At 47.5% G+C, this 72,089-nt stretch overlaps 1 protein-coding gene across 1 annotated transcript; it reads left to right on the forward strand.

The window, feature by feature from the left end:
* Positions 1 to 33,297: 33,297 nt before the first annotated feature.
* LOC144093484 (uncharacterized) lies at positions 33,298 to 53,033 on the forward strand. Its single transcript, XM_077626925.1, has 8 exons — positions 33,298 to 33,365; positions 38,997 to 39,200; positions 40,523 to 40,662; positions 45,161 to 45,340; positions 46,120 to 46,183; positions 46,929 to 47,032; positions 47,625 to 47,719; positions 52,840 to 53,033. The coding sequence occupies exons 1-8, from the start codon at positions 33,309 to 33,311 to the stop codon at positions 52,917 to 52,919; spliced, it is 924 nt and encodes a 307-aa protein (XP_077483051.1). The 5' UTR covers positions 33,298 to 33,308; the 3' UTR covers positions 52,920 to 53,033.
* Positions 53,034 to 72,089: the final 19,056 nt, after the last annotated feature.

Raw genomic sequence — 72,089 nt, forward strand, 5'->3', positions numbered from 1 at the left:
CTGTGGCTGATTTTTCACCATTTTTTCCAAGCTGATCGAGAACAATTGAATAATGTACCATGTCATAAAGCTATTTTTGTAAAAATAAACCAAACTAACTATAAAAAGGGCACGGTAGTCAATGCATGCAGTTGAATCAGTTCAGTTCAAATTTTTTTTCGAATTCATTTTTCACACATAGTGACTCTAATTTCACAGATTTATTGACTCCAATATTAACTCTACTTTTAGAAACTTTAGAATAACATAAAAAGGATAGCTCCCTCTAATAAGTAGGTAACGAAGTCTGAACATTTAATTAATGATTACTTAATAATTTGCCAAGACAAGCACACTTTTTCCTTATTTATCACTAGTTGTCTCTTGGTGTATATCGTATTTTGCTGATTCTAAGCACCCTCCCCATACTCCCCCTATTTTCGCATTTGTAAAAAAAAAATTGCGCGCGAATCTAAGCACCCTTTTTTTTGCAGGAAGAGGATGCAGCCAAGGCCGCCAGGCGCGCCTGCTCACTCTGTCGTCGAGCCAGAGCCGTCGGATTCCCGAGGTGGCGCGGCGTGTGCGGCGCGATCTCCGGCTGTGTGTGTCTGCGTTCCGACACTAAACGACAGATGGCGGCGCAGAAAACCAAAAACCAGCCGAAAGCAGCCCCGATAACTTTATCACAGCGTTGTCAAGTGGGCTTGGTATCAGCAGCGCTCGACAGGTTTCGCCGGCATCGTGGGCCACGCGGTTTTTTGGTGTCAGTTGTGACAGCCCGAACAGAAGTCGGAATGAGTTTGAAGAGGGCTGTTTACTGCTTGAAGTTCAAACGAACTGCAATTGCACTTGCTGAAGATAATGGCAACCACAGTGCCACTGCAGAATTCGGCGCAGACCGAACCTGCATCATTAGGTGGAGGAAGGAGCGCAGCCTGGTTATCAAAGGCACCGCGGCATGCAAGAAATTCATGGGACCACAAAAGGGCTGACATTCTCAAATTGAAGAAGTCTATGAGTTTGTCTGCAGGAAACGATGTAGGGGCTTTGCTGTCACTGCCGATGCAATCCAGATTAAAGCGATGGAGATCGCAACAAGAATTCAGATTCCCCACAAGGTGTTTCGTGCAAGCCGGGGCTGGCTGGAGCGTTTGGTGAGAAGAAATAGATTTTCGTTGACACGCCGAACGACAATATGCTAGAAGCTGCCTGCCGATTTCAAAGAAAAACATCGCTTTTCAGCGGAATGCGATGAAGCTCTTCAGGAAACACAGCGTCGAGCTTGGCCAGATCGGTAATGCTGATGAGACGCCGGTGTATTTTGACATGCCGAGGGCGTGTGCAGCTAATAATGTAGGAGCCCAAGAAGTGAAGGTGAAGACAACAGGGTACTACAAACTGCGTGTCACAGTGATGCTGTGCATAACAGCTGATGGCCAAAAGCTGCTGCCATATGTCATCCTCAAAAAGAAAAACATGCCAAAAATGAAGTTTTCCTAAAGATGTCATTGTAAGAGACCAGAAAATTATGATGCATGACAGCCGAGCTAATATCTGACTCAATTCGAGTCGTGTGGGAGCAGCTCCCGGGAAGCATTGCTTGGCGAACCCGCTGGCATGCGGTCGATTCTTGTGTTGGACGCGTTTCCCAGCCATCTTATGCTAGGGGTAAAAACGAAGCTTCAGAACAGCAACTGCGACTTGGTTGTGACTCCATCCGGCATAACGCCAGTGCTGCAACCCCTCGACGTTTCAGTCAACAAACCCTTTAAAGCTAATCTTCGAGGGGAGTACGAAGAGTTGCTGCGGAACTCCTACCAGAAGAAGACGCCGACGGGAAAGCTGGAGATAGCAGCCCTCTCAATCATCGAAAGGTCGATTTCGGACGCGTGGAAGCGGTTCCAAATTGACGTTGTGGCCAAGTCATTTGAGAAGTGTTCAATTAAATCTCTTCGACGTAATGGAAGACCACCTGCTGTGGGATATTGAGAGCGGTGGTTGAAGTTTTGCGGCGGACTTATGTTGCAATGAGAGTGACTAAATATCAGACATGAGCGGTGGGTGCACCGCCTGCAACTATTTTTTCTTTTTTTCGAATGCTTAATAAATAAAATTTATTTCTCGCATTCGTCGCATCGAGATACAGCTGTGGAACGAAGGGGGGAGGGGGTTAATTTTAGATTTTTCGAATCTAAGCACCCCACCTCTCTTTGGTCATCACGATCGTGAAAGAAAGGGGTGCTTAGAACCGCGGAAATGCCAATGAGGTCGACAAAATAAATGGCACGTTAGAGTGCACTGGCTACAGTGCTAGTATATTTATGTTTTTTTTTGCCTTTTAGGTACCCGAGCCTGGCATTGGCAAGATCTTCAAAGCAGCTGAACAGGTAAACAATAAAGGTGCTTACTCAAAAACCGCAACTGAAATGCTGTCAACCTCAACTTGGACAGGACATGACCCTGGTCCACAGCCTTGGTAGCACTGTACAGGTGCGAGCGGCAGGCATTGAGCGTTGTGTACTTGCCCGCAATCTTGTCCTGCAGCAGCTGGAGCATAAAACACACTGTTGATACACTGTTCAGGCCAATCCACCCTCTGTCACTACACAGGTGGGCAAAGCCAGAGATGGGTTTATGAGCAGAACATAGAACGGACAGAAAGACGGTATGAAATGAGGGGAGGAATTAATCAGACACTACCGTTACTTTTTTGTTACGAAAAAAGAAATAAAAACACTTTCTTCAGAACAAATGAAAATATAGGAAGTGCTTTTTTCTGCCTTCTAAATTTTCCTATTATTGAGTACAACATTACATACGCATTATAATCCTGCCACAAAACTCGCAACAAGCATTTTTTTTCTGCTTTACCGCTACCAAGCAGTAATCACAACATATGAGCCGCAGAAACAATGTAATGCCAGACCAGTCGTATTTGTAGCGAGTAAGAGTATTCTGTGACGAACAACTGCAGAGACAACGTGCCATTGCGCGAACAGTGAAATGCCACTACAGTGAACCCATTTACTGTTCTGATGTGATCATCATGAGCGCATCATCATCATCATCATCATCATCATCTGCATCATGAGCGCAGGCTTGAACACACGGCACTTGCCAACACCACCTACTGTTTTTTAACATGGCATGCACTTGTATATTTCTGCAGACCTCAACAGAGTATTTCTCTCTTGTATAATGCTCTGGCTGCTTACGTCCCGAGCATGAAAAAAAAGGCCTTTCAGGTTTCAAATCAGTACACAACTTCTTGTTCCACTAGGAGCTGCGCCACTTTTTTAGCAGTTCATTACTAAGAAATTTGCCTATTTTTAGTAAGAAAAAGCTCAGTGACGTTAAATATCTTAACAGGAGAAAGTAATAAGCATGTGACCGCATCTCTAAAAATGATGAAGTAGACTAGTATATGTTTCCGTTTACATTGATGCGAAACTAAGTGTACAATAAAACATTTCATTTACAGCACCTCGTGAAGATTATGTAAGGGATTATTTTTCTTAATACACAATTACATCAATGTTGTACATCAAAGTTTCGTACGGCAGGCCTAGTGCTTTTTTTCGGTACTGAAGCAAACTATAATTTTATTTTCGAAGGATCTGAAATATTTGAAGGGTTTGGTTGGAAAACTTTCTATTCGCACTGAAAAATACTAAGACTAAAATTTCTTGAAACTATTAAAAGAATAAAACTGGTATAAAAAACAATGTACATTAGGGCGCCTCATTAAGTTTCGGTTAGAAGAGACAATTGTGATGACCCCCATAATGCGCAGGTCCACACGGGACGGAGAGGCAAAGGGACACCGTATGGCTCAGTTTAAACAAACAGGTATATTCAATAATTACACATGATTAAGATTATACATCAGAGGCTGGGGCGTCCGAGCTTACGTGCCGACGACTTCATGGGGGCGATGGAGTGGCTCCGGAGTTGGGCTCGAGCGGTTGCTGGCAGAAGCTGCACGCCGTCGGGCTTCGGCGCTGAAGGCCCTCTTCGCGAACGATGTCGTCCTGAGCGTGTATGCAGTAGAATTTCAATAGTCGTCCGTTTCTTCGAGGATGGTTCACAAACCCTTCCTCTAGTGTCGTTCGGCTTGGAAGATGAACAGGAGGCGAGCTTGTAGATGATGACAGCAGAGCATAATTTTACAACATACATATACAGAGAGTTAAACTGGAAAAAGCAGAACTGAATTTACAAAAGAACAAACTTTGCACTACTTTACTCATCGACCGGGCAGGTTAGTGCCTAAGTAGCATCACATTACATGCTAAGCATGGAGCCCCAGCTCAGACTGGACTGCATCCGTTTACATGCGCTTTTAAGCACTTGATTAACAAAGGACTAAGGGCGGTCATTTTCAGTGGCCCGCCCAAAGCATCAATTCCCCAATCAAAAATAACATGCGAGATGGGGACAACCCCTTGGGTTGGGCTTAGCCTCGAACCCAGAGTCTTGTTAACAACACAAACTAAATAAACAAAAAACGCCACAACTCTCTCTCAAGTGAGAGTATCCACAGGCTCTCCCTTCGGAGCTAATCCTTGCCCCATGCATGCATACCGCCACCCACCATCGGTCCGCGTCGCCCGTCAGCAACAGAGGAGGGGGCGAAAGGGCCCACGATGCTGCCGGGCTACCGACGGCGGGACACAGCTAATAAGCATGAAGGGGTTCGTCTGTCGCTCCGGGAAACCAGATTAAGGGTCGCCCCTGTCTTCCCACATTCTTGGCGAGTCTTGCCTGTCCGCCAAGACAGGTGTCCGTCACGGCCCTCCTGGGAATGCGCTTTTGTTCACGAGGCACGGCGGGAAGCTATGGGTGCCTTCCCGGCGATAGCCCACGTCGTAAGGGGGGGGGGGGAGGGGGTCCGTGCGTCAAGCGACAATTTTCGTTCCCCGTATGTACTCGGGGGCTCTCGGTTTCCGCGTGTGCCGGCGTCCTGCTTTCTGCAAAGGTATGCAGCTGGAAAAGAGGGGCGGCCTTAAGCCCCAACTCGATGCACACACAAGGAATGTACCTCGTAGCACACAAGGAATGTCACACTCGCTCACCCTCCAGAAGAATGTTCTCCGAACATTTGAGTCCCTGCAGCTCCCCTTGTCTTTCTGAATCGCCTCGCACAGTGCGTCCGACAAAACACTTTTCGCTGCACTCAACACCACTGCACAACACCATATGCCTCCGCTGTCATAACTGGCGTCTCCAGGGGCAGCACTGATCTTCTTTTACAGATAAACATGAAACTCAGCACCCAAGCCTCTCCTTTCTAGTCCAAACTGGACAAAATAAATTTACCACAGTTATAAAGGAGCTCCCACTTCTAGCACGATCACGGCACAGACAAAAATATAGATAACGAAAGGAAGTAGGGCAGGTTCTGCATGCGCTCCGCATGCTCTCCTGTGAAGGTGTTACTTAATGACAGAAAGGTTTAACTACCAACTCCGATAACTTAACACATAAGCACATAGCAATGTTATGAGCTGTGGCATTACACAATTCTAACCAGTTCAAAACTCCGCTCTGTTTACGCCATTAGTCCGACTTAGCTTTCCGATTTCGCAGCGGATATCGGCCTTCATGAGTCATACTAAGTAAGTCTGTGCCCCTTTGTCTGCTTTGGGACTCGCGAGGGCTCGTGGCAGGAGCCTCTCCTGGCGTTATCTGCGCGGCAACCTCGCGCGCTTCTTCTTCTAGCAATGCATGAAGTAAATCCGGTGGCATTCTGGCCGTCACCTCTGGCGCCTGCCGAACAAATGCAGGAGAGGGCGTTTCTTGCGAACTATCTGCGCGCTCCGCTTCACTTCTGTCCCCATCAAAATCCGCGCTTTCCCTTTCCTCATTTCGTGAATACTGAACCGGTGCCGACTTGAGGCGATTTGCGTGTATCCTTATCAAGCGCCGGTTCACGTCTCGGACTCTGAAGTTTACCGGAGAAAGCTTCTCGACAACCTCGCACGGTCCTCTCCACTTCGTCTGGAACTTACGAGCTAGCCCAATCTGCCTTTGGCAGTTTTCAATGTACACGCTGTCCCCCACATTAAACGGCGCGTCTCTAGCACTGCGATCGTGCACCTCCTTCCTGCACTTCGCCGCTTTCTTTAAGGCCTCCTTTGCGATGTCCCTCGCCACTTGCAAGCGCGATTCTAGCTCCACCTTATAGTCGTCCAGTGAAGCGTATGGGACACGACGGGGGCCCTCTGGCACTTCACTAGGCTGGTCCGGGTCTCGGCTGTAGAGAAGAAAGAATGGCGATTCGCCCGTGCTCTCGTGTGCTGCGGAATTGTAGGCAAACATTGCATACGGGAGCCACAAGTCCCAGTCCCGCTGGTCGCGCGAAACAAAATGCGACAGGAACCCGGCCACGGTTTGGTTCAGTCGCTCCACCGCGCCGTTGCAAGCCGGATGGTACGGTGTTGTCTGCTTCTTAGCGATCTTAAGCAGCTCCCAAACTCTCCTCATTAGCTGCGACACGAAGTTCGTTCCCCGATCTGTCAAGAGTTGCCTCGGGGGTCCATGTCGGAGCACGATCTGTTCGACAAATGCTCTTGCAACCGTGTCTGCCTTCTGATCTGGGAGTGCTACCGCTTCCGCGTATTTTGAAAGGTGATCGACAAATACTAAAATGTACTTGTTTCCGGAAGTGGTCGTGGGCAATGGGCCCATTATGTCCATACCTGTCCGCTCGAAGGGAGCCGAAACCTCAGAGAACGGCTGAATTGGAGCTGGTCTTTGTCCCTTGGGTGTTTTTCTTTCGAGACAGGAATGACACTTCGCACAGTAGTCTCTAACATCCTGTCGCATGCCACTCCAAAAGTACAAACGCTCCACACGCCTGCGTGTCTTCGCTACGCCAAAATGACCGGCGCATGGCGCATCGTGAAACGCGCGAAGAACCCTTTCTGTCCACGACCGAGGTATGACGACTCTCTCCCAAGCGGTTTTCTCTAATCTCCCTTTCCTGGTTGGCCTCGTGCGCCGACACAGGGTGCCGTCTTTGTCAATGAAATAACCTAGCTGTTCGGGGTGAGACGGTGCGCCCTCTAAGCTTTCGATTATTCGCTTCAGGTCAGGATCTTTGCACTGCTCTGTGCGTAATTCGGCGGGGTCGAGTACGGGGACAAACTCATCTATAGCTGCCACGGCAGCTGTGCGGCTGAGTGCATCAGCATTCAGATGTGTCTTTCCTGACTTGTGCTCAACTTCAAAGCAGTATTCCTGCAGGTGTAGATTCCATCTAGCGAGTCGCGAGCTAGGGTCCCTGACACTCATCACCCATTTCAGAGGATGGCAGTCTGTGACTAGCTTGAATTTGCGGCCGTAAAGGTAGCATCTGAAGTGCTTTACTGCCCAGACAACGGCGAGGCACTCCCTTTCCGTAGCTCCGTACTTTTGCTCTGTGGGGCTCAGCTGTCGGCTAGCAAAAGCAACGGGATGTTCTTTGCCCTCGATAACCTGAGATAGCACGGCACCAACTGCGAACTTTGACGCATCTGTGGCCATAACGAAGGGCAAACTAAAATCCGGGTGGCGCAACAGCGGTGCACTCATTAGCTTCCTTTTCAGGGCCCCAAAATCATTCTCCGCGTTTTCGTCCGAGCGAAAGGCGACATTTTTGGCTGTTAAGGCGGTGAGCGGCTTAGCGAGCTTGGCGAACTCCTCTATGTGCCTTCGGTAGTAACCGATCAGGCCGAGAAACTGCCGGACCTGGCGGACGCTAGTCGGGGATGGAAAATCCGAGACACACCTTAGTTTCTCAGGGTCCGGTCGCACGCCGTCAGCTGAAACAAAGTGCCCGAGGTATTTCACCTCGTTTTTGAGGAATTGGCACTTAGAGGGCTTCAGCTTGAGACCCGCTGCTCTTAGTCGCACCAAAACCTGCTCAATATCGCGCAAATGGTTATCAAAACTGTCACTGTATATGATAATGTCATCCATATACACGAAGCACAGCCTCCCCAAAAGACCTGCCAGGATAACATCAGCGGTTCTCTGCCAGACAGCAGGGCTGTTGGCCAGACCCATCGGCATTCTTTTCCATTCATAGTGCCCTGAGGGCGTGTTGAATGCCGTTTTCTCGGCATCTGCCGGATCCATTGCTATCTGCCAGAATCCCGCCGCCATGTCCACTACCGTGAAGTACCTGGCAGAGCCCAGCTGAGAAAGCGTCTCCTGTATATTGGGGATGGAGTATGGATCGATGCGAGTTACGGCATTTAGTTTGCGGTAGTCCACTACCAATCGATACGAGCCATCTGGCTTTTCCACCAATAGTGCTGGTGCTCCCCAGGGTGACTTTGAGTGTTCGACAATGCCGCGATCAATCAGGTCCTGCACCTGCCGCTCCATCTCCTCACGTTGGGAGTAAGGAATCCTGTACGCACGCTGGTAAACGGGCGATGAAGTGCCGGTTTCTATCCTGTGCTTTATAACGCCACAGCAGCCCAAATCCAGGTTGGACGCGGCGAATACCTCCGAGTAGTCGTTCAGCAAACCAGCCAGAGCCTCCCTCTCCCTGGATTTTACGTGAGAAAGATCGAACGACACCTTTGGAGCAGCCGAAGGACTAGCATGCTCTACAGTTGCGAGTACCGTATCGGTGGGCTCACGTTGCTCTATCGCAGAGGTGAAGAAAGCCAATGTTTTGTTCTTGGGAAGGCTCAGTGGCTGCTGGCTACAGTTAACCACCCGTAGGGGCACTCTGTGGGCGTCATTAACTGTCACGAGGCACGCGGCTGCCTTCAGGCCATTGCTGAGAGAGTCGACCGGCTCAAGCACTCCCACGGCGCCGCTCTCTACATCTGAAGGCACAAACGCGTACAAAATGTGCTCCGACCAAGGAAGGACGACCGCCTCCTCGACCAGCCGGACGGCAACCCGCGAATATACCTTCTCTAATGATCCCACTGTTTGACGGGTGTCAATATCGGTAATGCGAATCTCAGCCCCTCTCCTGTTGAAAAACGGAACTTTTGAGCCGCCCGCATTAACCTCTTCCTTAGAGAATGAGACTACTACCTTCCCTTTTCTCAAAAAATCCTGCCCTAATATACCTGACACTCCGTTTGGCAGAGACACCGTGTCCGGGCATACGTAGCAGGGGTGCTCCAATGCAATTCCGCCGAGAGAGAAGTGTAACCGGTAGAGTCCACTTATGCCAAGAGGATCCCCCGTTATGCCTACAAATTTGGTTGCCATACCACGAGACGCTTCCAACACCTCGCGGTCCCCCTTCCTTCGAAGCGTGTTAAAACTGCTCTCCTTAAGCAATGTCACCTTTGACCCCGTATCTATCAACAATTCCATACAACAACCATTTAACTTGCAACGCACAACAGGGCATGCCTCGTCGGCCACACAAACTACCACCACCTCATCATCTACTGCTCCCTCCCCACGCTCCTCAGGCTGGGGAGGACTAACTAGTTTTTTGTCTCGGTATCTGGAGCCCCGCTGTAGGCTTGCTTAGGGCGTGTCTCGCCTGCTTCTCTTTGTGGCTCCCCACGGCGCACGTTTTGGCAGAACCTGGCGATGTGTCCGCGACCCTGGCAAGCGAAGCATACGATTTCTTCAAAATCTCGCATACCGCGCCCGTAGCTTTGTGGCGGTCTCCGGTTTCCAGCGAATGGGCGCTGTTGAGTGCGCGCTTCAACCTGGCATTCTACCTGCTGAGATAGCAGCTGTTCTAAGCGATCTAACCGCTCTGTCAAGAGAGCAACCTCAGGGTTGAGCACCGCTCTCTCTATGACGCGTACTCTCGCTGCGGCTGTCGTTAACGCCTCATTTTGTTCCTCATCCAATGCGGCCTCCACGGCTTGGTCGAAATTGCTCGGCTTGCGCGAGAGCACGAACCGGCGCACGGGGTCTTGCAGACCAGCCACGAACAAAGCGGTCATTTCCTCTTTAAGTAGATCCTCCGCGTATTTCTTCCTTAGCTGGTCTCCTTCCTCCTCCCTGCTTAACGTATCGCGTGCTAGGCGCTGAAGCCGTGACGCAAATGTTCGCACGTCCTCCCCTACCATCTGTCCGGCGTCACGGAACCTCTGTACCCGCACGTGACGTGGTTCAGTGTCGAAATGCTCAAACGCGAGCTTCTTAAATTCCGCAAATGATTTTGGGGATTTTACTTTTTCGTCTCGCCATGCAAAATCATGAGCAGCTCCTGCCATCTTACACCTCGCCATTCCCAGCATTTGAGCATCGGACCATCCCCCCATTTTCCCAATCTCTTCTAGCATGGAAAAGAAATCGCAGATTGGAACCCCTGTCTTATCTCCCGTAAACGTCGGAATGACGCTTCCTAATGCCAGCATGCTTGCTCCGAGCGACGGCTGTGGAGTGGGAGCTCCCTCAGATAAAGACATTTTTTTTTCAAGCCCTCCGGTGCCTCAAGCCTCTCAAATGGGGGTAAAAGTCCCACAATCAGTCCCGTGATTCCCTTTTGATTACAATTTTGAAGTCATGAATGTCGCAGCATTCAGAGGACATTTGCTTTTGACACCCCACTTCTGACACCAGTGTGATGACCCCCATAATGCGCCGGTCCACACGGGACGGAGAGGCAAAGGGACACCGTATGGCTCAGTTTAAACAAACAGGTATATTCAATAATTACACATGATTAAGATTATACATCAGAGGCTGGGGCGTCCGAGCTTACGTGCCGACGACTTCATGGGGGCGATGGAGTGGCTCCGGAGTTGGGCTCGAGCGGTTGCTGGCAGAAGCTGCACGCCGTCGGGCTTCGGCGCTGAAGGCCCTCTTCGCGAACGATGTCGTCCTGAGCGTGTATGCAGTAGAATTTCAATAGTCGTCCGTTTCTTCGAGGATGGTTCACAAACCCTTCCTCTAGTGTCGTTCGGCTTGGAAGATGAACAGGAGGCGAGCTTGTAGATGATGACAGCAGAGCATAATTTTACAACATACATATACAGAGAGTTAAACTGGAAAAAGCAGAACTGAATTTACAAAAGAACAAACTTTGCACTACTTTACTCATCGACCGGGCAGGTTAGTGCCTAAGTAGCATCACATTACATGCTAAGCATGGAGCCCCAGCTCAGACTGGACTGCATCCGTTTACATGCGCTTTTAAGCACTTGATTAACAAAGGACTAAGGGCGGTCATTTTCAGTGGCCCGCCCAAAGCATCAATTCTCCAATCAAAAATAACATGCGAGATGGGGACAACCCCTTGGGTTGGGCTTAGCCTCGAACCCAGAGTCTTGTTAACAACACAAACTAAATAAACAAAAAACGCCACAACTCTCTCTCAAGTGAGAGTATCCACAGGCTCTCCCTTCGGAGCTAATCCTTGCCCCATGCATGCATACCGCCACCCACCATCGGTCCGCGTCGCCCGTCAGCAACAGAGGAGGGGGCGAAAGGGCCCACGATGCTGCCGGGCTACCGACGGCGGGACACAGCTAATAAGCATGAAGGGGTTCGTCTGTCGCTCCGGGAAACCAGATTAAGGGTCGCCCCTGTCTTCCCACATTCTTGGCGAGTCTTGCCTGTCCGCCAAGACAGGTGTCCGTCACGGCCCTCCTGGGAATGCGCTTTTGTTCACGAGGCACGGTGGGAAGCTGTGGGTGCCTTCCCGGCGATAGCCCACGTCGTAAGGGGGGGGGAGGGGGTCCGTGCGTCAAGCGACAAATTTCGTTCCCCGTATGTACTCGGGGGCTCTCGGTTTCCGCGAGTGCCGGCGTCCTGCTTTCTGCAAAGGTATGCAGCTGGAAAAGAGGGGCGGCCTTAAGCCCCAACTCGATGCACACACAAGGAATGTACCTCGTAGCACACAAGGAATGTCACACAATGTTAGCAAAATTAGATTTTATCAGTGCTATATTAATGTGAGTAAACATTCATTTTTTATAGCACAATTACCGACTAGTGAGATCCATAATGTAGTGGCGGCTGCGCTTGACTGAAAATTCTATGGAAAGCCTAATTCACTTTCATATTTGTTCTGTTTTTTGGCTACGTAGATTCACTGGTGAACCTATACTATGGTGAGCATTGTTAAATATGTATTTCCAATTTTCTTTTACTCTAAGTGTTTGCACACTTTGTTGTTTGTTGATGCATTAACTGACATATTAATGTGATTTGCCGCAGGCTTTTTACCTTGTGTGACCCGCCTATAATCAAACCCCTCTACAACAATGCCTAACTGCGATGTGAGCATGCCTAATAAATAATAAATAAATAAATAAATAAATAAATAAATAAATAAATAAATAAATGACCTCGTCTGGGCTGATTCTGCTTCATCTTTAGAGCAGAAGGCAACTATTAATCGCCGCTGGTGACCGACATGCAGGTTGTTATTGGCTAATGTGGGAGACACATTCATGCCAATGTGCAGCAAATCTCTGAATAGCTGAGGAAAGAATACCGGCGTCAAAAAGAAGAAAAATAAGGAAACAGCTTCTGTACTTACTCTGCGGCATTTGCCGATAATAGCCGACAAACCGCTCAAATGCTGAGCTTCTTGCCTATGCCCTTTTTGTATTTGTTTAGTGCACCAATGAGACCCCCTCTCTAGCTGCCCGAGCTAATTTTGACAATGGCAGGTTCAGAACTTCTAAAAATAATGTTTTAGGGCTGAGGCTCCTGAGGCATCACATTTTCATATACAATGCACTAAACATGCACCAAGGCTGCTTTTCATCTTTTGCAGGTGCAGCACCAAATCTGCCAAAGTGACCCTGGTTTGCATCTTCGGTCATAAGTATTCACTCACCATGCTGCATCTTTCCAAGGGTGCTGAGCGCATTGAAAAAAACAAGATGTAGACAAAACTTCGAAATGAATTCAAGCCTTAAAAAAGTAGAGATGCAGGCAGACACTTTGTGGGCTTCAAAACATAAAAATAAATTAGCATTCCAACATTAATGCAAGATGTGTTACCTACTTACAAGTTGTTTGTTTTATGGTTTTATATGTTTAATGTCCAATGTGACTCAGACTATAAGGGACGCTGTAGTGAAGGGTTCCGAATAGTTTCGACCACTTGGGATTGTTTTACGTGCACTGATGTCGCACAGTACATGGGCCCACTGTCAAGTTGTATCCCCTTGCATCTCCCTCTTATTAGGGTCATTCCACGCCAAACGTCCCAGACGTTGCGCTCGATCAGCTTCAATTTGTTCAAAAAATTTATGGAAACTTATCCTAATGCGCGTAATTAAAGCCTGAAATATTTTTGCCAAAACAAAAATATATTCGTGAGGTGAGGGCAGTTGGAACATTGAGAAAAAAGAAAAAAACCAGGCACTGCTCAATAATTAATAAAAATTAAAATTTTAGACAACACTTCACCAATTCTTTCATTGATATATGCCTTTCGATATAATTCAGAGCATGCAGCTTTTTAGGACATAAATATTTTTTAAAAATCGAAAGGTGTATGTATATGTACCAGTTTTGCCGTTTTTTGTTTTAAATATCACCTTGCTCTTGCAAATGTGGAAATAGCTGTTTTGTTTTTCTAGGTGTCAAGAACCTATAAAAAATGTTGCAGGTCATTAAACTGCGTATATCGATACAAAAATACTTAATTTGCAAAAAGTGCGTTTTGAGCCATAAACACGCGTTGATTTTACACTGAGGTGGTACGAGTAACAGTACAAGCAATATCAAGGTACGTAGAATAGCTTAATGCCTTCCAGTTCTGAAATTTTTTTGAGGTAATATTTGTTTAAAGGGAGAAAAATATTTTGTGAAGTTGAGCTCTCCGCCGCTCCGTTCCGTCGACCGCGACCTTTTGCATTTCCTTGCGCCACTTCCTCTTCTACTGCACGTGTCCGGAACAGGTCATGTGGGTCGCTACAGGTGCTTTAAATGCCGGTGCGTTCATTCCTGCTCACTGGGCTACCAGTCGAGCATTTCGTGGTACATGGGAGAGGAAAGTTGTGCGCATGCGCCGTTACCATGACACCAAAGAGGAGCAAAGTGCGGCGTACGCTTCGCTGTCGCCGTGGCCGCGGGCCCACTCCACCGTCTAAGCCGAGCGTGACGTCACGCGGATGAGCAGTTGTGCGCATGCGACGTTACCATGGTAGCAAGGAAGACCCCGCAGCTGCGCCCCATTCTTCGTCGCCGCCTCGCCGCACGCTGCTCCAACACCTGAACCCCGCGTCGCGTGCGCAGGATTGCGTATAAAATGCAGAGATCTGTGGGCATCTGCATAACGACGCTTGATATGCATGCAGAGAAGGAGAGTCCAGCGGCTAATAAACGACGGCATAGAGATGAGAAGATTAACTCTTCCGATCCTGAGGTTATCGCCTGGCAGTTGGCTTGAATCAAATATGAACGCTGGAGTCTGTGTGTATGTAAAACAAGGTGCCACTGCTGTCGGACATCTGCCTTCGGTCGCGGTGAATAATGGTGAAGCCTGCTGTGTTCGCTGTTAGAAAGCCGCATTATTATCCATGGAGTTTACGTGGCACCGGGAACATCTGTCAAGCAGGTGATTGATGTGGTTGCCAACTGTATACCAGCCTACGGCACGGTTTCACAGTTGTGTGTGACTTTGGGTGATATCAACAAGAAACAGGACTCTCTTAGACAGTGTATGAAAGAAAAGTTTGAATTTAATTTAGCTACGGACCCTTACATCGAGACAACACAATGGGGAACTACTATAGAGCTTGTATACTAAAGAGGCTTTACGAAATCAAAATGCTGTATCAACAAAATTGAGACCGGTGCATGCTACTTCACAGATCATCGGGCAGTTTTCGTATCTGTCAAGCAAAATGAATAAAAGATGTGGATACCCAATGTCTCTCATTGCTAAACATACTGTGACCACAACAAGTTCATCCAGGGAAACGTACCTCTTTACGTATATCCTGGCATAGCCGAGCCAATTTATTGCGTACTAGGGTGGCATGTGGAACGCCTCTCGCTGTGTTCGTAACGTACTCTTTCTGATTGAAGAGCCACATAGCATTCGCCCGTTCTTCAGCGGCCTTGGCAGACACTCGCGGCGCACAACAAATGAATGATATATGATGAAGACGACCACATCTGATGCATAGCGCAAGAAGCTACAAGTTACAGCACACAGCAGCACGAGAGGTTGCCGTGGTGCCGAGTGGTGTATTCCAATCGGCGACCCGATGAAGCAGGATGTCTAGGGAGTCTAAAGACCTCACTGTCGACGTCAAAGCAAAATTTTACCTGATTTTAAATCACCCATTGAAACACGCTCTTCGTTTTCGTAAAGCAAGAAAACTTGCTTCGGATCGCCGATTCGGACACGCGATAAAGCATCGAGAAACAGAACTGCCTTTATCGCGCCCCCGCTGGTGCGAAGCGGCTGACATGAATGGACGAACGGTCGCGGACAACGATGAGAGTCAAAATGCCCGTTAGGTCGGTCCCCGAGACCGCCTTCGCAATCCGCACGGTCGCCCTTGTCTCGCGACGTGCACTGCATGCCCTACCGCTTCCAGCAACTGATACTTCGAACCCGACCGCAGCGGCTGCGTTTCGATACAGGGGAAACGCTAAGGCGCCCGTGTGCTGTGCGATCTTAGTGCACGTTAAAGATCGCCAGGTGGTCGAAATTATTCCGGAGCCTTCCACTATGGCACCTCTTTCTTGCTTTCTTCTTTCACTCCCTCCTTTATCTATTCCCTTACGGCGCGGTTCAGGTATCCACCAATATGTGTCAAAGATAGTGCGCCATCTCCTTTTCCCCAAAGCCCATTTTGACTTTTCGTATTTCCGTGCATTTGTCGACACTGGTGCGTGTCTTTTATCTTGAGGCACCTTATCTAGCACGTTACACATATTCGTTTGTTTTTTTTCGCACTGGGCGCTCTCGCAGACCTACAACACTACCTTTATTATCACACCGTCCGCGAAGCCAAGGCGTGACGCCACCATCGCGTCGTATCTGCGGCACGTGAAGAAACCCTACTTCACCACATTGAAGTTGCCTGTTGACAGCCTCAACAACCCCGAAGCAACCGCCAAGGTTAGAGCCCTTTCGGCTACTATAATCAAAACACCATGTCTCCAGCTCCCACATCTTTCAAATGGCGAGCGCTCCCTGTAAAACGGCCGTGCGTACCCACGGCAAGTGCTACCATGCCGCAACGTTCTGTAGGTATGGATCGTTGGTAACTGTACACTGAGGAGAGGCAGCAGTGGTGCCTCACGTCTTGTCTGCTTTGATGTCCCTTTGTTTTACCTCACCAAGAAATCATGTAATCGGAAAGCCCGAACCGAAGACAAGCGATCTTTTGAATAAGCGCGAGAAAATAGCTCATCAGGAAATACAACTGCAAACCTTATTGTGCGCACCGCTCTTCAAGACGCTTTATGCGGTGCACAGTGCACAAAACTTACGGGCCCGATTAGGAAACATGTGAATGGTGCCTGTTAATTGCTTTGAAGAAGCCTTCTTCGGCAGTTGGAGTGCGGAATCGCGGGCTGCTAGAGCAGCAGTGGGCTCAAATTATCCACGGTTGACATTAACAGCTAAAGAAGATACCCGGTGTGTGCACCCGGTTCACTCGTGTTTTTCCGCGCGCCTCCAGACGGTGAATCGCGTAGCATCCGGCATGAACTCGCCTTGGTTCGGCCTTCAGGCGTCGGTGGCTCTCAGCGGAGGCAGCGGCGGTCGCAGCACACCGGGCGCTGACGGCCCTGAGATTGTGCACAACGTGTACAACTCGTCTATCCACCTCTACTCGACTATAAATGTCGCCGAGATACTGGCCGCGCAGGCAGGCGTCAAGCTCGGCCAAGGCAACCTCCAGCCGTAATTAAGTACGCGTCTTAGCAGTGGGAGACGCGATCGCCATTTTGATAAACATATACTGGGCCAAAGGCGTTTCTCTTCTCCGCGACTTATAAAGAATGCACCGAGGTCGAAGCAAACGACGTGTTCAGCTCATCCAATTAGTTGCGAGAATCTTTAGCTCGTGCTGGCCGTTTACAACGCCATATGAAAGACACTAAAAGATTGCAGAGACCTCTGTTCAACTCGGCCGAAGTTCAATCCGACCGTCTGAACCATTATTTAATTTTCTGGAACAGCAGGACCTACCGATTGGGCGACCTTGCAGAGTGGTTAAAAAACGCATGCATGCAGTTAATGGTTGATCGCGAGGGATTGATCACCAAATGAATGTTGCGGCCTAGCTATTGCTGGAGTGCCGCATGTATGCCACAACGCTGTCAGCGCTAATGCATTCAGGTCACATCTTTCTCTCACCACCGCCACATGTATCAATGAGGCGTGCGCATATCCAGGGGGCCAGTTATGCTCCCTTCCTTTGCTCAAAGTTATCGCCTTCTAGAACATTGTCAACGCCAACGCCAATGAACAGAGTGAACGCCGACATCTTTCGCTTGGTGTATCGTGGATTAGCTGAGCTAATCCACATTAATCTTTAGCGCCGATGCGATGGAAGTTGGGAACGCGTGCCGCCAGGTAACAGGCTGGCAGAAAGCTGTCCCCGAGTTTTAGTGCCGACCGCGGCCGCTGCGTTTTTATGCAGGCAAAACGCTAAGGCGCCCGTGTGCTCTGCGATGTCAGTGCACGTTAATGATCCCCAGGGGGTCGAAATTATTCCGGAACCCTCCACTACGGCACCTCTTTCTTCCTTTCTTCTTTCACTCCCTCCTTTATTCCTTCCCTTACGGCGCTGTTGAGGTGTCCAACGATGTATGAGACAGCCACTGCGCCATTTCCTTTCCTCCAAAACCAATCAATTTACTGCCTCCCCCCTCAGAGGATCGTCTTGGTAGCGTCCAAGCCTCTCGCAAGCCATTGCGCACATGTGGATGTTTCCTCTTCAACTCTTTCTCGCGGGCAACGCGTTTCGGTGTTAAGCAGTTCGACGAGCGTTTGCCTGGAAATCCAACATTCCCCCACCTCTGTCTGTCACTGCCAGGAAGAAATGAAAATGCACAGGCCTGCTCACTGGCTCAATCCGAGCCAGAATCGCTACCGCGTGTAGATAGAAGGAGAGTTGAAAGAGGGGATAGAAAGACAGGATAGTAAAGACGCGCTAAAGACAAGGCCAATCCCGGAGGTAGTGCAATACCGGGCCAACTGGGGGCGGGAGTGAAGCATCCTTCAAACTCTCCGCCACATTTCCAAAAAAAATAAGTCCAACTTGGACCCGTAACAAATAATCCACAGGTCCGGACTCCCCCACCTCAGAGAATTGTCTTGGTAGCATCCGAACCTCTTGTAAGCCAAATCAAATCAAATCAAATCTTTATTCAGCATTCTTCCGCGTGCTGCCCACGTGCGGACGCGTCGTGTTCAAACTCTTTGTCGCGGGCGACGCGTTTCGATGCTAAGAAGTTCGACGAGCGTTCGCCTGGAAATAATTTCTTCCCTGCATTCACTGCGACGCTTCACGACTGCCGTGACAAAGAAGCCGGTGCTGTCACTGAACAGGGACGCCGAGAAGTCAGCGTGAGGGTTAACGTGGGCTCTAAGTATTAGTTTGTGTAGGACGAGGTATTGTAGTGTGTAGTAAAATTTCGCTTCGTGTGTGGATTTCCTGCAAAACCGCTAGTTCAGGGTTGTGCAAAAGCAGAAGGGCCTCCAACTCAGTTGTCATGCATATGACACTTAGTATTTTGAGGGTCTGAAGTCTTATTCCGGAGTCAGTTTCATTTCTTTTTAACCCTGAATCGAGGAGCTCTTGTTTCAACCCAACCATACAGCACGCTGTTAACGCTTAGCTTGGTCACCGCAGCGGTGGCCAAGTGGTTGAGCATCCACCTCGCATGCGGGAGTTGCGAGGTTCTATCCCCAGTGCCGCTGGGTACCCACCGATGATACAATGGGTACAAGCTTTCCCCTGGTCTGGTGCTCGGCTTATTTAGGGTGAATTGCTTGGAAAATGGGTCGTTGACCCCACCTTGAGAAAAATACTTTGTGTGATGGCGCTCTTTGGCCTTAGATGCCTTTGAGCCATAAAAATCCATAATCATCGTCAGCTTATCATAAATTAGCTTTAAAGCCTGGCGCCCTCTTTTTCCTCTTCTTCACAGATTTTCCACGGCTGTTTCCATATTCCCATAACTCGTTTAGAAAAGTCCTCAGCTAATGATTTGAGGTTTTTGGTGTTTTTATTTTGAGCTGATTTTGCCGTTTTTGAGTTAATAGCATGATTTTAATATTGAAATTTTTTCTCAGAAGCCGAAGAGTTTCAAAACGACTGGTCGCGCCTTATTTATTTCATTTTCACCCAACCTGTGGCAGCTTTCGACACCACTCACTGTTAAACCATCAATTACATCCTTTCCCATTTCCTCGCTAGTCTCCTCGCTAAGCTCTTTCATTCCGTAAATGATCAGGTTATTTCTCCTTCCTCTGTTTTCTGAACCGTCTATCTTGTTCTAACTGCACTAAGCTGCTCATGAAGTTCCGATATTGCCGATTCCATGTCTTGTACCTTCGTTGGCTAAGACATTTAGGCCCGACAACTTTTTCTCAGTGCCATCAATTCGCTGAGTTAAACCGGAAAGTTTATTCTCAGTTATGTTTTGAGACGCCTGCAGGCCCCTCATTGTTGGATTAATCATGCTCTGGCCTTCTAGCAATTCTGATAGCATTTGTTTTTCAATCTGGCCAGGGTTTGTTTCAACACCACCACAATTAAGACAACAGATCTTTTGATAATGCGATCACGCAAGAAAGGAAGCGCTGGAGACACAGTGAGCAGGCAAGCAGCACTAGAAAGCGATCGTCACTCCTGTAGCATTGTGCAGACTTGGAATCACTAACCTGGATGGCAAAGCAAAAAGGATTGCTTAGCATGCTGTCTCGTTCGCTGCTGCCACGTCCACTGTGCTAAAATGGACTGCTAAAATCAGTCAGCACATTGTTGCGTATGTGTACAAAAACTAATGCACGCCAAGAGTTGTTAGAAAACAATTCAGTAGCGTTTACCACGATAATTACAATAAGTGCTAAGCACAGAATAGACTCAGAACGAGACAATTTTGTAGGGCGCTTTATTACAGTTACCCAATAGCATTGCGATTGCACTTGCTCTTTTAAATTTCACTGCTTCTAATTTTCCGCCATTTCGTTCGGTTTGCTACATGATCGTCTGATGACGCTTCCACGCGCACGAATGGAGGGTGGTGAAGACGACTCTTTCAAACTACAGCGTGAGAGACTGGCACTTTCATCAACAACTCTCGCGAGCGCGACTACGTGACGAAGACGATGCTATTGCAAGCACAGCACGAGAGCCTGGCAGTTCGTACAGGCAGGATGTTAGGATTTCTCCCAACTAATTGTTCTAATTAGGAAAATGTATGAACCGACCGACTTATAACCGGATTGGCAATCCTTCTTGGTGATGCCCTCAGCCTATACCTCTCGTCTACTGCTCTGTTGCTGTCTATTTGCGATGGGTTTCGTGGCGTATCCTAAAACCTTTGTAAATAACTTAGGTAATGTAAGTAGAATATATTTTCAATCTTATAAATGTCATACACAAAGAAAAGCAGTGGCGACGGCTTAATGGCGTGAAGTCGCGGCCAGCGGAACTGATTTTTTATTGCCGCCGCGGATTCGGATCACACACAAAGAAAAGCAGTGGCGACAGCTTAGTGGTGTGAAGTAGCGGCCAGCGGAACTGATTTTTTATTGCCGCCGCGGATTCGGATCTCGCTCCCCCAGCTATAAGAATTTTTATTTCTTTAGTGTGTTCCCCCGGTGCGCTGCCGGCTTTCCCCTCCAGTGAGGCCCTTATGCGGTCACATAAAATAAAACATTATTGAGGCCACTTGAAAATCAAACGGCTCGCTAAAATCTAGCATTTGGGCAGAATAACAGTAATCACTAACTCTCCGAGTCTTGAGTGGATGATTCCTGTGGTTGCCCATAAATTTAGTGCTCTGTTGCTTCCAATCCGCCGAAAAGTGGTGGTCTGTCTCACCGAAGCTTGCTTCTAGCACGTGGGCCACCTTGATCACGTGACGTTGTGACGCCATCACAAGCTGCCCATCGGATTGTGAGCAAACTGTTCACCTTGGCAGGTCAATTTCAGTATTAGTCGAGAGAGGTCCCTCAGGAACAACATACGTCTCACAAGCCTCACCGATGGCAGCACCTGTCATCGCCGGGCAGCGGCGCATACCTTAACCGCTGCACCTCTGCTCCTGGAGCGGAATCAGGACTCCCAGGTATCTGTGAATGTAAAGAATGACCAATTGTACCGCAGTACAAGTCTAAAATGATGCAATAACACGCAAACTTACATCGTATGACATATCAACCAAATAAGCATGTTCAAGCCAAGCAACCGTATATAAAGCAAGATAAACCATGCGAAACAGGGCTAAAGGTGCTAGTGCACAATAATTCGTGGTTAACCCCAAGCGAAACCACCTATGATTTTTTTCTTGCACGTCTAAGACCTTAATCAAACGCTGCGTGCCAGTTACCTGCCACGTGTGTTGAAATTTGGTTCATTAAATCAGGCGCGCGATTACGCGTCACAGGTCTTATCTGGGACAGAAATAAACCAAGAGATGTTGATGTTATTTAGAGAGCAGTACAACTTTTTCTTTACTAGCACATCGTACTATCCAAGGCGGTGCGAGCAATGCTTCAGACCAAGGTGGTTATACTGCTGCTTTATTTTCATGGTAAGACTACAGTGGTCGCCATTGTCTACCGCATTGCGGCACCGCTTTCCTGGACCGCAGTTCCAGAGAAAATAGAATATAGAAAGAAGATATGACTGTACTGAACTACTCACAGCATGAATGAAAAAATTCCACACCACTCCAACGCCGCCAAAATGCCTTGATTAGGGAGTGGAATTTCGCAAAAGCATTTTTTGCGCATCAGCCAATTCTGTGAACCTTCACTGAGCTGAAATTAGACATTTTTCTGCAAAGAAGGCCTAGAACTTTGGAATTCAATAGCCTTAAAAGGTATAATTTCTACGTGTTTTACTCTACACTCTGATCATACGACAGAGTCGGGGTGATAATAAAAATGTTGACTGTGGTACCATGGTTCCCGTTGAACCAGCAGTCATCCGCACGATCCGGCCAGTGGCCCCTTGTTATTGCACTATACAGGGTGCTTCACCGAATACTTTACACAATTAAAAAAAAGTTTTTGAGTTAGAAGAGCGCTTTTTTCAGCCTTGTAGTACATCACGACGACGGAGAAGGTGTGCTGAACCCGCGTTTCCTGTTCACCTCGTGTACCTCCAGAGTGCAGAAACTACGTTTTCTCCGGGAACCTCCACCCTAAGAAACAGCGCTTTAAAACGAGAATTCATAACGGCGGCACAGGCAAAAGCGTTAGCCCAGGGTACGGTGTCCGTCACCACTCCCGCCCTCGAATAGTGAATGCTGTCCTCCCTCACCCTCACCTCATCATGTGTTCTCTCCCTCGCCCTCACCTCACCCTGTCTTTTCTTCCTCATACTCGTCCTCACGTATTTTCCTCCGCCCATCCTCCCTCCCCTCACCTCACCGAGTGAAATCCTCATGAGGTGAGGGCGAGGACGCCCTCATGAGGGTTCGCCCTCGTGAGGATACCCATCTCTGGTCCTAAACTCCTTTGTGTCTATTAAAGTTTTCACCACCACCACTCACCAGGTGGTCGAAATTATTCCGGAGCCCTCCACTACGGCACCTCTTTCTCTATTTCTTCTTTCACTCCCTCCTTTATCCTTCCACTACGGCACGGTTCAGGTGTCCGCCGATATGTGAGACAGATACTGCACCATTTCTTTCCCCAAAAACAAATTTTCAATTTTCAATGAGGGTTTAATGCCCCACAGCGGCTCAGGCTATGAAAGACGCCGCCGAGAAGGGCTCCGCAAATTCCGACCACCTGGGGCTCTTTAGCGTGTACTGACATTGCATAGTACAGGTAAATGAATTTGATTATGCTGCCGCTTCGGCTAACGCAAATTTCCTAGTTTCTCCGTGGTGATAGCGCTGGCACCAACTCACTCCAACGCCACGCACATAATTTGTGATTCTCAACACGTCAGATGCTGGGGCTAGCAAATATCTTTTCCTTCCTTTTTACTATTATTTTTAATAAAACCACTACCACCACCACCACCAACACGTCTGTCGAAATTATGTAAGGGGAAAAATAGCGCCGCTTGCCAGCAAAATTTTTTGCAAACGCGCAACATAGCTTAATTTAGAGAACAAAACAATTGGTATGGGTGCCCCGACACCAGGGAATAGAAGGAAACGAGGCTGCTCACACAGCCGCCCGAGCGTCTCTCCCCCAGAGTTCCACTGACTTCCCAAACTCTGTCGGGATTTTTGTACCGAAGACGCTTACTACATATGCGGACATTACAGCATATCTGTTGCTCAGTAGGCAGATATTCCCAGAGATCGCCAAGGGCCTGGATAGAACTGAAGAACGACCCCCTCGGAAGGCTGCAAACGGGGTCATTTCTAAGCCTCGCAAAGGCTGCAAACGGGGTCATTTCTAAGCCTCGCGATTCTAAAACACCCGCCGCGGTGGCTCAGTGGTTAGGGCGCTCGACTACTGATCCGGAGTTCCCGGGTTCGAACCCGACCGCGACAGCTGCGCTTCTAGGGAGGAAAAACGCTAAGGCGCCCGTGTAATAATAAGAATAATTTGTTTTGGGGGGGAAAGTGTGCTGTGCGATGTCAGTGCACGATAAAGATCCCCAGGTGGTCGAAATTATTCCGGAGCCCTCTACTACGGCACCTCCTTCTTCCCTTCTTCTTTCACTCCCTCCATTGTCCCTTCCCTTACGGCGCGGTTCAGGTGTCCAACGATATATGACACAGATACTGCGCCATTTCCTTTCCCCAAAAATCAATTAATATTATTATTCTAAAACACATATACCCAACTTTTTCTGGGTACTGTAGATCTTGTGACATGTACGCAGACGCATATCATATGGTATGTGCCTGTAGAAAAAATCCGCAAAGAGAGTAAATCATCCAAAGAGAGAGGGCAGGGAGGCGACCATGTCCAGCTGCTTGGACCTGGAGTTCCAGAGTGCTCTGGTTCAAAGAGCGCGGGCAGGAGCTACTGCTAACGGTGTCCCAGATTTAGGACTACCACCCATACAAGGAAGCGGTGAAACTCTCCACTCTACTCTAAAACCCTCCCCAGTGCATCCAATAAAGTTTTACCACCAACACCACCACCAATATGCTGGCGGCTGTGAGAATCCGGTGGCGTCCGTGCCTTTACCGAGGAAAGCGCACGTGCATCTGCGTTCATTAACTGTTTATACTTAGATACAGCTTTCTATGGATATGCGGTGGAAGCTTGGAGCGCGAGAAGCCGCCTTTCACAAACGCGCTCTTTGCACTCGATCGCGAACCACAGACGCCGGCCTGTAACCTGGCGGCACGCGTTTCCAACTTCCATCACACAGCCACAGAAAGCTGTCCCCGAGTTTCAGTACCTGCCACCCCCCCCCCCCCCCTTTTAAAGAATCGTCTTGGTAGCGTCCAATCCTCTCCCAGGCAATGCCCACATGTGGACGCGTCCTCTTCAACTCTTTCTTGCGGGCGAAGCCTTTCGTTGTTAAGCAGTTCGACGAGCGATCGCCTGGAAATCCGACAATCATCGCATGCGCTGCAACGCTTCACGACTGCCGTGACAAAGAAGCCGGTGCTGTCGGTGAACAGTGACGACGAGAAGTCAGCGTGAGGGCTAATCGTGGCTTTTAATTATAACAGTAATTGGTTTTGCGGGAAATGAACTGGCGCAGTATCTGTGGCTTATAAGTAACTCTATGGAGGACAAGGTGGTAATTCATAACTCGCTCAACAAATGGTATTGTCGACGACGTGGTGTATTGTGTTCATTTGATCTTGGGATATCTATTTGTGTTTGGATTTCATTTATTCTGTGTTTTGGCTCTTGTGTGAACATAGTGCCGTTTTTTTATGTTTAAAATGACCACAGACGGAAGAGAGCGCCAGCCTCCGGACTTAGCAGCAACAAACGGTAAGTCTGCGCCTGTTCTACTAGTTCTTTCTATGCGTAAGTTGTTCAATAGTACTGCTCACGGCTACAGGAAGGAAAGATTGTATAACTACCTTGCAGGACGCCATGCATATTCTTGCGGGCTGGCTGCTCGGGAACCTCATTTTGCTTGGAACGTAGGTGAACAGCTCCGCCTGAGCCATCCTCCAAAGAGAAGCTTTTTGCGGGATGTTGCAGATCAGCCGCCCGAAAATACGATGCCTAAGCGTTCTGCGGATAGCGAAAAAAAAGCGCGTTTCTGCTAGGCAGACTTGGCACAATTCCTCGCTAGATTGCGCGAAGGAAAACTTTTTAATTATTTTTTTGGGGTAAAATACGAGCAGTGCAAACCGCGAAGCCACAAATGTGGGAGCTAGCGGTTTTTGTAGAGTTTGTTTTTGCTTGTGTTTGTGAAATGCTGATAGAATTTTATTGCATCACCTTTGCATGATAGAACCTTGTGATATTCACGCACGCCCCATCTATGCTTTATGTGTCAAGCACGAACGGGCCTATAGAATTTCGCCTCCATCGAAATGCGACATGAAATCGTAGTGTGTGATGTCAGTGCATGTCAAAGAACCACAGGTGGCGGAAATTTTAGGAGCTCTCCACTACGGCGTCTCTTATAGCCTGATTCGATTTGGGACATTAAACCCCCATAAACCAAACCAACTTCGATTTTCTAACGTGCCTGTTTCCTATCAGGGCCGAGCTGTTTGCTCGCTTTGAACGCTTCAAGCTAAGAACGCGGTAAAGGACGCCCTATTAATGAACCCTCTCCGCCGTCCCAAAGACGCCAACCTGTGCGTGTTGCTTATGTGCAGCATCCCTAGCTTGAGGTTCCTGCTTGGGGCCGTTAAGGGTAGACTGCTGGGCTAATTGGTTGTTTGCATTATTATAGATGATGTTACCAGCGCAAGAAACAAGGACAAAGGGAGAAGACAACACGAACGCCGGACTTCAACTGAACTTTGTTGCACACTTGTGGGACAGCGAAGCCGGGAAATTTTCGAAGCCCTATGTATGTTGAATGAAACAAAATTGGCTGTGGCTTAGCTCTGGTTAACCCTAGTTGCGAAAGCTTCGTTTCCTCGGCACGTCGTCTACACAGCGTCTGATTCCGACGCTCTCGAGAACTCAAACCGGTCTCTTCCGCACTTGGAGTGTCACTTCGGGACGGGGCCCGACTTCTAGCCACATCTTCGTTACGACGCTTCTCTAGTCGTGCAGCGCGTTCTTCTGGCGTCTCTTGAGCGCGTTGTCTCTTCCTCGCTTCGTTTGTCATTGTTGCGTCTCTAGCGCGGTGGCTACGACGGCTGCGGCAGCAGCGGCCACCTGCGCTCCGCGTGACGTCGCTCGGTTTCGCTCATGCGCAGCTGTAACAAATCTGTAGTGTGGCTTTCGCTTCAAAAGGTAACTGTGTCAGTGCCCCATCTGTCGCGCTCGGAAAAAAGGAAATTGATTATTTACAGGCAAATGTGATTGTAGATTCAGGCAGGTAAAAAGAAAAAAAGAAAAAAAAATTTTGTCCGCGATGTACTCCTGTTCGCAGTTGGTATGATTTGTCTTTGTTTAGTTTTGATGCATTCGTCATTTATGGCCCGGCGTGTGTTGATAGCTTTGAACGGTTGGTGGCGATAGCGGTGCTTCTCTGTATATAAAACTCCCGCAAGTGCGCAACATATTTCAGTTCAACTCCGCGGTTTTGTTGTCTTCTCCCTTTGTCCTTGTTTCTTGCGCTGGTAACGTGTTCCATAATAATTGGGGCCGTTGCGCCTTAAGTGCTGCCATCGCGAATGTCCTGGCAAGTCGAGACGCTCCATCTTTGCATTAGGTTGCGCGTCTCTACGCGTCGCTGTTCAATGCACCGGTGCACCACGTCTGTAATTGGCTGTCCACAGCGGTGACGCGCATTAATACCCGCTGACTAAAAAATAAAAATTAATTTTTTGGGGAAGGAATTGAAGCAGTAACTGTCACATATCTCGGTGGACACCCGCACCGCGCCTTAAGGGAAGGTATAAAGGAGGTAGTGAAAGAAGGGAAGAGGTGCCGTAGTGGAGGGCTCACGTACGATGTCAGTGCATGGTAAAGACCCATGTGGTGGAAATTATTCAGGAGCCCTCCACTACCTGTATCCCTCTGCGCGGCGTGTAAACGTGGAGGAGGAGCGAGCATGAACAAATGCATGCACAGGGGAGGGAAAGCGTGAGGGAGGGTGGAAGGCAGAGAGCGGCTGTCTCCGAAAGCACATGACGCTCGCTTCACCTTACCGATCACTGACGAGAGCGAACGCGTCGGCGCTACTGGCAATTTTGTTGTTTGGTTTGGTGTGGTGCAGTTTTGTTTATTAGGCTTAACGTGTTAAAAATACTCATGCTGTGAGGAACGCCGCAGTGATGGGCTGCAGAAGTTTTGACCATTTGGGCTTCTTTAACGAGCAGTGACATCGCACAGTGTACGGGCCTCTAAAATTTTGCCTCCATCGAAATCCCTTGCTTTAATCCGGACATTGGGCGCGGAAGTATCTCATCTCGTTTCCGTGTCCCGGGGCCCTGTCACTATCACTCCACCTAGGCTCGCTTGGCCCTTACTACTTTATTTTCGATATATTCAGGCGTCACCTAGTCTGTTTCACTTGCGGGATATATATAGGGCTCCACGATAAAACTTTGCAAGCTGTATTTTGGACTTTATTTTGTTTTTACGGTCAATGTGGTGTGAAATGCTATGCCCAGGAAACGCCACGCTGAGGCAGTAAACGCTTGTCGGCATTGCTTTTGAACTTGCTGTATTTGATTTTAATGCTGCTCTCTAACATGGTTGGGTGACGGTTGCTTTGTCGCTCTGGCGGAGTTACGAGCGCTTTGTAGGGTGAAAAATGTAGTGGAACGGACTTGAGCATATTATCGTGCGGTGCCTTTAACTCGAGTGCCCTCGTCGAGAGAGGGACAAAAGCTGTATTGAGGCGCTGGTAGGTGTCCGCTTGCGTTGATGGAACCCACACGCATAAGCATGCATATATGCCATTAGCATGCACTATAGTGACTGCCCACCGAATCATCCATTGCTGCTCCGGCAAGTTAGTGTCGTACAGTGCAGCGCAGCTCAGCTCGGACCCTGAGGTTCAACTCCGAGTAAGGAAGTGGGGCGCAGAGGTCGCCGAACGACATCATCGGTCGGCCACCTGGCGTCCGGCCTAGAAGAGGAGCCCACCGCGGGGAGGCGAACGTCACCCCAACCCGCGCCTAAAATCTCTTCTTTAATAAAGTTTACCTCCTCCTCCTACTACTAAAGCGTGGTGCCAACTTTGAAAAACCGGAAGTGTGGACGAAGAGCGTGGTGCCAAATCTGGAAGCGAAGCCTGGCGGCGAGTTTGAAAACTCAGATTAGGCAACGATAGAACTTGATTAATTTAGGGAAACAGAAAAAAAACAGAGGAAAAGAGGGCCGAGGAGGTGTCAATGCTTACTCATTCCTCCAATGCGGATGCCGCAGTGATCTGCAAGTTGTTATAACAGTGGCAGCTGCTGCTGCCCATGCCGCGCCATGCAGTCGTTTCGGGATGTAATTTTGAAGGGCGTTTCAAGGTTCTTGACGCCGGCTTGTTGCGACCGCGCCCCACCTGATAACCACTTAACGGAAAGCACGCGGCAATGGTTATGAGGACGAGTTTGGTCATATAATCAGGAGTGTTTTCGGCACGAAATGATGCAGTGTGTTCCCACTGTGTTCTGCTAAACAGCTGCGTCTGTGAATTTAAATCGCATCGGGACTGCCTCTGACTGCCACTAATAGGTATATCAAGTGCGGATAATATTATACTGAAAATAATAGATCACTGCGCCAAATATAAACACAACGCACAAATATCCGACCTCCCAAAGCTCCATAGGGCTTGAGTGGCCGAGCCAGACAGGCAGCGGAACCGCACATACATGTACACCGGACATGATAAGACGTATTAAACATGCAATGCTTTCATAAATACATATGCCCGCAGTCGCCGAGGTGTTTTCCTGAAAAAGCAAGGTGTTATTTTCAGTGTTGGACATAAAAGCGCACTTTTGTGATAGCAGCATTAGAGCGCCATTTTGTGCGTCGTACTCGTGTCTTTCAGCATTTATAAAACTGCGCGAAGAAGGCACGTAGGAAGGAGAACCCAAAGACGCACGCACAAAACGCATCTGCGCTTTCCGTAACAACTGGTGATGGCGTTCGCTATTGCACTGGCAGCAAAGTGCAAGCTACCACTGTGCGCTCTGGTTTACATACGCACTCGATCCCTGCGCGTCTAGGCTTAATGAGGCACTCAGTTTCCTTGGAACCGCTCAGAACAGCAAATAAATACAGTGTGTTCACGAGAAGATAAGTGATTTTCAAAAACAGTAATTTTTAGTTAAAAGTCCTGATTGTTTCGCGATCATGGCGACGGCAATGATGGGCGCCGAAGCGGTTGCGATGGAAGTTGACTATACAGTAAGTTACTTAAATTTGCTAATTAACATTTAAATTGCAACAGATCGGCGCTTGGTAGCAATTAGAGAATTATAGCGGGCCATCAGGGCGGCTAGTGCCTGTTAGTAGATGTGTAAACTTGTAATTTCTCAGGGCTCTACGACGCTGGGAATTTCGGCCGCGCAGAAACATCCAAGGGACGCGGGGTGGCTGCGGAGCCCGCATAGTCACTCCCACGAAGTGGCGCAGGTCAGAGCGGACGCATCACGCTCCTTTCGCGCTTTCCCTCTGGTTCGAGCGGTGGTATAGGAGGCACTGCTCTGGCAGGGGTGGAGAGAGGTAGACGTGGCTGCGCTCTGCTTACGTGTCGTTTGGATACGTCTGAACAGCTGAAATTACTCGAGCCACTGTACTATGCGCAGTTTTACATTTCTTCACACCTGATAAATGATATAAAATACCCTGACGGATCGCTCCCATTCACTACATGCAAACAACAGCCTAAGAGTTAATACATAAGAGTTCATTCACATATCTAAGTTTAATAGCCTACCAATGAATTATGACGTCCGCCAATTCCGTCGCTGTGATCATGAAGGAATCATTCTATCTCAAAGAGCCCATAAACACACTGTGTACTGCTTCTCACCTCCAGAATTTCAGGCCAGCCTCTATCGGACGCCATCTCTTCGGCCTCAGTTAGGCAATTGGAAGGCTTTTACTTGATACGTGAGAAGTACTCAGTTCTTGTCTTCTTTATTTATGCCACCTGTGTTACCATGAATGTCAAGGGGGAAGAGCGGACTTTGTACAACGCTCTGTTCGGTTGGCTGGGAATTGCTTGATTGGTTAACTCTACAAATCCAACGTTTTAGAAAAAAGTGCCGCCAGCTTTCATAACAGTCCACATTTTTTTTTCAGAGCAACTTGTTTCTTCTGGCTGGGTCATGGAGGAAGTCAGTTTCTTTCAGGTACGAACCTTGCATCGTCCACGCGCACTCCTATTGCCTTATGCCTGTCACGTGCAAAGTGAACAGTCAATGACAATTGTTCGTGAACTTTTGCATCCCAAGAGAGCAGTGCGACCTGTTAGTCACGTTATAAAGGGGGATCCGTATTTGCAGCAGTCACTCAGGGTAATTGTCGCGCTCAGAAATTTCAAGATGCTTGCAGTTCCTACAATGCATGCATTGAAATGCGGCAGCCGTTGCCCGGGGTAGGACTTGATGGCGGGAACTTCACTCAGCATGTCGGCGCTGCCACGACTGTGCCACAATGACATTACCGTGCTTTTATTTATTGATTCAAAGTACAGTTAGAGTCTCTCTTTCGAGGGTACTACTTAAGAGGGGGGCAGTAAAAAACAAATATTAGTCACAGCATAATACTGAAAACAGCAGAAAAAAAGAAACAAGAATAACTAAACAAAAATATACGCGCAATATTCTACTTATTTTGCGAAAAAATATACAACGCTTGTATTATCACTACACTATGGATTGATAAGTACACTTAGATCGCTAAAACTAATCAAATGCATGGGAACAAAATCTTAGGGTGCATAATCAATCATCGCGACAGGCGCATCGTCAGATCAAAAAATAGACTGCAATAAAAAAAGGGTGAAACCATTAGGACTGTGGGTTAAGTTACAAGTCATTCAAACCACGGATTAGCTCTTGAAAGTTATTTGTGTCCGATTCGGTACTTATATTTAATGACAAATGCTTCCATTCGATGATTGTGTATAGAATGAATGACTTACCGAAAAGGAATTCCTGCATTATGTGCGGAATCTGACTGTTTGAAGTTAAATGCCGGCTTTGTTTTTACGGCGACACAGTGACAGCGAAAGACAGCGCTGTCTCCAGACTCAGCTGTGTGGGCGCCTGAGCCTTATATTGGACGCGCAGACTTAGGAGGGAGGGGTGTTTTGGAGAATATCTCATCTCTGGTTCGTTGACTTCGATATGCGAATGAGGGGGCAAGTGCAGCACAGTCAAGGCGTGGTTATGACTCACTGCGTGTAATCAACGCTCTATATTTGCCCAAGCATCCGTCATTCTCTGACACTTTTTTTTTCTTCGATGGATCGCACAGTGTTGGTACTCTCTTCGTCAATATTTCTTCATATTTCGAGGGATCTTACATTCTTGCAATTGATATCTATTAGTTGTTATTTACACGGTTCATGTTACACCCAGACCAAGCATACTCTTTCAATGGAAACACTAGGAGGAAACATTAGGAAGTGCCATAACACAAGTGTGTTGCGGTAATATGCTACGTAGCGCTATACACATTTTGTCGACAGGGAGGAAGAGAAAGCTTCAAAGAAAGCACGAAGCGTCGAGTACATGCTGCGCCAGAGTCACCAAGGCCAGTTTGACCGTCAGCTGGTCAGATGTCAGCCAGGCGCGCTTGAATGCGGGTGTGGAGTGCGGATTAAAGGGGATTAAATTGGTACATGGCTGGAATTAAGGATATGTTTCAGATTAACGTGTGGTTGCGGGGAAGTTGGAACATAGGAGGATCGCGATTGAAGAATCAGGGTGCTCTCTTTGGCATTGAAGGTTATTGATTTTGGAGCGAAAAACCGCTTATGATCGCATTTTTTTCATAAATATAAGACTTCACTATAACAATCAATGTATCAGCACGTCATCCGACCGCAGGAGACTCGGAACGAATTTTCGTGGGCGCCGGAATATCCCCTGGAAGAATGGGAGGCTCCTTGGAGCGGCGGTCCGGATCAGCCCGATGAGCCGGCCTCGCGGGAAGAGCAGCGTGAAAAAAAACGTAAGTTTAAGATTGGCGATTTAAATTAGACTGGAACAGGGGCCTGCATGGAGGAGTGCATATAGTTATTGATACCGTTGTAATTAGACGAAAGAATATGCAAAGACCTCTATATATGTGCTTGCCTCGCTCATCTATAATACGCAATTAGGAAGCTGTGTTCGTTCTTCTCGCTCATGCTTCTCCTGTGCAAGGGGATGTGACGTATTCACGTCGGAGGGATTTCCTTCCACATCACGTGACATCACGCACATCACGTCACTGACGTTCCTAGCCGGTGCCGCGGTGGCACACACTCTAGTAGTTTGGGCGGGGTCGGGGCCGGGATGCTCGCTTTTCTCTGCAAAGCGACGAAAGGTCGCTTTCAGGGTGAAGAGTGGTTCTGGTATGTGGTTAGAACATTGTGATATTGGCGGCCGACGTTTACGGAAGGCATCTGTTCGAAAAAAAATCACTATTTTTGTAGCACACCTTGCCACTCATTCGGCTCGTATCAGCAGATAGAGCAAGTACTGTCGGCCGCAAAAGGTGACAGTTTACGGGTTGCGGCTATGCAGGGAAAAATGTATTTGGATCTAGTGACGTATGATATTCGCGTGAAATATCTGAAGGTGTGTGGAAACGATCACGCATCATTAGCTAATACTGGGTCGCTGGGTCGTGAGGCGGCGCAAGAGTAATTTTTTTTCCGAGAACACGGATGCCGAAATCTTTTGATGCCGAAAATATATGCGTTTCCCGACAACTTCAGTGTTGTGCTTCGATCACGCGCCTTCACCAAAATATTGTTCTCCTCAGACCCGCCTCCTGTAAAATTTCGCTCTCTATAGTGAATTTCAGGATTTTCGAGCCGCATAATATTTGCCGCCGCTTCAGTAACGCAATAGTGTGATTTTAACATTATTTTGTTTTGGACAGATCTGGCCTTTTTACTGCCACAATAAGTTATCTACCAACAAAGCTGCTACGCTTGCGTTTTTTAATCATCTGAAAACATGCATACCTCAAATCCTGTCTTACAGCTTACGACGGAAGCGGAATGGTCGCGCGTGCTTACTCTACCAGCGACACAGCATTGGCCGACGTGAATAGCGAGGTAAGTGAAGCAAACACGGACTTTTACCATACCTTTCTTGGAGAGCTTTGACAGGTGCGGTCTATTTCTAAAAGGCGCTATCCCGGAATAAAATGAGCTACCCAAGCAGTAGAACACTGGGACTGTACGGCGAATGGCGGCATTCGTTAATTGAAGCATATATGCAGTCAAATTTTAATGCGAGAACATGATTGTTTACGCAAGGAATATAACCCGCCGCAGATGTCAAATTTCGTTGATTGGCTGAGAGATGGTCACGTGGTTTGTGACGTTATGGCATCGTGCCCACCACGTTGCGAGCACGGCTGCTGCAGCTAGCCCTCCGAATATGGCGGTCGATGGACTCACAATTTCAATGAAGCTGACGCAAGCACGCGAAAAAGTTGAAGTATAAGCTGTGGCTTTAAAGCTTTAAAAGTGGGTTAAACATCCCCATAGTCTCATTCTTTCCCTATTCTAACTGACAAGGCTTTCGATGCATTTACTAAATACAGGTCTCCTCGCAGAATTCGGTAATGCTATATTACGGATTAGTCCTCTCTATGCTTGATTGCAAGAAATTCAGCACTGACAAGCGCAGCAAACTGTTGCATTTTGGCACCTTTAACGCAGTGAGAATCGCGAGGTGGCTGTCGCGGCCGCCGCTTCCTCTTTTACTCATGGTAGGAAGAGTTTTTCTTAAGGCATACAGTTGAACCTCAATGCAACTAAGTTGAAGGGGCCCGGCGGTAACTTCGTTATAGCCGTAGTTTCGTTATAGTCTGTGTTGACCGAGCTTCCAACGGGAATCGTCATTACTTCGTTTTATCTATTATTTCGTTATAAACAGTTTCGTTGTAACGAGGTTTGACTATATTTTTATTGCTTTTTCGTGATATGAATGATGTTAATTGGATCAATCCTGAACAAAAGTTTCGAGTATATTTCAAAAACATGGCGATAACTGATTGAACGGGATACTCAGACCACAAATGCATCACGTCATGTGCCTGCAAAATCACCCGTCAAATTACTTTATATATTACTTTTTCACGACGCCGTGTCCACGTTTTTGTGCATTTTTGGTGGGTAAAAGCTTCGGCCGGCTCTATCTGCCCTACATTTCACGCACTACACACGCCAGCTTCACTCTTCTGGCTGGCGGCACGAGCCAACCCATTTTCACGCGCATGTTTTTTTTTATTTGGGGGAGGGGGCCCTACCCGTCCCTTAATCGCTAACACGCGCCGGGATGACGACTGCGATTACGGCGCAAAACACGGCAATCGTAGCACTAATAGAAGCAATGATCATGAAGCTGATGAGTCACCAGATATGCACATTGCTATTGCCATAACTGATCATGACTACAGCAGTCTTGGCAATGAACTCACCAACTTTAGCACTCAGGTTGTGACCTACATAGGTAGTTTTATTGCGAGGGTTGTGTCAAAAAGCGTAAACTGCACCTAGTGCTTAGAGATGATTGTACAGGACATCGCAAGTGTCTTTATTTTCATCAGGAATAATGGAGGCCGAACCATGCCTTCAGAGCTCGTATTTCACACCCTGTGCACTGCGGAGCACATTTTCTGCTGCAGTGATGGCAAGGGCACGAAACGTTGACCGCTTGATCATACAGTCCCTCCAGCAGTTCTGCCAACGACATGAGCAGAGCTTGAAGGAAGTAGAACATTACAAAGAGAACCCAGCACATGTAATTAGAGTAATGAAATTCCTTTTGAAGAAATATGTGACACTCAGATTGAGAGAGGAGGCAAGAAGGATAACAGAGAAGCAAGAGGGGCATATGTTAGAGCACTGCTTACAATGAAAATCTTGTTTCAGCACCAATAACAACCATTGCCAATTGCACTAATCAACTTAATGACATACATGTAGGAATGCAAACAAAGGTAGTGAACAGTCAGTGCATATGTCATAACGAGCCCCTCGGTTATCTCTCTTTGTCTGCTTGGTGACTAAACGACAATTAGTTAGTGCAAAGCAAGGAATGAAGAAAACAGGAACAAACTAATAATAATAAATTTTTTCAAGCCAAAGTAGCACTTGGGTTATGAAGCATGCTGCAGAAGAAGAGGATTCTTGATCAATATTGATCCCCGGGGGTCTTATACACGTCGCAAATTTGTTACAAACCATAGAGAACCAGCGGTTCAAACCAGCCGTATTGTATGTTGTCTTAAATGCTCCTGATTTTACACCATCAAAAGATGGCGTTCAACAACTGTTGACACAGTGACAGTAGTGGGGTAGCTTCACCAGTGCATTGTAGGAATGAATCTGGCCAATGTGCATGTTTATAAAGTAGTATCCCAGTGTCAAATTCAGCACTGCGTTCCATTGCGCTGCAAAGATCTCGTGTCATGTCTTATGCCCGATAAATGGCAAATATGTCTGTTGACTGTATTAACAGGAATAAGAGTGTTGAAGTTTCTTAAAACACACCTTATACGTGAAATGCAAAAACTCTACACCACTGCACTGCTCAGTACAGAAAATGTTTCTGAAGGGATCTGCACCAGATGCACAGTGGTGCTATAGATAACAGGAATGATGAAGAGTGACATTGAACATTTATTCCAACATTGGTCATGCGAAATCACTGAAATGATACTACGTGGAACATGTTTTTTTCCAAGTTCCCCTTAGTACTGCTTCTTCTTGGTACTGTTTCTATTTTTTCATGCGTATGATTTGAGTGTGTGAAAAAATGTGCAAGGTATTAAATGCTACTCTGTGCATGATTGAGAAATTATTTACATGCTATGATATTTTCATTGGTCGAGTGTGTACAACAGTAACATCAGTAAATTTATAGCAAAAATAAAAAGCAGGCATTCACAAACATAACTGCTCAAGTTAAATAACTGTCAACTATGAAACTAGCTGTAACTCTGTAGTGGCAGGTAGTATAATAATCTAACATACTGGTGATTGTGCGTAGATACAATGGTTGTCAATTTTTTTGTTTTACAGAATATGGAATAATTTTTTAATAATAATAATTGGTTTTTGGGGAAAGGAAATGGCGCAGTATCTGTCTCATATATCGTTGGACACCTGAACCGCGCCGTAAGGGAAGGGATAAAGGAGGGAGTGAAAGAAAGGAAGAATGAGGTGCCGTAGTGGAGGGCTCCGGAATAATTTCGACCACCTGGGGATCTTTAACGTGCACTGACATAATTTTTTAACATTTCCAAAACTGTACGCGTGCGAGCCGCATTCCAACGTTTCTATTTACCATTATTACTTTGCACAGTACTCTGTCAGTGCTCTCTGAGTGCGACTTATCTCACATGTATCTTGCATAAGTTCTTCCAGGTTGCTTCGTCGCGCAGATTAAACCTTTCAGAACAGATGACAGATTTTGCGTTGCATTCAAATAGAATTCGCATTTTGACAGGCAGTGGCAGAGAATGAAAACGGTACAAAAGGCAGGCGCTGCACTCTGCGCGAGTGTCGTTTCTTTTGCCTCGCCTCCATTATGGAACACCAACAAGGTCTGACCGCCGGAGAAGACAGGAGGTGGCGATGGTGCAAACTTTACTAAAGGGATTTCAGGTAACGCCAAAAGGCGTGGGGCATGCTCGTTTTATAATACCCCGTACATAAAAACAAACCTTGCTGAACCTCGCCAACAATCCTCGTTGATCTCGGCTCACACAAATACAAATCATACGCAATCAGCGGCACAGGATTCACCACCACCTGGAACTATCTTCGTGCGCACACAATCGTGAACATTGTGCACACGAAATAGAAAGGAATTCAACAAAGTACGTAGGCAAGCCGCAGCACCGTTCCTCGTACAGCTTTTTAACGCGCACACCACCTGCTGTGGACGCGCACTACCAACGCCGCCTAACTACGAAGCGCGCAGCCATGCTGGGGAAGTTGTGATTTTGCCAGAGGAGTACGCTGTAATAGCCGTTAAACCGTTAAACTTGGTCTAGTCACGCCCTAATGTATAAAGGGCGACCTGCGCATCCCGTGGTCGCCTACGGCTGCGCACGGCCGAAGGATTACCACGTGATCATTAAGTAGGGACCAAGCGTGCCGGTAGAAGCCACCAGTGCTCACCCTCACAGCAACGCCCGAGACCGTGCCCGAAACACTCCAGCCCTGCTTTCAGGAGTACGGCGATGGAGGTAAAAATTCGCGCAGGCTCTGCAGTAAACTGGCATTTCATATTACAGACAGGGTGCGGCTAGAAAAATGCGCGGCGATACAAGCGAGAGGCACTAAACCCCAGATATTTGGTGTCGTTGCTGTGCAGTGCAATGAAATTTGAAACTACATTGAAGGCGCGGCCGCGTGGCTGCTAGGATTGAAATGGTGTAATCCCTTACAGCTTTTTTCCCCCCTAATTGTCTGCTGAAAAGTTGGTTACTGCTGTGCTGCGAGTATGGTATAGTGCGCACTTTCCGTGCTAGCCGAGGCCTGAGCGCGCCCGTATTTCATTCTTCCTTAGGTTTAGCTAGTCCCGAGCCCGAACGCAGGGAACGCACTACGTACCGCTTTGCAGGGCCCATGCGTTTCCTTGCTGCATTCGGCACTTTCACTGAAGTGACGTGCGGTTAAGAGCGTGGTAGAACGTGAGTAGTGTTAATTGCAGTGCATGCCACAATCGTAAAAATGTGCTGTTATTCGCTTTACAAGTAGCAGCGAAAGTCAGAGCTTGAAAAATGCCAAGAGCGCAGAGAAGGCAGGAAAAATTGTTGGCACAGCAGAAGGTTTCAACCTCCGCAGCTTAAGGTCTTCCCGACAGTCTTCTGGCCTGAAGTGAAGGCTGTAGACCCTGCTTCGGTCTCTTGGAACCCAGGGCTCTTTCCATGGCCCTAGAAAAAAAAGAGGAACATCGTGGAAATAGGTATACATTGCTTCACGCGGATACGTTCTGGGTACCGCTGAATGCAACGCAAAACTCGACTAGGAGCGCACGAAAGCTCCGAAGCTCGATCGCCACTCGGCGGGCGCCGTCGCTCGAAATGCACATTAAAAGCATGTTTCAAAGCTAAGTGCAGCATAGTAACTTATCTCGCCTTGCCGAGAGATATTTTTCAACCACTGGTTCCGAATATCGGTCAAGAAAACTCATGAAATGAAATTCCTCTTGATGCTCGGCCGCTTGACTTGCACAAGGGCACGAAGCAGTAAACCATCGTGCATGAAGAAGCCGAAAACGCGAAAACCGGCGTCCACGTGACTGAGAATCACAGTTTCACTGAAATCGAATCTGGTAATCGAGATCTAGCCACACCAACAGATCACCAAGCACTCATCTAATCGACTGTTTCGCGCACGTGCGTTTTTGTCGTTCCGTGCTCTCACCAAAAATGCTTGCTGCCCATTAGTGCGGCCGGCCACGCGGGGTGGGGGGGGGGGGGGGTATATATGGGGGTGAACACTAGCGCCACTGTTCGCAGCGGCGGTTTGGAAAGCTAAAATCCACACAAGCAGAAGAAAAACATCGTCACTGGCGGAGCGCCGAACGCGCAGGTCGCCCCTTATGCGGTAGGTTGTGGTCTAGGTCGTCTGGATCATGCAGGGGACGATGAGCGGAGTAACAAGATGGCTGTGGCCCACGCCATGGAGCTACTAATGACTCCGCTGTCGGTGTCTGCACAGGCCAACGACGTCGAGGAGGAGCATATCCAGCAGCTCGCGCGGTTTCTCCACCCGTTCCAGCTTCAGCCCCAGCAGGACGACCCAGTGGACCAGTCAACGTTGACGCAGCAGCGAAATGTGAGTGTCATGCAGCCCTTTCCGGTTAGCATGGAAGTCATGCCGCAGTCGCTCATGCAACCGCAGACTCCCGCTGGTCATGTTCACGTAAGAATCACTGCTCCTCTCAAACCCACTGAATCGTGCGGGCAGCGAAGAAGCTGCTGTCGATGTCCGGCTTGTACTGTGTCGTGGTCGTGGTACACGTTATGCTTGCTGTTCTTAATAAAACACGTTGTAGGTCATTGGAGAAGCTACTCACAGATATCAGGATTTGCTCCAACATCGAACCGTGCTGAAAAAGAAAAGTGGGAGTACCATAGCAGTCCCTTTATTAAGCTGGTAACAGAAATCAGGAAAATCGAGGCGTCTTGTGCAGCTCTGAAACTGTCGTGCTGCTGGCCAAGCATAGGTCTGACAGTTCGTTGGCCCGCCCATGACAGGGAGGAACGTTTACATGAAACTGTTTTTTGTTTCATACATGGGCGGTGGCGCTTAGCCTCACAAAAAGCAGTAGAAAAGGTGAAACAGGGTTATTTGCGCTTCAGCACGTGAGTGTGTTCCTCCACCCTGTTCTGAATGTGCGACGCAACTTTATCACGTACGGTTACACCTCGTTTAGTTTCCTGGTATAGCGGGATTATTCGTTTTCAAAGTTTTCACTGTGATACGGTCGCTCCGCAATAAGTTTCCTTCAGTCTAGATGGCCTACTCAGTGAGGTTTTCTCTCCGGTCTCCTTGATTCTATAGTGAACACTGCTGCTCCAAGGTGAAAACTAAACACTTGTTTGGCCACCTTAGGAAATGCACAGTGGTGAATACAAGTATATGAAAGAATCAACAGGACAGGCAGTGTTTGTGAAGCTGCCTAAATGTCTCCACAGTTGCCATGTGACATTGAGTGTGGCTCATATGGCAAGTCTCTGGTGTGACCGTGGCTATTCATGCGACACGATCTTACTCAAAAATGTGTCGCATTAGGTTCAACGTCTAGATGTAAACACTTCTCTCTACCGATGTGTTTGAGCGTTTAGACACTTGCACAGTTTTTTTTTTGTACTATTGTGGAGCTTATGCGTAGCTTGCGCAGGTTCGCAAGTAGTGAGCAGGTTGAGGTGAAAACTACAGTGAGAACAGGATAGAGCACGGGGAGATATTGATGAAGGCTTTTTCCACGTGAAAAGAGCTGTGTACTGAAACGTGTCCTGGTTAATGAAAAGTGCTGTTCAAGTTTTACCCTAGTAGCCTTCATTCTCTTCTTTAATTGGTGCGAGTGTTACTCTTGTCCCATCGATCAGGTGCTGGGATGCTACTGAATAGTACGAACAATAAAAATTATTACTGGTGATATTACTATGCAAGCCAAGGAGAAAAAGCTTATTTTCTGGTTCGTGTCATCTCATGTTGCATGTTGTGTTCTTTTGCAGCAGCAGTCTTCTGCCGGAATGATAACTGGTGTTCGCTCAACATCTAAATTTGCAAGCTCGAGCATGATCCCTTCAACATCGGGTCTACCCATGACACCCACCACACCGGCGTTGGCGGACCCTGGAATTTTTCCGCAGATTCAGTATGTCATGCTGCTTCTTTGTGGGCTCATCCTTTCCATAACAGTTAGGCTGGCTCTCCTATGTCGCACTTTTCTTTGTTAAGGGTGTCACTGTCCATGAGTGAGATGAAGATAAAGTGCTTAGCCCTTGTGCCTGTGCATGTGATGTTGCCATAGGAACGACGTTGACGTGTTCTAACTAGGAGAGTGCGCATGTTACAATGATACATGCTCATTTTAAAAATTTGATTTTCTGCCACTAGAAAGGTGCACAATGAGGAGGCGAAGCCGGTGCTACAGTTGTGAAAAAATGTTTTATTTTTTCCCTCTGTTCACTAGACCATAGTTACGTAAGAGCTTTCTTTCATTTTTCAGGCATCATCAGAGTTTTGATGAATCTGAAAGCATATACATTTAGTTTACTTTTTGTTTGTCACAAACTTGACTGAAAGTCTAAACAGGCAGGAATGGACAAGTTAAGGCTGAAACCCAGGTAGCACAAAATGAGATAGAATACATCTTGAGAGCAACTATCCGAAACGAAACAAACGGCTAGGAAACAGTGTGGAAAATACGTTTTCAGCTGGTTAACATCTTATATCAGTCATATAGCTCGTTTAATGTGCGGGCCAAAAGACGTTTCAGAATACATCTTCCAAGCATAGTCTAGAAACTTCTAAAGGTGGTCTACAGGATACCTCTTCCAAACATCGTAAAAAAATCTAGGAATGAGCAACAGGTTTACCTTTTCTATACGAATGCAGGTAGTTTAGAAGATGTTGAAAATGCGATTTGTAGCCGCCATTTTGTTCCCGTGAGCTTTGTTCGTTTTGTTCAGCAAAAGAAGAGCTAGAACAGCGGAAGCGGAGCGAGTAGGAGGGAAGGTGGTTTCTGAGTTATAATCAAGGACACTTGGGAAAGATGGGCCAAATGACAGACTTAACGCTGTGCACCCCAGCTGGCAGATGACAATGACAGCGGGCGGTGGGACATCCTGTAGGTAAGCTCATATGACAACGGCAAGAGCAAAGGGTCCTCGATGGCCACTTCTGGTGGTGTATGTGGCAGTTGGCTGGGCACCTTATCGGCTGCAGCGACCCCAGTCATCGAAGACTCGAAGCTATTATAGAGTTGCTGCTGCCAATCCAGGAAGCACGATCCACCGCTCACCGCCACCAATTTCGCCTATGTAGCAGCAGAGCAGAGAGACATTCTAAGCCCAGATGAGCCGCTGCTGCAGCAACAGCTCCAGGGAAGGAGATGTGAGTGATGAAGCGCATTTAGGGGGAGGCGGTCACAGTTCCCTGAGGTCGGACGGGAGCACTGGTAAATGGTATTCACTCAGAGGCATGCGGACGCAACATGGTGGAAACGCCGCGCAAGCAGGAGATCACCGAGGAACCACTACACAGCGATGGTGCGAAGAGGTGTGCGCGCTAGATGGTAGCTGCACGCCGGGAGAGGTTGAACAGCGACAGAGAGTTGAAACAAAGAGCGCGCGATATCCACCGTGCAGCGAGGAAACTGCACGAAGTATAAATGATTAGCCGGTGTAACCTTGCTGAAGTACACATAGGCAGCGACGCGGATAGGGCGGCAGGCACGCAAAGGTCCACGCGAAGACCGCGGCTGGACGAGTAGCCGGCGGGTACTGACGCATAGCTATGGTGCGAAGAGCCAGACGAGCGACGAGGGATCCGCTGCTGAAAGGCGGCAGAGTTGCGGTATGAGTTACATGCGAACACAGGTTCCCCCAAAGTTAGCACGATGATGAGGAATCTTCACATCATATAAATCAGGCTTGGTGCAGGAATTCTGACGAGAGAGCGCGACGTTTCAGGCGTGCACCACGGCGGTCGCAAAGATGGTGGGGCCGCCGCCACCGCCCGCCAGTGTCGAGACAGGCAACTGCATGCCCTCTGAGAAAAACACCGAGTCAAAACAGCCTGTCAGAATTAGATCTGCCTTTCTGCAGAAACGTTTGTCGTCTATTATCTCTTAAAGAAGGCAGTAATATAACCAATCTTCAACCCTGTGCAAAACAAGCCCGAGAAGCCCGCCAAAATAGAGTGCTTTGCCGCCAAAACTTCTGTGGTCTATAAGGCGTCTTAAATAGGGCTAACACCGAACCAATTCTCTGACCGGTGTCCATACCGATGCCAAAATAAGATACCTTTCCCGCCAGAACTTCAAGCGCCTTTAAGATGTCTTTGAGAGGGTCGAGATAGGACCCGTCTTCCAAAGTCCTCCTTTAAGCATATTGTTAGGACAGATAGAATCCTGACAGTAAAAAGTCTCTTGAGAGCATTTGTTTTGGTCGAAAATCATTTTTAGCTCTTTTATTTCTAAAATAAACATTTTGAAGATCTTGCATGCTACCTGGGAAATAAGGTACGCAGTATGATAGGGTATGGTATAAGGTATGAACACAAAATAAGGGCAGTTCGTTAAATGTGATGAGGAAACTGTTTGGTTAACTGGCGCCAGTTTTTCTGCAAGTTGAAGTGGTTTGGTGGGTTTGAAGACCAGGCTTCTGTTGCCATGTTTGTTTGATTACCAACGCAGATAAATGTATGCAAGGCATAGTTAAAACTTATTGGAAGTGAGCAAGAGGCATGATGCAGAGTTGCTATTAAGGACCACAGAAAGAAGTATAATTTTCTTGGCAGCTTGAGTAGCTCAGTGTTGGCTTTGGGAGTATTACAATGGTTGAGTCTATTGTTGAATAGTTACTGTAGATTCTCACTGTCCACAGATATACTGTGAATCTGTTAGTAATTCTTAAAAACATGGTTGTGGGTTAAAACTTTTTTTTTATTCTGTATGATATTGTCACCCGTGGCAAGCATCACAAAGTAGGTAGGATATAATAAGTAGCAACCTGGGTAACAAAAATCTAATAGTTCACTTAACTATTAGATTTATGTGGCTCACTTATTTAGAGATTCGTAGCTTGCCATTAGTGACGTCCAAGTCAGTGTTTAGATTCAATCAACTATTAGAGTTAAGTGTGTCAATTATTTAGAGATTCGTAGCTTGCCGTTAGCGATTTCCACGCCAGTCTTTAGATTTTCGAAAATAAATTTTGAGCTTCCACTTGCGCTAAACCAAATCCGCACCACAGAGGAGTGCCTACAAGCACGTGTCGTTCGGCGGCGCATGTGTCATGTGTGAACTAGTAAGAGCAACCTCATTCACTGCTCCCTCGTGGGTATATCTAGTACACTCTAGCATCGTGCCCACGAGGAAGTCACACGAAGTGACACGCGTTTGCAGGCGCATGTGGAGGCTCCAAATTTCTTGTGCTGCAATTCCGGTGTGGCCCGTGTTTTCGAAAGTTAAAACACTTGATATCACTAACGGCAAGCCGCAAATCTCTAAATGAATGAGGCAGTAGACTCTTAATACTAGTTAGAGAAGGTGTACAAGAAGGTGTCAAGAGAAAAGTGTACAACAGCTTTATCTTGCCGGTACTCACCTACGGGGCAGAAACGTGGAAGTTAACGAAAAGAGTTCAGCATAAGTTAAGGACAACGCAGCGAGCCATGGAAAGTAAAATGATAGATGTAACGTTAAGAGACCAGAAGCGGGCAGAGTGGGTGAGGGAACAAACACGGGTTAATGGCATCCTAGTCGAAATCAAGAGAAAGAAATGGGCTTGGGCAGGGCATGTAATGCGAAGGCAAGATAACCGCTGGTCCTTAAGGGTAACGGAGTGGATTCTAAGAGAAAGTAAGCATAGCAGGGGCCGGCAGAAGGTTAGGCGGGCGGATGAGATTAAGAAGTTTGCAGGCAAAGGGTGGATGCAGCTGGCAAAGGACAGGGTTAATTGGAGAGACATGGGAGAGGCCTTTGCCCTGCAGTGGGTGTAGTAAGGCTGATGATGATGATTAGTTAGAAACCTAATTATTAGATTTTAGTTAATCAGCTTGCTAGTTTAAACGTCTTACCTATTTTTTGATATCTGCCATGGGTGAGAGTACTATAGATAGTTTTCATGTGACTTCAAAGGCACCATGTTTGGATGCTGTAGAGACTAGGCAGAAGACGGTTTCATGTCGCCATGCTATTTGCGAGTGGCTTCCTCAGCACTAGTGGCCCCGCACCATCTTTACAACGTCCCTTATTTACTACCACTCACCGCTCCACCACGCTAGCCTGAAGCCTGAACAATGGACAACCCACTCTCCACAGCAGGGGGACTAAGGAACATCTCCACTTTCCTGCCTTGCCTTTGTTGCATTGCCATAAAAGCAACCAGTTATCAATAACTGGATTAGGAAAATGGCCTGAATTTCGCCTCATGTTCTGGACCCAAAGATGACGGCCGCTATGACATCGGTACAAACTATGTATACAGAAGAAAACACTCTTTCAGCTCAGGTAACATGTTCTTAAGAATTAACAACAATCTTTGGTGAAACATCCTTGTATGCTACTTGTTTGTGAATCCGTTCAGCTTCTCTGCTGTTACATTCATGAGGCGAGTCCTGACTAAAACAAGGATGTCTTCCCACAGGAATGTTGTCTCGACTGTAAATTTAGGATGTCGACTAAACCTCAAGGCGATTGCTCTGCGTGCATGGAACGTCAAGTACAATCCCGACCATTGTAGAGCTCTCATCATGCGCATCCGAGAGCCCCGAACAACAGCGTCGATCTTTAGCTCGGGAAAGATGGTCTGCGCTGGCGCGAAAAGGTACTTGTTTCTCTCCTCCACATATTCCTGTTGGCCTAGACGCGAGAGAAGCATTTTCTCTAGGTGTTTGTGCTGGATAGATTTCTTGGAACAGTGTATAGCAAGGAGATTAGTGTCGTGTTTTTGCTAGTGCAACAGTAGTTGTGGCACATTATTCTTTTAGTGCTGTTGCTTTAACAATAGGCGTGCCTCATGCCAGGTTTAATTTGCCACAGTGACTTCACTAACAGAAGCAACTTTAAGCAGGGGTTACATGCTTGTCTCTGGGCACGAAATGTAGCTGTATTATGAATAATAAAAAATTTGTTCAACAATTTTTGAATACCGTAACTGGTTAATCAGATTGGTTTTGACTTTTTTTAGTGTTATGCACCTAACTGTTTTTTGTTTAGTCTATTCGTGACAACCTGGCAGCATATTTTTCTAATAGAGCAGAGTGTAAGGTATGGACTTCAGAAAAATTTTTATTCAGCGAGTTTAGTAATACCTATTAAGAAAGATGCAAAGCAAATGCTTGTCAGGGAAGTCCACCGTGAGAGGTAAAGAGAGGTTTCTAAACCAGCTTCCATTTTGCATGCACTCACGTAGCCTTCGCTTATGGCTGTTGCAATAAGGGTATTTTTCTTTTTGGAGAGAGTCTTGCTAGGAGTTGACATTCTAATTTAACTTGTGCTCTGTGAAATGTTTAAAACCCACGTTTTTCAGCAGAACAGTGTTACAAGGAACAGCAGGGATTTGGCAGTTGTCTAAATTCCCCTCACCCTTGTATATTTTTATAGCGAAGAGGAGTCAAGGCTGGCTGCAAGAAAATATGCTCGGATCATACAGAAGTTGGGCTTTGAGGTATGTATTTTTTTGTCAACTTTGAAAAATACTGTGCTACATTTACTAGCCTACTGCAAGACCATCTTGCTAATATATCAGATATATCAGAGTATTTTAGTATTTGGAGAGTGGTCTAAATTGTGAGCTACGTTTCTCAGAAAATTTCAGTAGTCCTTAATATTTGTGGCTAATACTCTCCTGAATGTTTCTTTTCAAAAATTACTCTTTACTGTGTTGCTTTATCACGGCACCAAGTAGTTTGGTGTGCAATTTAATATGAATGTTCTTTTATGCGCTGAAGCTGCACTTGAACTATGAGACACAGCAAAATATATGGTTGCGAATTAATATTCACCACCAGTAATTCTGGCGTGCATTACAAATCTCAGTGAGGAAATCTCTTAGCATATCACCTGCATCGATATGCAACCACTAAACTTGAAATCAAGCCTTATGTTAAGTAACTGAACTGAATTCTACATCCATCAAGCCACCATGGATGGTTTTGGCAGGCTGTTATGACCATGCAGTCCAATCAACAAATATGTTTGGAGGAGAGTTTAGAATTTCCACCGTTCTGTTGTTAAAAGCCGCCTGCATAAACTGGTAGACTCAGTGGAAAAAGTAACATTATTGCATAAATTTAGCAAGTTAAGGTGATTTCTGAGCGCCTTGAAACAGAGGTAACAGTATGCCCACAGAAATTTGGATAGAGTTATCCACAGTGTCCTTTTAACCCAAGTTTTGTTAAACCTCTTTGCAGGCAAAATTTCTTGATTTCAGGATTTGTACCATTGTGGCCAGCTGCGATGTTCACTTTGCCTTACGTCTCGAAGGCCTCGTTGTGACCCACAGCGAATTCTCAAGGTCTGTTCTTGCCCGCTCACTCTCCACTCGTTCTTTGAAGACATAGGAGCGGCGGTACTTTTTGTAGTGATGCACTTCTGGCCTTTTTATTTTACTTTTATTTACTTAATTTGATTGTTATTCACCGTCAGTAACAAAGAGCATTACAAAATGGGATGTGGGAAGTAATAACAGAGATCGCAAATGGAAGCAAAAGGGCCACACTGTTACAGGAAGATTTGCTGCTCCAGACTTGTGTCTTTTTTCTCCTAGATGTTAATTTTTTGCTTTCTTTTGTGAATAATAGATCGCTGCCAACTCATTTTCCTTTCAAGCACCTATGCGAACCACTTATCACTTGCCCCTCTGCTGAAAATTGGTTCCTTGATGTTCGGACAGTGGAAGGGCAGCAAAGCATTTCGTTGCTCTTGAGACGGGCCATTACAAGATTTATAGCTTGAGGCATATGCTGTTGCTGGTAATTGATTTTACTAGAGACAAGAGCAGAAGTTAGGCAGTGTGGTGGGTGGGCCTCAGTGGATGCACGTATTTTACCCTTTTAACTGATGAATATATAGTTGTGATTGCAAATAGCATCTATTCGTTTTTACAGCTACGAGCCTCAGCTCTATCCTGGACTCATCTTCAAGATGAAAAAGCCAAGGATTGCCCTGCTTATCTTTCCGTCGGGAAAAGTTCTGCTTACAGGTAAATAGACGAAGGATGTGTTGCAGAAATGAAGAATCAATACAATGCCAAGTGAGTTGGTAATGTGGAAATCTTTGCTTTAGTTTAAGGCCACCTTTTATGGAGCAAAATTAAATTCCTGAGAATGTGCATCGAACCTCGATATAACAAACGCGGATATTACGAACTATTGCTTGCATCCAACTCTTCGCAAATATTTTAGACAAACGCATGCAACTTCTACTTTATATATCGAAAGCAACTGGCCATGAAACGGATATATCGAACTCCCCAGCTCCAAATGGTGCCTATTTGGATGTCAGGCATCGCCGCACTGCACAAGTGGCTTGTGGTGATGCGGCAAACGTTCGCGCCAAAGTTTTCACTTCAGTCTCGCACTCGCCAGCAGCAGCGCGTACGGCAGCCAGCACGCATTCATGCCTAAGGCGTCCGTCGACAGCGCCCTGGATACAGCAGCGCAGGAGGTTGCAAGCTTGCAGTAACTATACTGCGCTCATGTCGACTGTCACGGCGGTGGTGAAAACGGCGATCTTTTGCTTTGACGTGCCGCTTTCCACGCGACACGGCTGTGTTGCGAAAAAGGCGTCAGCGCTTCACCTGCGCTTGCGGTGTTTTGCGTAGAAGCCAGCCTAAAGGTGCTCGTTTTTTTTTGGTGGTCACCGGAATAGCCGCGAGCTCCTTCGAAACACCGCGAAAATCTTGTAAAACGCCACTCCGTTCCTCTAGTAAGGGTCGCCTGAATTGCTGTGTCTACACTGACTAAACTGCGCCGGTATTGTGGGCGTTTATGACGAAGTTTTATATTAAAAATTTTCGGCTATGTCAAACTATTTTACGATTTTTTACCTGTTCACTATAACGAGGTTTACTGTATTGCCGAGATGCATTTCTGCCGCATCTTGCCATGGCTAGCTGAATATTGGATTCATCGTCTTGTATATTTTTGTTCGACATGTCAGTTTTTAGACTTCCTTGTGTTCCAATCAGTCATGTTGGTTAGGGTGCGCGAGCATTTGAAACTTTCGATTACCGAATCTAATATCCTCCGATCTGATTCCCTGAGCAAACCAAATAGTGTATTTTAAGAATTATAAGAATTGAATACGTTTTCAGCTTTGCGAATAACTGCGACGAAGTTTGAATTAGGCTCGACATTGTGTTCTTTGACTGCTTCAGAAATGGGGCCTGCTTTGGTGCCATGTAGCATACTGCCGCAATCAGGGCTTGGAAAGGAGGGTTCGTGCCATGACAGTGTCGATTCGGGTGGTTGTGGTCATAGGGCTCATAGGGAGCCTCTATGTTTGGACGAGGCGACTTGACTCTAGCAGGTTTAGTAAACATTGCCTTAATGCCTGTTCTGGAATCCTTGACTCATACATTTCCTCACTCATCTACTCAGATGTGCTAGCTTACTCATTGTAGTCACCAGTAGTAAAAAGTAATTTCCTTTGTATGACTTGACAATCATAGAGTTAATATATTGACTTCATGTTGTATGCCCCTTTCTAGAGATGAGCATGATATTTTTTGACAGCCATGGTTATAACCTCACATGTTATAGCAGCGTACCGCTATGCTGCCACTAGTTTTTATGAGCGTTGGATATTTATTTAATTTGTACGGATGTTAGCACGAGTATTTAATACTTCTAAAAATATTCAATTCAGTTTCATTGCAGTTCGATTTGTGTTAAATTCTGTTTTTATCTACAATATTCATGTTCGATTCGGTAGCACAGCTATACTATTCGTATTTGATCATGTTTTGAAAAATTAATACCTTCAAATCCCTATATTTGAATTATACAAGAATATAGAAGGTACGTCCAGTGGTGAGTGGCAGAGGGTCAGTGCCTAGACAAGAGTCAGACTAAAGTGCCAAGTGGAAATCAGTGGGAGAGGCATTTGTGTTGCGGTGGACGATAGGCTGTTCATAATAGAGCCCCCTTGTGTGCTTTCCCTAATTATTCAAGAGCTCACTAATCTGTTTCTTCATTTTTTGCATTGTGTAGAGAGAGCCACTGCTAGTGGAGAGAGGGTGGATGCCTTTTCCTCTTAACTAAATTTAACGGTCTGTTTGCATTTGTGTGGTACCGGAATGGTTTTGTTGCCTGCTTTGCTCAAAATAAGCTTGCCACGTGTTTACGGTACTAGTGCCAAATCAAATATAGAATTTCATACCTTGCAACAAAATCCACCACATAGTGACAGTGTGTGGGTGAACTCCATACACGATGTCGAGACACAGCAAACATTTCCTTTACATGTGTGAATCAGAGGAAGCATTTTTCATGTCAAGGAAAGGAAACTTGTGTGTCAAAGTTCCTTTGACTTGGTTCATAGATAGACAGCTTTAATTTTTAGATGTGATATATGGTGTTCTTTTGCTGATTTCTTATGCCACATTTTGGCCCTTTGTATGTGTTTTTGTTTAGCCAATAGCTGTATATTTATATGTGTTCTATGTTAAAATTTTAGTTATGAGTCTGCGCTTTTTATGTGTCGTTGTTGTGTTGTTGCTTGTGTTCTTTGTACTCTTACAAAGCTTTGCCATCAGCCATCCGATCCTGGGAAGGCAAAGTGCCTTTTTTGTCTCTCATGTTGCCACGTTGGCAGACTGATGTAGGCGATTGGGCTAGTTGGTTCAGTATTTTGTGTGAGACAGCGCTGGACTTAGAGACAAAGGCGAAAACTAGACAAACACAAGGGCACTGGCTTTCAACCTATGTGACAGCCAGTTGAAAGTGAAACTCAGTGCCCTTTTGGCTTTGTCATGTCTGCGCCTTCGTCCTCAAGTGCAGCGCTGTTCCACACAGAATAGCAGTTTGCTTACAGTCGTATACATACTTCATTTTGTTTTTATGAAAAATGGTGGAAATTTTACCTAACTTTGCGCTATGCAAAAAGAGACAACAAAGTGCCATTGGTTTGCAAAGCTCATGCCTGCAAGCCAGTGGCCAAAGCAGGACAAGGATTTATAGCCAAAGCGTAACAGCTGGTACATGTGCATATGAGTGGCTGCACTTTGCCTTGTAATGCCCATTATTTATGTGTGGTGAAATTTAATATTTATTTCCTTGTGATGCCTCTAGTAGTATTGCACTCAGTGTTCACTGACAAACGTATTTTAATTGCTCACAAAAGCAATTTGTGTGTTTCAAATTGATGGCTGTGTCGTAAATGTGCCGGCTTTGACATGAAGTTAGCATGAACCTTGAACCCAAATGAGTGAAGAATACTCAGATATATCTGATGTGAGCAATTGTCACAGCCTCGTGGCAGTGTTCACAACATGGAAGGGAAAATAATAAGGAGTGTTTGCAAGAGCACCTTTGTGAAGATTGTAGATAAAACACGCGCTATGATAAATCAAATCGCAACAATAGAGACTCCCACATAGGTGATACTGCATTGTTTACACTGACAGAGTGACTTTGCTCTTCTCTATAAAAAGGAGAAATTATGACAAAAATTTCTCTGATTTTAACGTAGGTAAACAGAGTAGGCGTACGAGAGCATGTATTTATTTTTTGCCTCTTCTTACTGGCACCTGCATGAGAGTACAACTACGATTCTTGCGGTTCATCCTCACGCCTTTTGCGCTTTTAATGTGGAATAAACGTGGTTTTAATCAATTTTATCTCCACTCGGCGCCAGCTGCCAGTATGCGCGACTCTCTGAACTTTCCCAAGCTTCCTTTCATTGGCTGCAGCTTGCGCGATGCTCCTCCTAAGCAACCTAAGATTGCCCGAGTTACTCTGATGCCTCACACATGAGAAGATAAGAAAAGACTCTTGCTCGGGGTTATGCCTGTGCGTTGACACACACAAAAACAATCCCCTCTTTGTGTCCTTATACCACAGCACTCACGCCTTCTGCACATTCTAATGGGGAATAAACGTGGTTTCATTCAATTTTATCTACACTCGACGCCAGCTGCCGTGACGCCCTCCTTCCATTGGCTACAGCTGGCGCAACAGTGCTCTAAACATTCCCGAGCTTCCTGCCATTGGCTGCAGTTTGTGCGACTCTGATCTTTCCCAAGCTTCCTTCCATTGGCTGCAGCTTGCGCGATGCTCCTCCTAAGTAACCTAAGATTGCCCGAGTTACTTTGATGCCTCACACATGAGAAGACAAGAAAAGATTCTTGATCGGGGTTGTTATGTCTATGCATTCACACATAAAAAAAACAAGCCCCTCTGTGTCCTTATGCCACATCACTAAGTCATTGTAATGCCTAAGCAAAGTACAAAAGGCTTGGTTTTGTATTACTGCTTCCTTCACTTAGCACATGGGTGTCAGGCTACCATCCTTTACAGTTGGCATATGTGCAGCCCGTGGAACTTATCCTAAGAAGCCTGTGGGAACAACGGGAATGGGGGAGCAGCCGAATGAGTTTTTCTTCTATATGTCCTAGCACCAATCTGTTTGTCGCTTCACGTGCTTTCTTTCATTATTGTTCTTTCTTGTATTTAATTTTTTTGCTTGCTTTCCTTCTCTTCCGATTTCCTGTCGTTCGTAGTGCAGCTGCGTTACTTTTCTTGGCCCTCCTGTCCCGCTTATTGCAACTGTGAAGTTTTAATGTTGAATTAGAAAATGATGCTTACTCAAGGGCACGCTGTAAAAAAGGTTGAAGTGAAAAATGCTGCTGACATTTATGGTGAGCACCTGTTATCATGGCCGTGTTAATTGAATCAGCATAATTTGCATCCGATTTGGACTTGAAAATCAATGATGCGTTTTTCCCACCACTGTTGAGAATAGGCAGGCAAAGCAGTGGCCACGTAAACGTTATGATACATTTATGGCTTCATAGAATTACTCCATGAGGCCATTGGAGAGACATGTAAAAGGCTTCGCTCTGCAATGGGCATAGCCAGCCTGTTTATGGCCCGCCATTTTAACAATACCTGAAAAACCAATTGCAAGAATTGTTTATTTGTTTGTGTGGTATGAGTGCGCCAACAAACACCTGTAGACTAACATTGTCTAAGAAACTGCTAAAAAAACTTGCAGCAGTTATTTGTTGCTACACTTGCACAACTTGAAAATTCGCCCAGTTACACTGCACACTTTTGTGTGAAATTTAACATTGACCATCAAAATTCAATTCCTGTGCAGGTGCAAAGGTGACGTCTGAAATCTACGAGGCGTTCAACTACATCTACCCAGTATTGAAGGGCGTCGGCATCCACAAGTAGTGACCGGGGCTTATTGGTTTTAAGTGGACTTTGCTCTATGTGTTAATTCAGCTCTTTCCTGTCCAGTCGTGTGCTCGATGTCATCCAAAGTTAGCCATGTTATCGCACATTGTGTAATCCTAGGTTTGAAATTGATATTTTCACAAGTTTTCTCCGTCATAAGCTGCAGGCACATGCAAATCCTGGCCGTCGTACACGCCAGCTAAAGATTTCTGACACATTCACAATGGGCTTGTGATTAAGATTTCACTCAGAAACTCAAATTGTCTTATGCCTTCAGTACTAGTTTCAACATAGATTCATACATTTTTTCTGGTTGTGCAGTGTGGAAAAGTAAAGTGATTAACATTTTCATGTGTAAAAAAAGCATAACAGCCATCGAATGCATATTGTTTCTTTATGGAGGAAATGAACATTCAAACTATGTAAAATCATAAAGTCATAAATATGCAATTTATTTCAGGGTGAAGCACGGAAATGAAATACTGGAGAGATCAATTCTTTGGTAATTTCCGGCAATGTTGATCTTTATTCAGCAAAGATGTGTTGCTGAGAAAATTAGAATTTAAAAATTTTGTGACCACATATTTTAAAATCATGATGTCGAAGCTGAAAAAGGTTTCATGATCATTGCTTGAAAGTAAATTGACATGAACCCTAGCCCATCAGATTTGCGGCCTTAAAATTGTTTTGGTGCATCACACTTTGCTTGATAATTGGCCAGTAATTGAGAGACATTTATTTCATTTGTTTATCATTTTTATCTTATGAAAGCTTTATTTTCAGTGCAAAAAGCGTCTTTTCCACTGGAATGTACTAATCGATAAAGGCCAACATGAATTTGTTCTCAGTGTACCTCCAAAAAGAGATGTGGGGATACCGCCCAAAAAGTAGATATATAACGAGCGATTTGCCAAGCATCCCTCCATCAAAATTCGGCATTTCAGTCATTTTAAAGGTTGACACGGCCATTAAAGATAGAAATAACATCACAGAGCTCTCTACAAAAAAAAGAAGCATGCAGAATTTAATTTTAGCATGCAGATCATATTATTGATTGCAAAAGCAAATGTCCATGAATGCTGTTCATGCACTCTCTGTCTTCGATGCTTGAAAAAAGCTATCGGCTTAACCACAAGAATATACAATTCTACACTTTCAGCACAAAGACTGAGTTATATTTCGGTGCTAAACCTTGAGTTTTGTATTTAAACATTCGGTAAACTTTTTCCGGTGCGAATTTCAGAACCCTTTCTTTTTGTTGAGCATACTACTTCTAACAGAACTGTCAGATTTTTTGGTGATCTATGTGTGGAGTAAAAACTGACGTGCAATTCATTTTAGGTTCTTTATTAGCGCCAGTGGTTGACATACATATAATTATTGCATATTTACTGTATTTATTTATACCGCAGTGCTTACAAAATTACATGCTATCATCATAGGGAATGTAGCAGTGCAAGAGTCAAATGATCAGGCCTCGATGCCAAACGATAAATCGAACTTAGTTTCCAAAATCTTCGGGGTGGAAAAAAAATGAGTCAAAAGCAACATGCAAACTATGCCCATGTATAGTTGCTGCACTTCTGCAAGTGGAACGCTTTTTTTGTCTAGTCCACTTTCTCCTCCTGATCAGTTTATCTGGTTGTTATCAGTTCATTACTATTTCTTGCTTCCCACTCACTGCTGATTTGTTCACTCGTGGAACTGAATGTGAAACGAGGAAATGCGTCACAAAAATAAACGTTTGTGTTCAAAAAAGACATAGATTACGAGGAGACATTCAGTGATGAGTGAACCACCATGGAAGTCAAGATGCAACACTTCTTTGTGATATATATGGTCATGGTTTACAATGACAGTGGTTTGTTACGATTGCAAGTGTTGTCAATGTCCTTACATGCAGTGCAACAACCACCTTAACAAAGTAATTGCTCTAATAGGGTAGATAGCAATTCAATATCTTAAAGCAGCAAACAGCATTACTTAGGCTGCCACTCACGCTGCCGCACACGCTCCTGGTTCTTATACTTTGTTATTTTCTTTTTGAACTGGACTCGTACTCCATGGCCAGCAAGTGGTGCGGAGACATCTCAAGGATACTGACTTTTCTTGGTTCAAACCAAATTTCAAAAAATTAATTGGACATTCTCTTTCTGTTTGAACCCAAAGGGGCAGTATCTACACCTGCCAGTGGTTGGGCTCTCTACACATGCTGCTTCTATAGCTTCAATAACAACAACTCAGCCAGACTTGCATAACTTGAACAGCCCTGATGCTGATGTCTAACGATCTTGACTGTGCAAGTCTTGAAGACAAATGAGTTCTACATTTGTGTTGTCTCCTATAAGTGCGTAAACCTTAAAAGATGTAAGACCATTAGAGTTTTTTTGTTTTATGCTTTTGCAATGCAAGAAGTTGTTCATCGGAGGGAGAAATTTCTTATCTTTGAATAAGAAGGTAGAGCGGAAAGTACAAATTTTTGAAAGTATATGTTCCAACCATAACTTCTGTGAAAAGAACCAGTGCAGAAGTAGTGCCGTATCATCAACCCATGAATGCCAACACTGCTATCATGCATGGCGATTAACTGCAGCACAATGGCTTTTCATTTCTTAGCGTACTGCAGTCGACTAAAAGAACATGTCATTTTGTGAAATAAATCAGGGCCGCATGTGGCCAACTATTACCACAGGTGCACGTGTACATGATGTTTAATTGAAACACTTTTTTTGGGCACTGAAACAGATTCTGTGCAAAACTGCAGAGCTGGCCTAGCTACACAGGAAGCACCTAAGAAAGCTTGACATACATTTCCTATGACGTCAGGCCATCAACACATGGGATGCGCTGACATCATAGCATCAGGCATGTTTGAGACCAGAACTACGGCAGAAATCTCCACGTTCTTCTAATCTACTAATCGCCACTTTCACTGCGGAAGCTATGCCCCGAACTCCATCTGGTGCCTGTGGCATCACGTGAAGTGCACGTATACTTCATTCACACAACATTCATACAGCCCTACAGTCCCGAAAAATCTTTGCTTATGACGGTTTCACACTTCACACAGCATTACACAACATTACACAACAGTGCAGTGACATCGCACTGAATTTCACACAATAGCGTATACAGCTCGCTGGGTCAAAAAGCCTTTGCCGTGACCTGGGATTGACAGAAAGGCCTCACAAACTTGGCAAAAACATTCCCCGAAGTTTCAAACCAAAATAAATTCGCTGCCATTAGGGTACGAACCTATGTCCTTTGCGTGCCAGGCGGGCACTGAACAAATACGCCACAAAGGGTTGTTGGTTCAAAAGCGTGTTAGAGGGGCACCGAGTGAACACGTTGTGGTGTAAGGCAGTAAGGCATCTTGGGGATGTGCACTGATGTTATAGTAGTTAAAAAATAAAAAAGGGAACTTCCTTATCACGTCTACTGTTAAAGGGACCTTGAAATGATTTCAATGGGCATCTTCTAGTGCAACCGATCTGTAGAGATGGGCTGTGTAGGTATTCGAGTAAAATTTGTAAGCTCTGGGTGGACCGCTGTAGCTTGCAACCGATTATTGCGACACACATCACACATCAATGGGCAGAAGCGCCAACCTTTAAGCCCGCCACGTCTGCCCACTGACGTCATCGGGATAGGGGATGCGTGGTGAGGTGCATGGCCCTAATTGGTTTCGAGCTACTGTGAGCAGCGGTTTTTAACAATTATTTAAAAATTGTGATGACCCCCATAATGCGCAGGTCCACACGGGACGGAGAGGCAAAGAGACACCGTATGGCTCAGTTTAAACAAACAGGTATATTCAATAATTACACATGGTTAAGGTTATACATCAGAGGCTGGGGCGTCCGAGCTTACGTGCCGACGACTTCATGGGGGCGATGGAGTGGCTCCGGAGTTGGGCTCGAGCGGTTGCTGGCAGAAGCTGCACGCCGTCGGGCTTCGGCACTGAAGGCTCTCTTGGCGAACGATGTCGTCCTCAGCGTGTATGCAGTAGAATTTCAATAGTCGTCCGTTTCTTCGAGGATGGTTCACAAACCCTTCCTCTAGTGTCGTTCGGCTTGGAAGATGAACAGGAGGCGAGCTTGTAGATGATGACAGCAGAGCATAATTTTACAACATACATATACAGAGAGTTAAACTGGAAAAAGCAGAACTGAATTTTCAAAAGAACAAACTTTGCACTACTTTACTCATCGACCGGGCAGGTTAGTGCCTAAGTAGCATCACATTACATGCTAAGCATGGAGCCCCAGCTTAGACTGAACTGCATCCGTTTACATGCGCTTTTAAGCACTTGATTAACAAAGGACTAAGGGCGGTCATTTCCAGTGGCCCGCCCAAAGCATCAATTCTCCAATCCAAAATAACATGCGAGATGGGGACCACCCCTTTGGGTTGGGCTTAGCCTCGAACCCAGAGTCTGTTAACAATACAAACTAAATAAACAACAAAAACGCCACCACTCTCTCTCAAGTGAGAGTATACACAGGCTCTCTCTTCGGAGCTAATTCACTAGCGCCTGTCTTTCCACATTCTTGGCGAGTACTGCCTGTCCGCCATGACAGGTGTCCGTCGCGGCCCTTCTGGGAAGCTGTGGGTGCCTTCCCGGCGATAGCCCACGACAAAGGGGGGGGGGAGGGAAAGAATGTCGTCTTCGTGGTAGCGCATAGCGTCGGCTGTGGTACGGCGCGCTCTGGCCCGCTGACAGCTCCCTTGTCCTGGAATGTAACCGGAAATTGGCGAGGATAAAGCCTGTTTCCCCGGGGCGGCGGCGGGTCCGGTTTTTCTGGTCGTCACTCAAAGAGCATGGCTGGGTAATTGGGCTGTCACGGGTCTCCGTCTACGCCGCGCCGTCGAACGTGGATCCTCGTAGCACACACACGGAATGTCACACTCGCTCACCCTCCAGAAGAATGTTCTCCGAACATTTGAGTCCACGCAGCTCCCCTTGTCTTTCTGAATCGCCTCGCACAGTGCGTCCGACAAAACACTTTTCGCTGCACTCAACACCACTGCACAACACCATATGCCTCCGCTGTCAATACTGGCGTCTCCAGGGGCAGCACTGATCTTCTTTTACAGATAAACATGAAACTCAGCACCCAAGCCTCTCCTTTCTAGTCCAAACTGGACGAAATAAATTTACCACAGTTACAAAGGAGCTCCCACTTCTAGCACGATCACGGCACAGACAAAAATATAGATAACGAAAGGAAGTAGGGCAGGTTCTGCATGCGCTCCGCATGCTCTCCTGTGCAGGTGTTACTTAATGACAGAAAGGTTTAACTACCAACTCCGATAACTTAACACATAAGCACATAGCAATGTTATGAGCTGCGGCATTACACAATTCTAACCAGTTCACAACTCCGCTCTGTTTACGCCATTAGTCCGACTTAGCTTTCCGATTTCGCAGCGGATATCGGCCTTCATGAGTCATACTAAGTAAGTCTGTGCCCCTTTGTCTGCTTTGGGACTCGCGAGGGCTCGTGGCAGGAGCCTCTCCTGGCGTTATCTGCGCGGCCACCTCGCGCGCTTCTTCTTCTAGCAATGCATGAAGTAAATCCGGTGGCATTCCGGCCGTCACCTCGGGCGCCTGCCGAACAAATGCAGGAGAGGGCGTTTCTTGCGAACTATCTGCGCGCTCCGCTTCACTTCTGTCCCCATCAAAATCCGCGCTTTCCCTTTCCTCATTTCGTGAATACTGAACCGGTGCCGACTTGAGGCGATTTGCGTGTATCCTTATCAAACGCCGGTTCACGTCTCGGACTCTGAAGTTTACCGGAGAAAGCTTCTCGACAACCTCGCACGGTCCTCTCCACTTCGTCTGGAACTTACGAGCTAGCCCAATCTGCCTTTGGCAGTTTTCAATGTACACGCTGTCCCCCACATCAAACGGCGCGTCTCTAGCACTGCGATCGTGCACCTCCTTCCTGCGCTTCGCCGCTTTCTTAAAGGACTCCTTTGCGATGTCCCTCGCCACTTGCAAGCGCGATTCTAGCTCAACCTTATAGTCGTCCAGTGAAGCGTATGGGACACGACGGGGGCCCTCTGGCACTTCACTAGGCTGGTCCGGGTCTCGGCCGTAGAGAAGAAAGAATGGCGATTCGCCCGTGCTCTCGTGTGCTGCGGAATTGTAGGCAAACATTGCATACGGCAGCCACAAGTCCCAGTCCCGCTGGTCGCGCGAAACAAAATGCGACAGGAACCCGGCCACGGTTTGGTTCAGTCGCTCCACCGCGCCGTTGCAAGCCGGATGGTACGGTGTTGTCTGCTTCTTAGCGATCTTAAGCAGCTCGCAAACTCTCCTTATTAGCTGCGACACGAAGTTCGTTCCCCGATCTGTCAAGAGTTGCCTCGGGGGTCCATGTCGGAGCACGATCTGTTCGACAAATGCTCTTGCAACCGTGTCTGCCTTCTGATCTGGGAGTGCTACCGCTTCCGCGTATTTTGAAAGGTGGTCGACAAATACTAAAATGTACTTGTTTCCGGAAGTGGTCGTGGGCAATGGGCCCATTATGTCCATACCTGTCCGCTCGAAGGGAGCCGAAACCTCAGGGAACGGCTGAATTGGAGCTGGTCTTCGTCCCTTGGGTGTTTTTCTTTCGAGACAGGAATGACACTTCGCACAGTAGTCTCTAACATCCTGTCGCATGCCACTCCAAAAGTACAAACGCTCCACACGCCTGCGTGTCTTCGCTACGCCAAAATGACCGGCGCATGGCGCATCGTGAAACGCGCGAAGAACCCTTTCTGTCCACGACCGAGGTATGACGACTCTCTCCCAAGCGGTTTTCTCTGGTCTCCCTTTCCTGGTTGGCCTCGTTCGCCGACACAGGGTGCCGTCTTTGTCAATGAAATAACCTAGCTGTTCGGGATGAGACGGTGCGCCCTCTAAGCTTTCGATTATTCGCTTCAGGTCAGGATCTTTGCACTGCTCTGTGCGTAATTCGGCGGGGTCGACTACGGGGACAAACTCTTCTATAGCTGCCACGGCAGCTGTGCGGCTGAGTGCATCAGCATTCAGATGTGTCTTTCCTGACTTGTGCTCAACTTCAAAGCAGTATTCCTGCAGGTGTAGATTCCATCTAGCGAGTCGCGAGCTAGGGTCCCTGACACTCATCACCCATTTCAGAGGATGGCAGTCTGTGACTAGCTTGAATTTGCGGCCGTAAAGGTAGCATCTGAAGTGCTTTACTGCCCAGACAACGGCGAGGCACTCCCTTTCCGTAGCTCCGTACTTTTGCTCTGTGGGGCTCAACTGTCGGCTAGCAAAAGCAACGGGATGTTCTTTGCCCTCGATAACCTGAGATAGCACGGCACCAACTGCGAACTTTGACGCATCTGTGGCCATAACGAAGGGCAAACTAAAATCCGGGTGGCGTAACAGCGGTGCACTCATTAGCTTCCTTTTCAGGGCCCCAAAAGCATTCTCCGCGTTTTCGTCCCAACGAAAGGCGACATTTTTGGCTGTTAAGGCGGTGAGCGGCTTAGCGAGCTTGGCGAACTCCTCTATGTGCCTTCAGTAGTAACCGATCAGGCCGAGAAACTGCCGGACCTGGCGGACGCTAGTCGGGGATGGAAAATCCGAGACACACCTTAATTTCTCAGGGTCCGGTCGCACGCCGTCAGCTGAAACAACGTGCCCGAGGTATTTCACCTCGTTTTTGAGGAATTGGCACTTAGAGGGCTTCAGTTTGAGACCCGCTGCTCTTAGTCGCACCAAAACCTGCTCAATATCGCGCAAATGGTTATCAAAACTGCCACTGTATATGATAATGTCATCCATATACACGAAGCACAGCCTCCCCAGAAGACCTGCCAGGATAACATCAGCGGTTCTCTGCCAGACAGCAGGGCTGTTGGCCAGACCCATCGGCATTCTTTTCCATTCATAGTGCCCTGAGGGCGTGTTGAATGCCGTTTTCTCGGCATCTGCCGGATCCATTGCTATCTGCCAGAATCCCGCCGCCATGTCCACTACCGTGAAGTACCTGGCAGAGCCCAGCTGAGAAAGCGTCTCCTGTATATTGGGGATGGGGTATGGATCGATGCGAGTTACGGCATTTAGTTTGCGGTAGTCCACTACCAATCGATACGAGCCATCTGGCTTTTCCACCAATAGTGCTGGTGCTCCCCAGGGTGACTTTGAGTGTTCGACAATGCCGCGATCAATCAGGTCCTGCACCTGCCGCTCCATCTCCTCACGTTGGGAGTAAGGAATCCTGTACGCACGCTGGTAAACGGGCGATGAAGTGCCGGTTTCTATCCTGTGCTTTATAACGCCACAGCAGCCCAAATCCAGGTTGGACGCGGCGAATACCTCCGAGTAGTCGTTCAGCAAACCAGCCAGAGCCTCCCTCTCCCTGGATTTTACGTGAGAAAGATCGAACGACACCTTTGGAGCAGCCGAAGGACTAGCATGCTCTACAGTTGCGAGTACCGTATCGGTGGGCTCACGGTGCTCTATCGCAGAGGTGAAGAAAGTCAATGTTTTGTTCTTGGGAAGGCTCAGTGGCTGCTGGCTACAGTTAACCACCCGTAGGGGCACTCTGTGGGCGTCATTAACTGTCACGAGGCACGCGGCTGCCTTCAGGCCATTGCTGAGAGAGTCGACCGGCTCAAGCACTCCCACGGCGCCGCTCTCTACATCTGAAGGCACAAACGCGTACAAAATATGCGCCGACCAAGGAAGGACGACCGCCTCCTCGACCAGCCGGACGGCAACCCGCGAATATACCTTCTCCAATGATCCCACTGTTTGACGGGTGTCAATATCGGTAATGCGAATCTCAGCCCCTCTCCTGTTCAAAAACGGAACTTTTGAGCCGCCCGCATTAACCTCTTCCTCAGAGAATGAGACTACTACCTTCCCTTTTCTCAAAAAATCCTGCCCTAATATACCTGACACTCCGTTTGGCAGAGACACCGTGTCCGGGCATACGTAGCAGGGGTGCTCCAATGCAATTCCGCCGAGAGAGAAGTGTAACCGGTAGAGTCCACTTATGCCAAGAGGATCCCCCGTTATGCCTACAAATTTGGTTGCCATACCACCAGACGCTTCCAACACCTCGCGGTCCCCCTTCCTTCGAAGCGTGTTAAAACTGCTCTCCTTAAGCAATGTCACCTTTGACCCCGTATCTATCAATAATTCCATACAACAACCATTTAACTTGCAACGCACAACAGGGCATGCCTCGTCGGCCACACAAACTACCACCACCTCATCATCTACTGCTCCCTCCCCACGCTCCTCAGGCTGGGGAGGACTAACTAGTTTTTTGACTCGGTATCTGGAGCCCCGCTGTAGGCTTGCTTAGGGCGTGTCTCGCCTGCTTCTCTTTGTGGCTCCCCACGGCGCACGTTTTGGCAGAACCTGGCGATGTGTCCGCGACCCTGGCAAGCGAAGCATACGATTTCTTCAAAATCTCGCATACCGCGCCTGTAGCTTTGTGGCGGTCTCCGGCTTCCAGCGAATGGGCGCTGTTGAGCGCGCGCTTCAACCTGGCATTCTACCTGCTGAGATAGCAGCTGTTCTAAGCGATCTAACCGCTCTGTCAAGAGAGCAACCTCAGGGTTGAGCACCGCTCTCTCTATGACGCGTACTCTCGCTGCGGCTGTCGTTAACGCCTCATTTTGTTCCTCATCCAATGCGGCCTCCACGGCTTGGTCGAAATTGCTCGGCTTGCGCGAGAGCACGAACCGGCGCACGGGGTCTTGCAGACCAGCCACGAACAAAGCGGTCATTTCCTCTTTAAGTATATCCTCCGCGTATTTCTTCTTAAGCTGGTCTCCTTCCTCCTCCCTGCTTAACGTATTGCGCGCTAAGCGCTGAAGCCGCGACGCAAACGTTCGCACGTCCTCCCCTTCCATCTGTCCGGCGTCACGGAACCTCTGTACTCGCACGTGACGTGGTTCAGTGTCAAAATGCTCAAACGCGAGCTTCTTAAATTCCGCAAATGATTTTGTGGATTTTACTTTTTCGTCTCGCCATGCAAAATCATGAGCAGCTCCTGCCATCTTACACCTCGCCATTCCCAGCATTTGAGCATCGGACCATCCCCCCATTTTCCCAATCTCTTCTAGCATGGAAAAGAAATCGCAAATTGGAACCCCTGTCTTATCTCCCGTAAACGTCGGAATGACGCTTCCTAATGCCAGCATGCTTGCTCCGAGCGACGGCTGTGGAGTGGGAGCTCCCTCAGATACAGTCATTTTTTTTTTAAGCCCTCCAGTGCCTCAAGCCTCTCAAATGGGGGTAAAAGTCCCACAATCAGTCCCGTGATTCCCTTTTGATTACAATTTTGAAGTCATGAATGTCACAGCATTCAGAGGACATTTGCTTTTGAGACCCCACTTCTGACACCAGTGTGATGACCCCCATAATGCGCAGGTCCACACGGGACGGAGAGGCAAAGAGACACCGTATGGCTCAGTTTAAACAAACAGGTATATTCAATAATTACACATGGTTAAGGTTATACATCAGAGGCTGGGGCGTCCGAGCTTACGTGCCGACGACTTCATGGGGGCGATGGAGTGGCTCCGGAGTTGGGCTCGAGCGGTTGCTGGCAGAAGCTGCACGCCGTCGGGCTTCGGCACTGAAGGCTCTCTTGGCGAACGATGTCGTCCTCAGCGTGTATGCAGTAGAATTTCAATAGTCGTCCGTTTCTTCGAGGATGGTTCACAAACCCTTCCTCTAGTGTCGTTCGGCTTGGAAGATGAACAGGAGGCGAGCTTGTAGATGATGACAGCAGAGCATAATTTTACAACATACATATACAGAGAGTTAAACTGGAAAAAGCAGAACTGAATTTTCAAAAGAACAAACTTTGCACTACTTTACTCATCGACCGGGCAGGTTAGTGCCTAAGTAGCATCACATTACATGCTAAGCATGGAGCCCCAGCTCAGACTGAACTGCATCCGTTTACATGCGCTTTTAAGCACTTGATTAACAAAGGACTAAGGGCGGTCATTTCCAGTGGCCCGCCCAAAGCATCAATTCTCCAATCCAAAATAACATGCGAGATGGGGACCACCCCTTTGGGTTGGGCTTAGCCTCGAACCCAGAGTCTGTTAACAATACAAACTAAATAAACAACAAAAACGCCACCACTCTCTCTCAAGTGAGAGTATACACAGGCTCTCTCTTCGGAGCTAATTCACTAGCGCCTGTCTTTCCCCATTCTTGGCGAGTACTGCCTGTCCGCCATGACAGGTGTCCGTCGCGGCCCTTCTGGGAAGCTGTGGGTGCCTTCCCGGCGATAGCCCATGACAAAGGGGGGGGGGGGGAGGGAAAGAATGTCGTCTTCGTGGTAGCGCATAGCGTCGGCTGTGGTACGGCGCGCTCTGGCCCGCTGACAGCTCCCTTGTCCTGGAATGTAACCGGAAATTGGCGAGGATAAAGCCTGTTTCCCCGTGGCGGCGGCGGGTCCGGTTTTTCTGGTCGTCACTCAAAGAGCATGGCTGGGTAATTGGGCTGTCACGGGTCTCCGTCTACGCCGCGCCGTCGAACGTGGATCCTCGTAGCACACACGGAATGTCACAAAATTATAGGGTTCTTGCAGAGGTTTCAACTTTGAGTAGAATATGCACAAAAACCACCTCTACACATTTGTTGCTCTAGAATACATTCATCGAAATCATTTCTGGATCCCTTTAAGGCAAAGCTTAAGTGTCCTTCTAATATTTAACTTAAATTCTTTCTGTCACAATGACCTCCGGAACTGTTGTGAACTCAACAACATGACATAGACAGCAGAGGCCGTATCCTGGAACACTCACAAATTCTGTCAAAAGTTATTGACAGTGACGTCAAAATGGCGAAACAATGAGACGTCGCCGCTTGACGCGACGAGGAATCAGCCAATTGCGTCTGAGCGGCAGCCCGAGATCATTTTTTTTGCACTGCGAGAGATCCTCTAATAAATTTTTGTAAAAAGCATTAAGAAATACGCAGCGATAAAAATAACTAATATTTTATTCAGCCAAAACATTGTGTTTAAAGTTGGAAAATATTAAACGACACAAAAAGCGTACGAAGTTGTGTTATTTTCTGGAGGGTACCTTTGATGCGGAGGGGATGCGTTGACGGCAGTTAAACGTCAACATGCCAGTTTGTACGAAACATGGTGTCCCTCGTCTATGGCATGAAAGCAGCTAAAGCAGCCAATTACATGCCGTGTCATCATTTTTTACGCGCCGTGTGAATTCAAGCTACTGCGCGGTTGGCCTAAGTGCGCAGAAAAACTTGAGCAAAGGCAATGAAGGCTAAGCGCCTGCCGAGAAAACTTGCCAGGAGCGATTGGTAAGAAATCGATGAAAAAAACTTCTGTCCTGTTCGGCGTTTACGATCGCTGACAAAACACCAAAGGGTGAAGTGTTGCAGTATGTGATGTGTGGCAGTCTGTTTCTTTTCCCTTGGAGAAATAGAAGACGACTAAGAAGTGCGATTTGTTGGGAAAATTAAAGTGCTTTGGAAGCATAAGCGTGTTTTGTTTATATGTAGCTGTTGAAGAGCTGACCGCGGGAACCCACCCAATCCGCGCGCTAAGTTTGGAGATTGCCTCCAACAACGGTCACACGCATTGGATTACCATTGGTTGTGCGATGTCGACGTGCGCCTCGTTACCAACGGCAGCTTGAAAGCCGCCCGTGGAAAATAAACGCAGTGCACATAGCACCTGCCGCCGCACTGACAACGCGCTCGCACACCCACCTCCCAGTTCATCGGCGACTTCGTCGCATCGCCACTCCACAGTCTGCTTCTACAGTTGAAAAAGGTGTCGAAACAGCTTGTCCGGTAAGTCAAACGCGTCTTCGTGCGCCCTACTTCGCCGTTGCTCGCGCCGGCGCAGCCGGCGCAGTCGTATCGCCGCGTTCGCCGCCGCAATTTTCTGTTCACCGCCGCCATTTTCTGCACTGAAATCAGTACATTAATGTCAAGATGAATTAGTACGGCGGAAATGGTACTGCATACCTATTTGCTATGAATTTCCGCCAACGATACTGTTTGAGTTTGATGCCTGCAACGTTTATTTTTTTATTCTTTTAAGCTTGGCTAGTGGTACGTGGGTCACACTGTTTTAAAAGCGCCTTCGTTGAGTAAAACCGTAGTTGAAAGTGAGACATTGCTTTTCATTGCACCCTTCATATTCTACTCGCTGTTGAGGCTGGGAAGGGCACAAACGCCCATACCGTGGTGCAGTGGGTTGGAAAGTCCTGGTACTCGCAATGTTTTAAAATTTTGAAGGCCCTGTATCGGTTACGACCTCGTTCAATGTTCCGGCAGGTGCTCCGAGAGTCGGGGATGATGATTCGAGACTCTGGATCTGCATCAGCCAACGCGATGGCGATTTCATCTGCGTGTGTTAGGTTTCGGGCATGGAAGGTGAGGCCCTGAACAGGATTGCCTTGGAGTGTACGACACTAAGCCGCGAGTGTTCTACGTGGACGCGTGGTACACTGCATGAGGGGAGCCTCAGATGAGCTGTAAACTTTATTTGCTTGTGGGAACAAGTCGCGTCCCGTATAAGAAATAAGGATATCAGGAATGAGAAGGGCAGATAACTGAACAATATATAAATAGTTTGTTGTGGGTGGTACAGCGCACAACAGACGACACAGCGCTCTTCTGTGCCGTGTTCCACTAATGTCTGTCGTCTGCTGCGCGCTGTACCACCCACAATAACAGGAATGGTCAGTCGATTCAGAGCTGCTTGTGTTTGTGTTAGCGCAAGTTATGAGCCTTTCCTCGACTGTTCATTGCAATTTCTGCATTACTGCTGGGAACTAATATCGTAGCTAGAAGGGGCGAAGGCAGCCATTGCCAAGCTTCTGCTTGAGCAAGGAAGCGAGGCTTTGTTTCGTTATTTGCATGGAGATTTAGGAGCGGCTGTGCCTGGTCGTGTCGCCGGCTACATCTTGTTGCATAAGTGAACAAAACCGCACAGATACTGACACCGTAATGGACAACGTGGGATGGCTATAGACCGCTCAAAACACGCCGCAAATCACAATCCTACACATCAAAGATTTTGACTCGGAGTGTTTTAGAGGAGTGAACGCCGAACAGGTGGCGAAAAAATAATAAAAGGCCAATTCACACGACCAGAAATCATAAGACAAGCATAATTAGTCATAATCGTAATAAGACTGTCAAACAAAAAAACTAAGTACGTGGTATCGTGGTGCAAACACGTATAGAACGCAAAGATAAACAAGGCTGTTCTGTAGAACGCATTGTTTTATATAACCTAGGGTAATGGAAACATCCTGCTGGCAGATTCGTTGCGTTATTTTCTTCAAGAAGTGTTTTTTTTTGGGGGGGGGACATGCCAGCGTTTTTGTTGCTGGTGTCTGCTATGGCAATTCAGCTCTTCTAGAAGGCGACGCGCTCAACTTTCTTTGGCTCTGGAGCCATGGCAAGGCAGGAAAAGGAAGGAGACATGGATTTTTCACCGTGCTGTATCACTGCGCCGAATAGTCCGGCCAGTAAACGAGTAGGGAGAGGACAGTATTTTGCGTGCAAAAACACTCTTATTCGTGCCCGCCCCTTTCTTTCCGGCCACCTAGAACTAATATTTTCGATAGGCGAGTGCCGAGGAGGGGTCGATTTTCGTGTGTTAACTCGTTTCCCTTGTGCCCTTCGTCTTCATGACTTTATTCTGCCGCGGATTGACACTTGCGCTTCGGTCCTCCTCCAGCCTTCAGAAGAAGGCCCACTTCCCTTTCCCGCCTAGCCTTGGCTGCAGAGTCACAGTAAGTAGATCGTAAGCATCCTAAGGGTAGCGTACGGGAAGTGCCCTCACACGTGAAAGAGGGGCCTGGCCACCGTGATGCCCTTGCTGTGGGCGTGGTGGAACAGGGTGTACAGGAAAGACAGGAGCTCATAGTGGAGCTTCAGCGCATTGCGCGCCACGGCTTGAAACTCCTCGCTGAAAGCCGACGGGTCTTGAGCCTGCGTTTAACAAATGATGAAATAAGCCGGAGTGCTTCGCTTCAGCGTCCGCAGTGAAGGATCGGGCAGAAAGAAGAGCATAATATTTTTACTTGGCAAGCATAGAGAGTGAAGTGCCCCTGAAGTCATCATTCACCCGCTGCTGCGCTGCTGAAGATAGTGTCATGGTGTGAAAGGGGAAGGTGGCAGTAAAATAGTGAGAGAAAGGGGTATCGTAGTGGATGGCTCCGGAATAGTTTCAGCCACCTGGGGATGTTTAATCTGCATTGATATTGCACAGCACACGGGCGCCTTATATGTTTCGCCTCCATCGAAATGCGGAGCGCGCTGTCGCAAGGAATGCGAAATAGCCGCTGTCATTTTCTAGTGTTGACAGATTACCCAGGAATACAAAGTCTCAAGTTATGAAGTTGAACTCCGACTGCTGCGACGCACGCGCAAACACGAGCTTTTTTCAACCCCCGACTCTCCAATATGGCGGGGCGGAACACTAATTCTCTCCCTATTTTAACTTGGAACTGCCGCGGTTTCCGGGCCAAGCGCGCACCTCTGCAACTTCTCCTTCCCACCCTCACGCCCACTCCCCATATACTTCTTCTCCAGGAGACTGCACACCGGGCAACCCTCCCCAGCTACACATCTACACACTCAGACACCACTAGCAAACCCAGGGCGTCCACACTCATACACCGCAGCCTCACCTATAAAACTCATCACATCACGTCTGAGACACCCTGCGTGATCACTGAACTTATACATAACACACATACATTTCCTTCAATCTTCATAGAAAATATATACTACCCCCGTCCCAGCCGATGGCCTCGTTAGAATCATTTCTGCGAGAGCTACACCACCTAGCAGGGAAACATCCTCTACTAAGTGGTGGGGACTTCAGCAACCAGCATACTGACTGGGGATACACAACCACGACACATCGAGGTCACAGGCTGTGGCTGCTCCTGCAGAACCTCCAGCTCACTGTTCACAACACGTTTCAGATGCCCACGCGGATCGGCAACAGTTTCAGCATAGAAACAAGTCCGGACCTGACGCTGAGCCGCTACATCGGCGATGTTACCTGGAACAGAACTCAACATACATTGGGCAGTGATCATTACATTATACAAATCACTGTCCCGTACAAACCACCCCGTCACTCCTATACAACACATAAGCTGGTTAACTGGGACGCACTTCGCGCTGCACGCACCGCCCACCCAGACACTCCTAACACAGAGATCGACGCCTGGGTGCAATCACTCAAGCATGACGTTCACCACAACACGCAACACATTGAAACGATCACCGAAACCCCTACCCTGGACACACACCTCGCCCACCTCTGGGAGGCATATCACAGCCTCCTGGAACGCTGGAAAGGCAATAAATATAACAAGACACTTAAAAAGCGGCTGGCCGCGCTGCAGACAAAAATCCAGGAGCTCTGCCGATCCAACTGGGGACAGATATGTGACGGCATCGCCAGAAACTTGTCCAGCAAACGCGCATGGCAACTCCTCCGACACCTCATCGACCCTACAAGCACCAAATCATTAACACAACACAACGTGACACGCCTCACACACCAACATATTGACGATCCCGAGGCCCTCATAAACACACTTCAGAACACATACACCTCTCCGGGTGCCCCCACACCTCTACCCACCTACACAGGACCAGCCAATCCAACACTCGACACAGACATCACTGAGACGGAAGTCAGAGCGGCCCTCCTGACTCTCCGAACCAACTCCGCACCTGGTGCAGACCAAGTCACAAACTCCATGCTCCGTAATCTGGACGACCAATCGATCACCCAAATTACGCAATACTTCAACCAGTGCTGGAGGGAGGGTATCCTCCCGCAGTCCTGGCGCCACGCGAAGGTAATATTCATACCCAAACCCAGCAAAACACTTACACTTCAAAACCTTCGCCCAATTTCACTCACCTCATGACTCGGAAAGCTCTTAGAGCATGTTGTGTTAGCAAGACTCACAACGGACATGGCGGACAACAATCTATACCCGCATAGCATGGTCGGATTCCGCCCCATCTATCCGCACAGGACGCCATGCTGCAACTCACACATGACACTTTCGACCCGCTTCTGCCTGGTCACACAAAGGCAGTCTTAGCTTTGGATCTCTCCAAAGCTTTTGATCGCATCGAACATCAGGCGATCATGACTGCCCTATCTCCATTAAATGTGGGTGCGCCCACGTACGCCTACATTCAAGCATTCCTCACTGATCGCACGGCTGAGATACATTTTGGACCTCTCGCTTCCCCCTCCTACACGCTTCAGAGTATCAGAACCCCTCAAGGGTCCATCCTCTCCCCCTTCCTCTTTAACATCACCCTCATCCCCCTCGCCCGAAAATTGGCAACTATTCCCCACCTTAAGCACACTCTTTATGCCGACGACATCACACTGTAGACCACCCACGGCAGTGACGGCGACATAGAGAACACCTTACAGGGAATAGCCATCCTCACCCAAACTTATGCACCGAACATCGGATTGTCTTGTTCCCCAGAGAAGTCCAAACTGCTCCTCATCCGGCCTAAGAACCAACGCTCTCTCCGCTCCCCATTGCCATCGAACTGAATGGGGACCCGGTACCGGAGGTTGACACCCTCCGCGTATTGGGCCTGCATATCCAGAACGATGGCAAAAACACCACCACCCTCAAGAAACTCAAGCAGGTTGCAGGCGCGATATCGCATCTCATCCGCAGAGTTTCGGGCCATCATAGAGGCATGAAGGAGCGCGACCTCTGTCGCCTCATTCATACCTTTGTCCTCAGCCGTGTGCTCTACACTACCCCATACCTAGAACTATCCAAACACGACATAAATACTTTGGATGCCTTGATCCGCAAGGCATTCAAAGTCGCACTTCATCTTCCCCTCAACACCCCCACAGATAGATTACTAGGCCTGGGCCTCCACAACACGATCGGGGAACTCGTGGAGACCCATCGACAGGCCCAATACATAAGGCTTACACAAACCTCCACAGGCCGGCATATCCTGGACTCCCTCAGAATCAGAATACTGGCCAACGACCCAACCCTCCTCCCCATTCCTCGATCCCTTCACCGAGAGCTGGTCATCAAGCCACTGCCAAAAAATATGCACCCCTCCCACCATGAGCAGCGTCGCAGAGCCCGTGCGAAGGCACTCCACCGAGTGTACGGCTCCGAGCTGGACGCCGTATGGGTGGACGCCGCCTGCACGGGTGACGAAGCAACCGCAGCCGTGGTGGACTGCTCTTCATCCGCCCTCCTCACACTAACTCTCCCCCCTGACACCACCCCAGAGGCTGCAGAGGAAGCCGCCATCGCAATTGCCATCACCCGCAAGGAAGCCCAGTACATTTTAACAGACTCTAAAACTTGCGGTCTTTGCGTTGCTTGCGTACGTAGCGTTGACAAACATGGCGGCACCCTGCCCGCCGCTTCACGGCGATAACAGCTTCGTCGCTAATCCCTCGAGGCGTTATGGTGTTCTAAACTGCTGTATTCGCCTTCGATTTGCCCATTCTTACCCTCGCATAAGGTTTCAAGCGACAAATAGCTTTTGTTTTTCAGACAGAAGGGCGATTTTTCAGCTGCTAAGCCTGACGAAGTAGCGTTGGTCGTCGTCATAGCAACGGTCTCGCTATGAATGGCTTCGTTTAATGACTTGTCTTGGATGTTTTTGGCTACAACCAGTGTCTGTGTTTCTTAGTAGATGGCGCTAGGCGTAACGCGCGGCGTGCTTCGCGTACGTGTAACTATAAGGGTTTCAAACCACCTGTGTGCACACTACGTAGACTTCTCACGTTTGCGTACGTGAACCCTCTACGTACGTGAAACTAAAACTCTCTATTGTGACGACGCGCACGGATTTTCCTCTGAACATCCGCTCTAACGACGAAAACAAAAAAAGGTGCGCAACGCTGTCTAAACGCGCGCGAAGCGTGCTCAGAGCTGCGCTGTACTCGCGTCCTGCGCTACCCTTTCCTCGCCGGCGCACCTTTGTGCACGCGTCGAGTCTGGCGCGCCGCTATGCATTTGGGGGAGGGAGGTGATTTGGCGACGCAAACGCCCAAGCACGTTCGGTCCTTTTAAAACAACAATAAAAGCTGCTACCCCGCCGCAGTGGTTTAGTGGTTAGCCAGATAGCAAGGCGGGCGA

The sequence above is a fragment of the Amblyomma americanum genome, chromosome 1 (assembly GCF_052857255.1).
Source record: "Amblyomma americanum isolate KBUSLIRL-KWMA chromosome 1, ASM5285725v1, whole genome shotgun sequence".
Lineage (NCBI taxonomy): Eukaryota > Metazoa > Arthropoda > Arachnida > Ixodida > Ixodidae > Amblyomma > Amblyomma americanum.

Bases quoted from the DNA above. Each gene is read 5' to 3' on its own strand.
- LOC144093484 (XM_077626925.1), top strand. From the start codon at position 33,309: ATGGTCGCGCGTGCTTACTCTACCAGCGACACAGCATTGGCCGACGTG. The intron at 40,663-45,160 runs GTATGTCATGCT...GTCTTCCCACAG, and splicing joins GGAATTTTTCCGCAGATTCA to GAATGTTGTCTCGACTGTAA. The intron at 47,720-52,839 runs GTAAATAGACGA...ATTCCTGTGCAG, and splicing joins GGGAAAAGTTCTGCTTACAG to GTGCAAAGGTGACGTCTGAA.